The sequence below is a fragment of the Thamnophis sirtalis genome, unplaced genomic scaffold, assembly GCF_051295495.1.
Source record: "Thamnophis sirtalis isolate CommonGarterSnake01/CBP01778 unplaced genomic scaffold, rThaSir2_p1.2 scaffold_15, whole genome shotgun sequence".
Lineage (NCBI taxonomy): Eukaryota > Metazoa > Chordata > Lepidosauria > Squamata > Natricidae > Thamnophis > Thamnophis sirtalis.
The window spans coordinates 43,155,644-43,226,490 of record NW_028261395.1 but is presented as its reverse complement, the minus strand read 5'-3'; the positions used below and the strand labels follow the sequence as shown (position 1 = coordinate 43,226,490).

General features: G+C 45.1%; 3 protein-coding genes across 3 annotated transcripts in view; 1 reads left to right on the top strand and 2 right to left on the bottom strand.

The window, feature by feature from the left end:
* Window positions 1–17,518, top strand: part of ACAP3 (ArfGAP with coiled-coil, ankyrin repeat and PH domains 3) — a 120,007-nt gene extending 102,489 nt beyond the window's left edge. Inside the window, exon 26 of the mRNA XM_087702522.1 lies at window positions 14,416–17,518. Within this exon, the coding sequence (XP_087558648.1) occupies window positions 14,416–14,516 (101 nt within the window). The 3' untranslated portion in view covers window positions 14,517–17,518. The remainder of the gene's footprint in view (window positions 1–14,415) is intronic.
* A 3,009-nt stretch (window positions 17,519–20,527) lies between these two features.
* Window positions 20,528–25,396, bottom strand: LOC106541061 (phospholipase A2 homolog otoconin-22-like). The gene is made up of 4 exons (XM_014056390.2): window positions 25,357–25,396; window positions 24,565–24,709; window positions 21,541–21,647; window positions 20,528–20,673 (listed from the first exon to the last, which is right to left on the bottom strand). Exons 1-4 carry the CDS (start codon window positions 25,394–25,396, stop codon window positions 20,528–20,530), a joined length of 438 nt encoding a protein of 145 aa, XP_013911865.2.
* Window positions 25,397–41,059: 15,663 nt separating this feature from the next.
* On the bottom strand, window positions 41,060–64,900 carry SCNN1D (sodium channel epithelial 1 subunit delta). The gene is made up of 12 exons (XM_087702449.1): window positions 64,569–64,900; window positions 63,197–63,410; window positions 58,965–59,158; window positions 55,139–55,242; window positions 49,887–50,050; window positions 47,934–48,032; window positions 46,609–46,726; window positions 44,956–45,034; window positions 43,697–43,754; window positions 42,899–42,957; window positions 41,843–41,918; window positions 41,060–41,716 (listed from the first exon to the last, which is right to left on the bottom strand). Exons 1-12 carry the CDS (start codon window positions 64,898–64,900, stop codon window positions 41,300–41,302), a joined length of 1,914 nt encoding a protein of 637 aa, XP_087558575.1. The 3' UTR covers window positions 41,060–41,299.
* Window positions 64,901–70,847: the final 5,947 nt, after the last annotated feature.

Genomic DNA, 70,847 nt, shown 5'->3' with positions numbered 1-70,847 from the left:
TCAACCAGGAGGTTAGCTTAGCTGGTTTCAAGCCATAACTCAGCCGCTTCCAAGGTGAGGACGCAATCCATGTAGGGTGAAGACAGATGTTAATTCAGGGTAGGTTGGTGAGAAGGAAACTTGGCGCATGCAGTACATGCTTGCCTTTGTCCCGAGGGGGACGACAGAATCCTGCATCTTTGCAGGAAAGGTCGGCCAGTTGGCTGGCACCAGTGAAGCCAGTGACCCAGACGGAGTATTCCGCCTCCTCTTGGAAAATTCAGAATGGGTGTGTGAGGTGAGACACACGATCTGGGCCTTTGTGAGATGCCTCTTGGTCTAATCCTCGGAGCAATTCACACCAACGGAAGGCAGAGAAAGGAATAAACCCATCAGGGAGCTGAAGGGCAATTTTGGACTATTTCTGCTAGAGGCAATCAGCTCCTTTCCGATGACTCTCCTACCATCAAACCACACAAAGAATCGAGAAAAATCCCTGCGCATAGAAAATTAGCGTGTCCGGAACATCTCTTTCTTCCCCCATAGGCTGGCTTTCTCTGCCCTTGAATTTCCTTTCTGTATTGGGAGGAAAAACCCGCCATCATTAGTAAACACGGAGGATGGAATACAGACCTCTCTCTCTTTTGCAAAGTGGTCTTTTGTGCTGCACATTCGGAGCGTGGGACACCGACTCCCAGCCAAGGGGACAAATACGGCCACCTATTCTCAAAAGAATTCCTCTGTCTTTGTCCTTCAGCTTTTTGCGCCTGCCTTCACCCTTCTTGACTTCCAAAAGTGGTGAGGCTTGGAAGAATGCACTCGTCGCCGGCCGATGGGTTTCCCCATCCCCCCCTTTCCTTTTTTTTCCTTTCTTTCTTCCTCCCCCCCCTTTTTTAAAAAAAAGAAAACACAGCCACAGCCAGGGAGCACCATGAGGTCTCGTTCTTTTCACTTCTTGAAGCAACATTTAGCTAGAGAGCTAGATCAAACCTGGGGAGCGGGGCAGGTTTTTTTGTTTGTTTGTTGATATCCCTAAGGAACTGAATTCCCTTGATCAAATCTCTTGGGAAATGGGGAAATTCAGAACTAGTCCCCACCCTTTTCCCCCCCCATTTTTGCATGTGCACTCTTAACCAAAGCTGTGATTCCCCTTCTCACCAATGCATGATTGCAGAGGGCACACAGAATTCAGGTTATTGATGGTGGGCGGGCACTATTTATTTTATTATAGGGCGGGGCGGGTTTTTGTGGGAGGGAGGGTAGAACAGGAAACAAGTTATTCTCGGAAACCCACTCTGGGTTTTTAGGTGGTCTTTGTTCAGAAGGCAGATTTTTACTTTTAAGAGTTAGAAAGTAGACTTTTTCTCTTGAAGGTTGGATGTAAACTCCAAAGCAGCCACTGGGTTCAGGGATACTTGGGAAGGGAGGAAGGAAGAAGGATGGGAAAAGAGATGTTTTTTTCCAGAGTAATGGAAACCCGCGACGACGGTTTGGGATGTCCCAAGGCAGTTCTCCACCTCGTTCTGCGGCGTCGAATCATCGCAATTCTCCTTTTCAATCTTGCGCTAAGCCGTAGAGGCAGGTGGATTTGATTCTTGCAATTGGGGGATTCTGCGTTGGGAACCCGCAGTCTATGATTTAAAGAGTCTTGCATCAATGGGTGAAGTCAGCCATGGCTTTGAATAAGGATTAAGTCTCCCTACAGATTTCCAGCTGGAATCTGGTGGTGGTGTTAGAACAAGGGTATCAGGTTACGGTTAATGTCAGGGCTCCAAATAGGATCCAAAAGTAAATCAGAGTCCGAGGCAAAGTATTGCTCAAAGTTCCAATTGATTAAGAGAGCCATGTTGGCACATCTGGGAAAACCCGAATCTGAAAGCTGCTCGGTTTCCCCCACCCAGTTGAAAGTTGATGATCTTGCCCCCCACACCCACCAGTCCATCCCATGGTCCAATCTCCCACTGCCATGCTGGCAGCTTCCACCCATCCAATTCCGGTCAGGTGCAGAGGTGCAAAGACAAAGGATGACCTTGGCTTTCTAGAAAGAATGTTGTTATGGCTGCATCGCATCTCACTCCTACAATCCTCCCCCACCCCTTGTCTTGTCTTGACCTGGGCTTCCAATTCCCATCTGCACCCCCTTCTCCAGATGACCAGAGTAAAATGTAGAGTAGCTGGCATATTAGAATAGCCATACGCGCATGGTGTCCAGCCCCGATGCCTTCTCCTTGATGTACAACTTAACCCTTGATATATTTTTGTAAAAGCAGGAAGCCAGATGCCATTTGCATTCCATTTTTTTCTGCTCAGGGAGTGGTAGGAGATGGCCCCACCCCCACCCCGAAATCATCATCACAATCACCCTGTAAAGTCTGGTTGTGAACGGATGGCTTAAGAGTATGCAAGGAAGTTCACCGCTTCTAATAATAACTGTGCTTTTTCCACTGGTTTTTTTTTTTTTTTTTGAGTGGATTTTTCTTTTGAGCCTCATCAACATTTTAATCAATTGTTTGATAAAATAGAAAACAATTCTTTACAAGCACGTGTTCATCCAGTCTTCCATCCAAGCGTCTCTTCATGCTTTTTGCCGCATTTGATATGTTGCTCATGAATTCTTGGGTTTCTCCCATCTCCTGCTATTTATTTTCCCTCTCTCGGTTCTTCTTATTCCCCGATTCCAAGTCATTTGAGATCTTCTGGTCTATCGACAAGGTTAGATTCCGCTTCCTTCCAGCTGAAATAGTAGAACCAAGTGGAAATATTCAGACGCATTTACTCAATCACCCTTAGATGCAATTTTTTAAAAAGGAGTTATATTTCTCATCTCCTGGATTAGGCTGTCCCAATGCCTTTGGAGATCAAAAAAAAAAAAAAAGTCTCACGGGGGACTTAGACCCACTTTTAGAAATAAAAAAAATGCTGAAATTGACAACGTGAATTTTTGGGATGGTGAGATGTACTGCGGAGCCCACGGTTCGAGCAAACTGGAAATCATTACATCTGCGAAGTGCTTTTAAGCAGGAAACGGAAATGGATGGGGCTGCGAATGATGACGACCAAGACCACCACGCCAAACTAAATTAATCCAGATGTTGAGATGCCTTTCTTTTCCAGAGGAAGGGGAATTTTACCATTTCTCAACGACCGGTGTGTCCTCTGCTCAGGAAATTGGAAGGAAGACGAGGGATTTTTTTTAACCAGAGGTACCATTCTGGGTGAAAAGCAGCATTTCCTCTATGCTTCCAAGCAAATGTAATAATGCCTCGGGATGAACAGCTATTGCATGGTATTATGAAAGGATCACAGAGATGACCAATGAGGAGAGATGTCCTTGGTATTTTAAGCCAACCAACCAACCAAGAGGGGGACTAAGTTGCCCAACAGTTACAAGGACGTCTATTCCTACTAATAATGTTCTTGTTTTTCCTCAATCATTTCATTTTCTACTACCTGTCCAAAACCGATTCTTCCAATCTTGCGGCGATCCTCGTTTGAAACTTCTACATGACCAGACGTCCCTTCTCGCTCAACCTCATCCAGTTGCAATTCCCAAGGTTCTTGGAGGAGGCAGGTCCCGGGGGCCAGCAGCCGTGATATTTCACCGAGTCCAATTCTGGTCTTAGCTCCGTTCCTCTGGCAAACTCTCTTTGGGAGTGATTGCGCCCACGTACGGGGAAATGGCGGAAACCAGTTTGAGATCCTCCAGAAATGAAAATGTCTACGGTGTATGAAACTGGGCTGTGGTTGGTCTGGTTGTCTTTCTCTCTTGTTTTGGGGGTGGAACACACATGTTTGAGGTTGGCCAAAAAGGGGGCTGGGTGTAGAAAGGCGAACGAGGACAGAAAAATGGCACGAACAAAAGGGAGAGGCCCATTACGGATGCCCACTTCCGGGCTCTCCACTCTATCCTAAGGCAGGAATTGGTCTCTGCTCTTCTGTCATGGTGATTTATGTATTTTAAGATGTACTTTCTCTAGATGCAATGTATAAAAATTGACTTTGTGCACTTTTTTCCTATTTAACAGTATTGGGTTCTCTCTCTCTCTCTCTCTTTTTTTTAAAAAAAAAAGATTTTTAACGTTCTTTTTATTATGAGTTACGTGCCGTCTTTTTAAAATGGGTGACATTGTTAAATATTTAATTTATTACTAAAGATGCCTGGGTGGACCATTGCAAGTATTTTTTATTTATTTTCTTCCGCCCACCCCACATTCAGTATTCTTTTTTTTTGATGTATTTAATGTCAGGAATTTCCCCCCCAGCCCTCTTTTGTACAGTGGCTAGGGAGTGTTATCTTTTACCAAAAGAAATAATAATCAGTCAATTTGTTTCATTCCTTCTCATATATATAAAAGAGGAAACAGACATTGCGATCTCCGGAACTTAAAATATGTTGCTCGCTTAGCTTTCGTTAGCTTCTGTTAACATCATCAGAGTATAAAAACTACCATTAAAGAGATATCTGCCTTTATACACCATTAATGAATTAGACCATTGCGTGTGTACTAGGCCTATCTACCCCCTTCCACCTGTCTATCACGTGCTTATCATGTGGGCAATGGTCTAATTGATTAATGGTGTATAAAGGCAGATATCTCTTTAATGGTAGTCTTTACACTCTGACGATGTTAACAGGGGCTAACGAAAGCAACATATTTTAAGTTCCGGAGATCACAATGTCTCTTTTTTCTTTTATAACTACACCATATATATATATATTTTCTTGAAACTTTGGCTTTGGTATAAAGCCTTGGGGTACCAGGGATGAAATGCATCACTACAGTTTCCAAAAAAATCTGCTGGATTGGTCTTCGTCCTTTGAAACGAAGTAGGATTGGAGCCGTGCTGAAATGTGTCGGCGCACGGCTCAAGTGGCTATATAGTGGTTGTGCATTGTCCACTGGGACAGGTGGTCGTGATGTAAGTTTGGAGACAAAATTGCAGCCGTGCAGGGAAAACAATGAGAAAACAACCCTTGAGGTTTGGAAACTTGGGACTAGGCTGAGTGCTGTTTCCAGAGGAATTTTGGGTACCCAGGAATGCTTTGCCCATAAGACTGCCTTCTCACATGCCACAATCCTACCCTGTTTCCCTGAAAATAAGACCTCCCCGGATAATAAACCCAATTGGGCTTTTGAGCCCATGCGTTAAAATAAGCCCTCCCCTGAAAATATTGCAACACAGCAGCAGCCATGAGGTGACCACGCTCACTGCCTCCTGCACCTCAAAAATAAGAAGACCTCCCCGAAAATAAGACCTGCCTGGATAATATTTTCAGTGCATGCGCTAAAATAAGCCCTCCCTGAAAATATTGCAACACAGAAGCAGCAATGAGGTGACCACGCTCGCCGCCTCCTGCGCCTCAAAAATAATAAGACCTCCCCAAAAATAAGGCCAAGCGCTTATTTCGGAGGTCAAAAGAAAATAAGAGCCTGTCTTATTTTAGGATGAGATGTGAAACTCACGGTATCGGTTCCGTTTGGAAAGATGACCTGAGTCAGATAATCGGACCCAATGTTTCCCCCCCCCCAGTCCTCTCTTTAGAATAGAATATTCTAAATATTTGCCTCAATTGCTCAATTTCACTTTCCCTGCTTGCAGTACACAGCTGTATCACTAGAGAGCAGGAGCAGACAAGCTGTGAATGTGGGAGTGTTGCGAGGAAGAAAATAAAGGAGAACCCAGCCAGCGTGTTTCGGTTTCTGCACCTTGGCTCCCAACATCCCTAGTGATGCAAGCTGGGAAAAAGTTATTTCCCTCCCTGGAGGTGAGGGAGGGGGGGGAGGGAAACCAGGAATCGAGCTACCTGAGAAATAGGAAGTGCTGCAATCCACTTTCCCATCCCGAAGCAGAGGAAGGATTCCGGTTGAGTCAGAACCTAGCATGTTTTCACTTTGCGCGTCTATACGGGATGCAAACCTTAGCGCTGAGATCATTTAGGGATTTCTTCATTCGGTTTAGATCCTGCCTGTCCTCAGGGAGCCCAAGGCAGCAGGCTCCACTCACACCCAATCCCTTCTTTTCCACATAACTTCTGGACCAAGAGAGGGACTATGGCTGGCCCTAGAGGTGCTTCCATAGCCGAGAATGAACGTGAACTAGGGGTCTTCCTACTAGAGGTGGGCTCCTACCTATTCGGTCCGGTTCGGCTGAATAGGTAGTAACTCTAGCGGATATGTGACTGTGTCAGTTCTATACTCGGCGGCGCCATCTTGATTTTTCTGTTCTGCACATGGGCAGAACAATCTTCATTGAAAAAAATGTAGTTTTCATTCCTTTTTTTAATGTTGATCGTATTAAGTGCAACTGCGCAAAAATTTTCAGGCGACGAACCGGTAGTAATGGCAGCCGGAACCCAGCTCTGCTTCCTACTCATTGTCCTGTGCCTTAACCCACGTTTCTTAACCTTGGACATTTTTAAGACAGGTGGAGTTGAAGTCCCAGAATTCTCCAGCCAACCATGGCTGGCTGGCTGGCTGGCTGGGGGATTCTGGGAGTTGAAGTCCACCTGTCTTAAAATGGCTGAAAGTTGAGAAGCGCTGCCTTTAACCAGTACAGAACGGTAAACCCCCGTGGGAACGGCGTTGGGTTTAAACCTGATCAGAGACCCAGGGAGTTGTGCCCAAATTCTTTCTTTAGGAACTAAGGGGAGGGACGCCTGGATGTTTTCTGCAACGCTGGGCATCCTCGCCTCGAGGAAAACGTATTTATTTTTATACTAGAAAAAAAAAGGAAGACGTTTTTGTATTATAAAAGTTAGAGTGCCGTCTTGAATCCTGGCCCTTCCCCAAGACAGGGGTCCCTACACTTCCTATTTCAACAGCACTGAATTAAATAAAAAGGGGTGAGGGAGATGTGGAGGGGTGAGAGCCGAGGTGGCGCAGTGGTTAAATGCAGCACTGCAGGCTACTTCAGCTGACTGCAGTTCTGCAGTTCGGCTGTTCAAATCTCACCGGCTCAGGGTTGACTCAGCCTTCCATCCTTCTGAGGTGGGTGAAATGAGGACCCAGACTGTGGGAGCGATATGCTGACTTTGTAAACCGCTTAGAGAGGGCTGAAAGCCCTATGAAGCGGTATATAAGTGCTATTGCTATTGCTATTGGAGTTGAGGGGAAGTTCTTGCTTTTTTTCCTCCCCTTTGAGCTAGGAGTTTTCTATATTCAGCCAAATCGCTTGATCGCCCTTGCTGTCTTCAATACCAGGGAAGACTGTGGGTATGAACCTTGTGGCTTGGGAGAAAAATAGTCGCTTAGTGGGATAACCCAGCGGAGAGGGATGGATGGAAGGGAACTTTTCCAGTGCAACTTTCCATCCTTGCACCCCGGAAGTAGCCACCTGTTTCAGCTGGATGCACAGAAACCTCTGAAAGCCACCAAAAGCTCTGCTCTACCCCGTTTCCCCCAAAATAAGACCTCCCCGGGTAATAAGCCCAATCAGGCTTTCGAGCGCATGCACTAAAAATAAGCCCTCCCCCCCAAAAATAAGACCTCCCTGGATAATACCAATTGAGCTTTTGCGCTAAAATAAGCCCTCCCCTGAAAATAAGACCTACCCAAAATATTGTGACACAGCAGCAGCCATGAGGTGACCACGCGCGCCACCTCCTGCACCTCACAAATAATAAGACCTCCCCAAAAATAAGGCCAAGCACTTATTTCGCAGGGGGGGTGTAATCAAAAGAAAATAAGACCCTGTCTTATTTTCGGGGAAACACGGTAGTTTTCAAGTTCCAGAAACGGTGGGTTGAGAAACTGTAAATACATTCCTGTGTTTTGATCCCTCCTTCTTATCTCTTAGGCTTACTTTGAGGACAGTCTTTGTAATAACCGGTTCCTTTTTTTAAATTTTATTTTTTATTTTCCTCCTCTTTCTTGCGGGAGGGTGGAGGAGCAAAACAAAACAACCCCCCCCCCTTTTGACCTCTTATAACTTCCTATCTTCCTGCCTTTCTTGGCCCTACCTGGTCTGTCTGCTGAGTGCTGCTTTGGAAGCTGGATTCTCTGTACGTTGTTTATCTTTGTATGATTTTTTTTTAACAGCAAGGGAAGAAAAAGTTTGGCACCTACAGAGAAAAAAAGCCAGAAGGGAGGGGCGGGCGGGGACAGGGGGAGAGATTTTAAAAAAAAATATCTGATGCTCTGATGTCTTACTTCCTTCCTCTTCTTCCTTCTATTGTCTCTTGAAACACTGTTAATAAAAATCTAGAGTAAACGCTTTTATCTCCTCTTCTTCTTGCATTTTGGTCTTTATTTTGCAATCTCTCTCACTTCTTCCCTCTACCTTACTACACCTGCATATTAACGCTCAAGCTTTGGAAAAATGCCCCCCCCCCGGCGCCCAAAAAAGATTGGCATTAGCCACAATGTAAATGGTCCGTGTAAATGGGACGCGGTGGCTCAGGGGCTAAGACGCTGGGCTTGTCGATCAGAAAGGGCGGCGGTTCGAATCCCGAGTGCCACGTAACAGAGTGAGCTCCCGTGACTTGTCCCAGCTTCTGCCACAATGTAAATGGTCTGTGTAAATGGGATGCAGTGGCTCAGGGGCTAAGACGCTGGGCTTGTCGATCAGAAAGGGCGGCGGTTCGAATCCCGAGTGCCGCGTAACAGAGTGAGCTCCCGTGACTTGTCCCAGCTTCTGCCAACCTGGCAGTTCGAAAGCACGTAACAAGTGCAAGTAGAAAAATAGGGACCACCTTTGGTGGGAAGGGAACAGCGTTCCATGCGCTTTCAGTGTTGAGTCATGCCAGCCACATGACCACGGAGACGTCCGGACAGTGCTGGCTCTTCGGCTTTGAAACAGAGATGAGCACCGCCCCCTAGTGTCGTGAACGACTAGCACATATGTGCAAGAGGAACCTTTAACTTAAATGGGCATTAGTGATGAAGTAGAGAGAGGCATGGATCTTAATGGATTTTTTTTAAAGCACTCCACTGGAATTATTTAAGTTGTCCTTTTTATTGTTGTCTCCAGCAATTATTATTTGCTTTAATTCGATGAAGAGGTCCACCTAACTTGCAGCTGGAGACGTGCTTAAGTGGGAGTGAGCCTTGGCGAACCTATTTCTAAATATTGCATAGCATCATTGACTGCCACCAGAGATTTCAGGGAAGCTCCCAAGCAGAGGTGTTAAGGCTCCCGCTTCCCGGAGTGACTTCCATAAAGATGGAGGGTTTTGACTCTTCCCATCCGTTTTAAGGTCATCTAAGCACCTTGGCTGGACTTGGAAGCTAAAGAGCGTTGAAACCAGTGGTGTTTAACTGAATAGAATAGAATAGAATCACAGTTGGAAGGGACCTTGGAGGTCTTCTAGTCCAACCCCCTGCTTAGGCGGGAAACTCTACACCACTTCAGACAAATGGATATCCAACTTCTTAAAAACTCCCAGTGTTGGGGCATTCACAACTTCTGGAGACAAGCTGTTCCACTGATTAATTGTTCTCACTGTCAGGAAATTTCTCCTTAGTTCTAAGTTGCTTCTCTCCTTGATTAGTTTCCACCCATTGCTTCTTGTCCTGCCTTCAGGTGCTTTGGAGAATAGCTTGACTCCCTCTTCTTTGGGGCAGCCCCTGGGATACTGGAAGACTGTTACGTTGCCCTTAGTCCTTGGGCGGGGGGGGGGGGGAGATGAATGTGTGGCCTGGGATACAGGTTAGACTGGGCAGCCAAGAAAACTTCCCAGAGACTCCCAAAGGCAAAATTATTCAGTGCTGCTAAGGAAACTGCAGTTCGGGATTGGGCAGCCTATAAATTTAATAAAAAAGAATAGAATAGAATAGAGGCTCAAAGGTCCCATTCCGATCTGTGAAAAAGGGAATTATTTAGCCTGGAATTGGCTTCAATTGCATTCCAAAACTAGCCTGGGATTCAGATGAAATTCCTGGGAAGAGTTCTTAAGTCTTCGGGAACCGTTATCTTCCAAAATCAGGCAGGACTGCGGTGTGACCCACAGCGCATCTCACCTGGCCACATTCCTGCCACGGATAGTTTACGGCCCGCTTTCAAAAATAATAATAATAATAGGGGCACTAGGTCAAAAGGTTGGGCTGTTGGCTTAAACATGCCAACGGAGAAGTACATACCTTGGCTTTATCCGCCAAGGAATCAGCTGTGGATATGATGGGGGCTATACTTCAAAGAAGGGGGGGGAAATAGCACTTCTCTTCTCCTGCCCTTTCATCCTGCCAGCTTCCCCAGAGATAATAAGACACAGATAACAATTCAGGCGAGAAAAAACTCCCATTTGCAAGCAAGCTGCAGATCGCAATTGAATAGAAATAGAATAACAGAATTGGAAGGGACCTTGGAGGTCTTCTAGCCCAACCCCCTGCTCAGGAAGGAAACCCTACACCACTTCAGACAAATGGATATCCAGTCTCTTCTTAAAAACTTCCAGTGTTAGAGCATTCACAACTTCTGTTCCACTGGTTAATTGTTCTGTTGGGAAATTTCTCCTTAGTTCTAGGTTGCTTCTCTCCTTGATTAGTTTCCACCCGTTGCTTCTTGTCCTGCCCTCAAATGATTTGGAGAATTGGGATGAGCCTTGGGTTGAAAGCTCAAAGCTAGGATGATTTGCAAAGCGGGCTAGCAGGAAGCGGCCATCGGAAGCCGCTTATAATGGGGCCTAGAGATGCCTCTCGAGAAAATGACTTCAAAAGAACAAAAACATGTTCCTCTGCTCTTTTTAATGCCCTGGCCCTTAATAAGGTTACGATTAAGAACTTGACCTGCCTGTCTCCCTTTTTGCTCAACCCAGTCACACAAATGGAAATAAGTTACACCCTGGTGTAATGTGAAAAGGAATATGTTCCTACTTGCAAGAGCAGCCAAGACACCGCACAACACCTTCGGATTTAGGTGTGAACCGAAGCTCCTACTGTTGTTAACCTGAAAATAACAGGAGGAGTTTCTCCACAGTCTGGAGTGTGTGTGTGTGTGCATGCGGGTGTGCGTGCGTGCGTGCGTGCGTGTGAGAAGATTTAAGTTGGAAGGATTGGCGGCGGTTCTTAGAGCCAGGTTGAAGGATGAACGATGCTTTTCGATTATCTGATGCTTCCCTGCTGATTGCTGCTGGGTAGAGAGCAGAGGTGAATTCTTTTTTTTTTTTTTAACTCACCGGTTCTGTGGGCGTGGCTTGGTGGAGGGAAGGGTCATGTGATTGGGTGGGCGTGGCCAACCCTTTTTCACTTTTTAAAGCATTTTTTTCCCCTGCCTGTTCGGGCGAATAGGCAGGGGGGAAAATGCTTTAAAAAGTGGTTGGGGGAGCTTCCGACAATTGCGCGGATCAGCTTTCCCCCCCACTTTTTAAAGTATTTTTTCCCTGCCTATTTACTTGATCCTCTGAAGGATCCTCTTTGTTAGCTGTTCGTAGAACCAACAATAACAGTCCCTACTGGTTCAGCCGAACCGGGAGGATTTCACCACTGGTAGAGACCAACGAAAAGAGATAAATCTAGCCTTCTCTGCACCCTGTCTAACATTTAATATAAGCATCTAGTTATCTCTTTCTGCCAATTTCACCTTCTTGCTGCATAAGCTGCAACTTTGCTATTTCCTGCGTGGTGCCTGGCTGCACTTAAAAACTTTCAAAAGTCTCAGTCCATTAGAGTTGCTTTTCTTTCGCTCCTGCTCTCTAATGGGTCACACAGCAGGCCGGCTCAAATCTGTCCGTTTCCAAACCGTGTGCTTCTGCTCCGAACTATAAGTGGAAAACAGGCTGTGATGTGTAGAATAGAATAGCAGAGTTGGAAGGGGCTTTGGAGGTCTTCTAGTCCAACCCCCTGCTTAGGCAGGAAACCTTATACCACTTCAGACAAATGTTTATCCAACATCTTCTTAAAGACTTCCAGTGTTGAGGCATTCACAACTTCTGGAGGGAAATTCTGTTCCACTGATTAATTGTTCTCACTGATGGGAAATTCCTCCTTAGTTCTAAGTTGCTTCTCTCCTTGATTAGTTTTCCCCCATTGCTTCTTGTCCTACCCTCAGGTGCTTTGGAGAATAGCTTGACTCCCTCTTCTTTGGCGCAACCCCTGAGATATTGGAAGACTGCTATCATGTCTCCCCTAGTCCTTCTTTTCATTAAACTAGACAAAACCCAGTTCCTGCACCCGTTCTTCACATGTTTTAGTGTAAACTACTACCCTTTTACAAACTTCATTGAGAGGGATGTGGATATAAAGAAAGAGGAAGAATTCACACCACTCTGGAGACAGAGTCTAGCTAAGTTCACTCGGCAGCCAGAGATGCTGGGGGGGTTGACACGTTTTGAGCCTTTCCAGTTTTTCCAAAAATTCTTCCGAGAGGTGGGAAGTTCCAAATCATTTGATCTTGCTTCCAACTGGAAAGCAGCTTCTTAAAACTCCCGCTTGCTTTCCATGGCCAAGTTGCCTACAAAATTAGGGTTGTAATCATCTGGAACAATTGTAACAAGCTGTTGTGTATGAAACATTTTGCTAATCGGTTAAAAGAGTAACCTCCTAGTATAACAGATGGCCCAGAAAGAACCTGCATACACATAAAATGTAGCTTTTTAAAAAAAAAATCAAAGTTTGTTTTCCCTTTTGCAATGTTTGAACATTGCGGGGACATATGCATAAAAATCTGAGCTGGGAGATTTCAAAAGCAGAATGCTATAGGAGATACAGTTCAGACTCTCGGTTTGGGATTTAATGCTTGAAATATCCTTTTGGTCAAAGTTCAGGAGGAAATGGGAGCCAAGAGGAGATATTAGGATTCCTGGAGAATTTCCCTGGACAGCTCCTTCAGGAAATACCTCCGGGCTCTGTGTGCTTCTACAGTACATGATTTTGGGTTTTTCCTTCAAGAGAAGAGAACATCAGAATAGAATAGAACAGAATAGAATAGATTAAGGAATAGAATAGAATAGATTAAAGAATAGAATAAATTAAGGAATAGAAGAGAAGAGAACAGAACAGGAATAGCAGATTAGAATAGAATATAATAGAACAGAATGGAATAGAATGGAATAGATTAAGGAATAGAATAGATTAAGGAATAGAATAGAATAACAGAGTTGGAAGGGACCTTGGAGGTCTTCTAGTCCAACCCCCTACTTAGACAGGAAACCCTACACCACTTCAGACAAATGGTTATCCAATCTCCTCTTGAAAACTCCCGGTGTTGGCGAATTCACAACTTCTGGAGGCAACTTCTGTTCCACTGATTAATTGTTCTCACTGTCAGGAAATTTGCATGTCACTATCAAGCTGCACAAAACACTCTTTTTCGCCGCCCATAAGTTCTGCCTTTTCCACCCAAAACGGTTGGGCTCTGTTGACACCCTGAAACAGAAACCCGCATGTGGTGCAAATGCTTTTCTCCTGTTTTACAACCTGTGTGCGGTTTGTGTGATGGGCCCATCAAGAAAACCGATATCGCGGATTGCCTTAGTCCTAGATATCCTACCCTCAGCCAGAGAGATTTACAAGCGACTGTCTACCTCTTAGTGTCAGACCTGGAAGCCAAAATCTTTTACCTTTTCAGGCCTGCCACATTTTCTACTGTGGGAAAATGGGAGAGGGGATGATATGTAGGTGGGTGATATGTAGCCATAATAACATTCTTTCTCAGAAAGTCAAGGTCATCTCGCCCTGCAGCTGCGATGAGGTGATTGGGAGGCATCTCCTGTTTTAGATGGTACCTGATTGGACCATGTGATGGACATATGAGTGCTGGGGTAGGGATTTGAACTTTCCTTTGGGTGGGGAAAACCTGGAAGCGTTCAGATTCCGGTTTTCCCAGGTGTGTCAGTATGCCATCACTAATAAAATGGATGCGGTGGCTCAATGGCTAAGACGCTCAGCTTGTTGGTCAGAAGGTTCGGCAGTTTGGTAGTTTGAATCCCTAGCGCCATGTAACGGAGTGAGCTCCCATGACTTGTCCCAGCGTCTGCCAACCTAGCAATTCGAAAGCACGTAAAAAATGCAAGTAGACAAATAGGAACCACCTTTGGTGGGAAGGGAACAGCGTTCCGTGCGCCTTCGGCTTTGAGTCATTCCGGCTACATGACCACAGAGACGTCTTTTTGGCTTTGAAATGGAAATGAGCACTGCCCCCTAGAGTCAGGAACGACTAACACATATGTGTACGAGTGGAACCTTTATCTTTAATAAGATGGAACTTTGAGGAAACTCAAACTCGGAGTCTTCTTTTGTTGGGGGTGTTACTTGGAATCCTGACATTAACCCAAATCTGAAAGCACGTGGCACAGACCCAGTCAATGTGGTTTCTGGAGTAACTCATGGCTTAATAGGATGTATGAACATGGCCAGCATTCTTGGGCATCCTCCCCCACTTCTTCTCCCAAGAAACTGAGCTTTATTTTGCCAGGACGAAAACCAGCGTGCATGAAACCCCAACATCTTCTTAAAACTGGTGTGATCATTGCCAAGTGTTGTGTTTTTCTTTCTCCCGCAGGAGATGCCACATACCTCGACATCTTCCGGGACTTTTCGCACATGGCATCCAACAATCCCGAAAAACTCAACCGCCGTAGCCTCCATCCTTCTTACCGATAGCTTTCGCCTCCGGCGTCGACTTCTGGATGGCTGCCTCAAAGGAGTGACTGAGAGACGAGGGGTCCTGTGTGACAAAACACACAAACACACGGAGGGGCAACTTGTGAAGAGCTGGGGCGAGATCCGAGATGCGACGTCTCTACCCATCCTCCAAAATGGATACCACTTGCGACGCGCCTCCCGCAAGGAGTTGTTTCCCCCCCCCCCCGCCGTTCCCTAGATTTTCGGAACAATACGGCGCGTCTTTGCAAATACATCTGCCAGAATGATTAGCCACGTAGTGGTTAACACATTCTATTGTGTTCCTTCTTGCTGGCCAGGGAGTTCTTCGCTAGCTGCTGGCAGCTGGTTGCCAGTTGCAAACATAAGACAAACAAGGCTGCCTGACAGTATTCCCATCTATTACTACCCTGTTTCCCCCCAAAATAAGACCTCCCTGGATAATAAGCCCAATTGGGCTTTTGAACTCCCCTGAAAATAAGCCCTCCCCCAAAATATTTAAACACATGCGCAGCTGGTCCCCACAATTTGGGGAGGGGCAAGGGGGGAACATGCCCCACGTGTCACCCATGCACCTGCCATCCACATGGAATGGCCTTGCGGAAGCTGCTCCTGCAAATCCTAGTTAACGCGCCCCTTCTCTTAGTGGCGGCCTCAACAAGAGCGGCAGGCCCAGTGATGCTATGGCTGGCAAGAGTGGGCCAGAAACAGAGACAGGACTGATCCGCGGGCCACGGGCCGAGGTTAAGGGGCCTCCTGAACCTCAAAAATAATAAGACCTCCCCGAAAATAAGGCTAAGTGCTTATTTCGGGAGTCCGAAGAAAATACGACCCTGTTTTATTTTCAGGGGAGACACAGCAGTCTTAGCTCATCAGGGGTTCAAGACCATGATTTAGCTTATGAAATAAAATGCAGTTCGATGGGACACATCCCATAGGGAGCTGAATTAGTATGAAGTCTAATTCAGACAATTTGGGGTCCTTCCTTTTCTTTCCGAATGGATGGGGGTGAATGGTTGGAGAGGCTGTGGGTGGGGAAAAAAACATTGGTGGGCATTCGAAAGCTGGCTGACTTGTTGGCAGAGGGGAACCTGGTCCCAGATCAGGGGAGTCACACTGGATTTCTTCGAGGGCCGGATCGGCATTGCAGTTCTCCTCTGCAGGCCGGCGGGATGGGGTTAGACCAGTGGTTCTCAACCTGCAGGTCGGGACCTCTTGGGGGGGTGTCAAACGACCCTTTCACAGGGTCGCCTAAGACCATCGGAAAACACATGTTTTCAAAAAAATATGGAAAACATAAAATAATTTTATGGTTGGGGGTCACCACAACATGAGGAACTGCATTAGGAAGGTTGAGACCCACTGGATTTGACGGACGCCTCCTGTAGCACCCAGCCGGCCAAAACAGGGGTGCGGAGGCCCCATGAGGCCCCTGCGTGGCCCGTTTTCAGCCTCCCTGGCCTCCTGTAGCCCTCTGCTGGCCAAAAATAGGCCACAGCTGCAGGAGAACAAGGAGACCGAAAACGGGCCTTAGTTGGACAATTTTGGCCAGCAGAGGCATCACAGCAGAGGTGGCTTCCAACTGGTTCGGCTGAGTAGGTAGTAACTCAGCTTGCCACCTCCCTGAATCAGTTCTATTGGCGGTACTATCTTGTTTTTTGCTTCTGCGCATGCGCAGAAGCATTTTTTTTTTCAGTACTGTGTGGTGCGTCCCTGAGTGAACCGGCAGTAGCAGCAACCAGAACCCACCCCTGCACCGCAGGCTAGTTGTTTGATATTTCCAGGCTGGCCCCATGGGCCGGGTTTAAGAACCCCGCGGGGCAGATGCAGCCTTGAGTTTTGACACCCCCTGCCCAATTGATATGCCTACAGATTACGGCATTTTTCGGAGTATAAGATGCACCTTTTTCCCTCAAAAAAGAGGCTGAAAATTTGGGTGCGTGTTATACACCGAATACAGCATTTTTTTGCCTCCTGAAACTCCATCCTTTCACCAAAATGGCCGTGCATAGTCTTTAGGAGGCTTTCAGAGAGCTCCTGGGGGTTGGAGAGGACAGAAATGAGCAAAAACCGGGCCGTTTTTTGCTCAATTTTGCCCCCTTGCCCCCAGGAGCACTCTATAAGCTTCCTAATGCCCTTTTTTGACAAAAAACAGGCCCGTTTTCGCAAAAAAACAGGCTGTTTTTTGCTCGTTTTTGCCCTCTCCCCCCAGGAACACTCTACAAGCCTCCTAAGGGCTAATCATGCCTTTTTTTGGGAAAAGAAACGGGTCCGTTTTTGCAAAAAACAGGATGTTTTTGGGAGGTTTGCAGAGTGCAAAAACTTTTTTTTTTAATTTGCCTCTTCAAAACCTTGGTGCGTTTTATACTCTGAAAAATACGCTAAGTCATTATCAGATTTCTGTCTTTTTAAAAACTGGAAAGAGAAACATTAAGGCAATGTCTTCCAGAAACTAACTCTTTTGCTTGGCAAAATAGAACCCTCTTTGGTGAAATCTGAAGTTTTGATTATGGGGGTTTGAATTTCAATTTATGCACCAGAACACTTGATAACAGCCTTATTCTGGGAATATCGAAGGAAATTGAGACCGCTGGCTCGGCTCTCTTAGCCATAATCTGTTAAATGTACCGTCTTCACACCATGGCTTGCTAAAACATTTTGATAATATTCTTTTCTTCCTTCTCTCTCTCTCTCTCTCTTTTTTAAACAACAAGAATTGATGGAAAGTGTTATTTTTTATAAAAACTCATATCGTTTCATGGTTTTGTGGTGTTGTTTTTAAAAAGAAAGTTATTGGGAAGAGTTTGTACTGGTACAAATTCCTTCTTGCTTAATTTCTTAGTGTGTATAGAAGTCCTGGTTTAATATGCTAAAAATGTAATATATCTCCAAGCAAAATATAAGTATTTGTAAAATCTTGGAAGGGGGAGAGTGGGAGAGATGGACAGCAATGCCTTATTTACAAGAGTATAAATAAACTTGGGAGATATTTTCCTTCCAAACTATAGTTTCCTTGTAATTTTTTTTTCCTGGCTTGGGCCTCTTTTTTAAATTGGTGAGAAATTATGTCACGCTGTGTTTTATAGGATAAAATTTATTGGGAACAGTGGTTTTTCCCTTCCAGCTAGAACAAATACTTTGTGTCCCAAGGTTAAGAAGCCAAAATATATTTTCCTTTGAAATGTTTATACTTCTGCTTTCTTAGTAATGCTATTAAATTATATGTTAGGGAGGGATTAGTTTTAGACTTCTAAAAGCAAACATTTCTGATGCTTTAAAAAAAAAAAAGAAATTACACGCTGCAACAGAGATATGTTCAGGCAATTGTCGACAACCACAACTAAAACTGGGATTTATGTTGTGATGTAAGGTGATTGTTTGATTGTTGTGCTCAATTGTGTGACCTTTTTTTTTTTTTTTGCTTGTGACTCTTAAAGGAAATTTTAAAGTGAATACAGTTGTTAAGTGAATCGTGTCATGAAGCAAATCCCACTTTAATGGACTTTGTCAGCGGGGAAGGTTGCAAACGGCGATCATGTAACACACACACACAGACTGCAAATGTTTCCAATGGATGGAAACTAACCAAGGAGAGAAGCAACCTGGAATGAAGGAGAAACTTCCTAACGATGAGGACAATTAAGTCGTGGGTGCTCCATCACTGGGGGTTTTTTAAGATAAAAACTGGACAGCCACCTGTCTGAAATGGTCTGGGGTCTCCTGCTTGAGCAGTGGGCTGGACTAGAAGACCTCCAAGGTCCCTTCCAGCTCTATTCTGATAGGCTGGTTGCCAAGCGCCCCCAAATGTGGCATCACATGACTTTGGGAATCCTGCACCTGTTGTAAAAAGTGGGGACCGATTGTCTTTTTTTCAGTGCCATTGTAACTTGGAACGGTCGTTAAACAAATGGTTGTAAGTCGTGGGTTACCTTTTCAGCTGTTTTTCTTACACCTTATCTCTCCGTCATTTCACAACTGGCACAGAGGGTGTGTGTGTCTACCTATGTATGAGGCTACTGAGATGTGATGTGTTACGGGTTGCACATTTGTTTATATGTGTATAGATAGTCCTCGACCTGCAACAGTTTGTTTAGTGACCATTCAAAGCATCAAACTCTTACAATCAGTGCCACTACAACGGCACTGATTGTAGGAGTGAAATGCTATGTAGCCATAACAACATTCTTTCTAGAAAGCCAAGGTCATCTTTTGTCTCTGCACCTGACCGGAACTGGATGGGTGGAAATGCCAGCATGGCAGTGGAAGATTGGACCATGGGATGGGCTTGTGGGTGTGGGGCAAGATCTTGAACTTTCAACTGGGTGGGGGAAACCAGGAAGCTTTCAGATTTGGGTTTTCCCAGATGTGCCAACAGGTCTCTCTTCATAAATTGGAACTTTGAGGAATCCTTTGCCTCGGACTCTGATTTACTTTTGGATGCTATTTGGAACCCTGACAAGAGGTGCTTACGACTGTTTTTCACATTTACGACCTTTGCAGCATCCTCATGGTCATGTGATCAACCTTCGGACTTCTGGCAATTGACTCACATTTATGACACCGAAACATAATTTCATCCCGTTTTATCCGTATCTCACATTAGTGCACTTTATTCCAATTTCATTTTATACTGTATTTTATTCCAATCTCATTTTAAATCGTATTTTATTCCAATCTCATTTTAAATCGTATTTTATTCCAATCTCATTTAAAAATGTATTTTATTCCAATCTCATTTTAAATCGTTTTTTATTCCGATCTCATTTTAAATCGTATTTTATTCCAATCTCATTTTAAATTGCTTTTATCAAATTTTAGTCATCATTCGTTTCTGGAACTCTGCACTTTGATATGGCCCAAGGGCTAACCAATAAATAAAGATACTAAAGGCCCACATTTATGACTGTTCAGTGTCCCTGGGGTCACATGATCCCTTTTTGCAACCTTCCGACAAGCCAAGCCAATGGGATTCACAACAACTGTGTGACTTAATTTAAGAACTGCAGTGATTCGCTTAACTAACACTGTGGCAAGAAAGTGTCACAGAAAGGGCCAAACTCACTTAACAACCATCTCTCTTGACAACAGAAATGTTGGGCCCAATTGTGGTCGTAAGTCGGGGACTACCTGTATTATTAGATCTTATTTCACAAATAGGGGGTTTTGGCAGACCCAATCCTGGATGGTTAAGTTTACTTTTTTTTTAAATCCTTTCCTTTATGAGAAAACAGAGGCAGCGGATGTCGTCGCTTGGCTGTGTTTCACATTTGCTCAACCCCATGTCGGCTTCAGTCTGTTTTTTTTTTTTTTAACCAGTGCCAATTCAACACAATCTGCCCGAAAATGTGTTCATGTCTTTTTTTCTTAATGCCCGATTTGAACAGATGCATGTTTTCTATCTTGGGTGTGATTTTCCATCCCGCCCCCCAATGTAATGCACCAAGTGTTTTTAAGGTAAAAGTAAAGGTTCCCCTCGCACATATGTGCTAGTTGTTCCCGACTCTAGGGGGCGATGCTCATCTCCGTTTCAAAGCCAAAGAGCCAGCGCTGTCTGAAGACGTCTCTGGGGTTATGTGGCCGGCATGACTCAACTCCCGAAGGCGCACGGAACGCTATTCCCTTCCCACCAAAATTAGTGGTTCCTATTTTTCTACTTGCGTTTTTTACGTGCTTTCGAACTGCTAGGTTGGCAGAAGCTGGGGCAAGTCACGGGAGCTCGCTCCGTTACGCGGCGCTAGGGATTCGAACTGCCGAACTGCTGACCTTTCTGACTGACAAGCTCAGCTTCTTAGCCACTGAGCCACCGCGTCAAAAGGTGCTTTTAAGCCGAACCAAATTGTGCGCCGAAGAACAAGAGGGTAGGTTGACGACATATTTATTTTGCCGTAGGTTCATGCATATATATATACGATATATATATCGTATTGTTGGATTTTCTTATTTCTTATAAATGACAGGCAGAATTTCAACCAGTTAGAGCGGTTGCTTCTATCCCTGGAAAGGAACGAGCTTCAACAGAATGGACGTTGGGCCCTGCAGTTGGTCACTGGAAGGTTTTTGAATTGAGGGTTGTAGGTGAAAAGATGTTTCTGGAAGCAACTGGCAGCTTTCTGGTCACACTCACACACCATTTTCTCACAGCGATCCCTTGATTTGACTGCGGAGAGGGAAGACCATGGCTAAGTGCACATATGAGGACACAAACGGAAGGTAACTGAGCAGCCCGATTTTAGCAGATTGGAATGCCGTTGCTGCGATGGTTTACCTCAGGTTTACCTCAGGGCTGTCCAACCGTGGCAATTTTAAGACTAGTGGACTCCCGGCTGACTGAGTGGTGGGGAGGAATTCTGGGAGTTGAAATCCACAAGTCTTGAAGTTGCCTGGAGACTCCTGGTTTATATTTTTTTTCCCTTTGGCCTTAGAGAAAAAGGTGTATATGAAATATGGGGTGACATCTCCCATTGTAGCCCAACGAAGGAGGCCACTTACAACATCTAAAGCCCAAGTGAAAAGTAGCTGCACATATGGACTAAATTATCTTTTAACAAGCTACCACAGCCTGGGTCACAGAAGCCCTAGTAGTTGTGCTAAGCAGCGGTGGGTTTTACAATTTGTTACCACTGGTTCGCCATGCACGCACCCATCCACTTCATGGTTCACGGGCGCAGGCACACACCCCTTCCACGCATGCACCCGGCCTTATGTGCGCCCACCTTTCTAGCCTCAAAAACATGCCTAAATAGGACAGCACAGAGCCAGCATGGAGGGGGAAAGTGGGGGGCACCCGTAATTTCCGCTACTAGTTTGAGCAAACCGACCCAAACCGGTTGAATACCGCCTCAGGTGCTAAGCCATAACCGGCAGCTTGCAAGCATTAATGGCTGAATCCTCACATTGCACAAAGTTTCAATCCAAGCAATCTAACGGTCTGCTTAGCTGGACTTTCTCCTCCTCCCCAGTTTTGGTCTTCAATGCAGAACTCTACTTTTATCCAATTCTCCGGTTCGGCCTCTCTTTAACTTACCGCACTTGATTTTATCTCTCTGGGCAAAGAACCGGTAGGTGAGGGCTTTGGGGTTACAGCCGTACATCTCCGCCTTGTTGTAACAACAGTCGTGACTGTGGCAACACCTTTGGGGAGAAAAAGTAAACACACAGGGGTCAGATCTGAGCGGTCGAGTTCAGAAGCGATAAATGAATGAGCTCAGTCAGGAGAGGTGTGGCCACCAAACGCCTTCATGCAGAATTACGTGATGTTTTCCGTTTTGTTTTCTTAATACGCAGCACTGAGATTCTAGGAGGTCCCTAACCATTTTGGCCAAGGACCCACAATAAAATACAATACAATAGCAGAGTTGGAGGAGACCTTGGAGGACTTCTAGTCGAACCCCCTGCCTAGGCAGGAAACCCTATACGAGGTGGCGCAGTGGTTAGAGTGCAGCACTGGAGGCTGACTGCATCTGCAGTTCGGCTGTTCAAATCTCACCGGCTCAAGGTTGACTCAGCCTTCCATCCATCCGAGGTGGGTAAAATGAGGACCCGGATTGTTGGGGGCAATATGCTGACTCTGTAAACCGCTTAGAGAGGGCTGAAAGCCCTATGAAGCGGTATATAAGTCTAACTGCTATTGCTATTTTCAGACAAATGGATATCCATTTGGATATCCTTAAAGACTTCCAGTGTTGGGGCATTCACAACTTCTGGAGGCAACTTCTGTTCCACTGATTAATTGTTTTCACTGATGGGAAATTTTTCCTCAGTTCTAAGTTGCTTCTCTCCTTGATTAATTTCCACCCATTGCTTCTTCTCCTACCTTCAGGTGCCTTGGAGAATAGCTTGACTCCCTCTTCTTTGGGGCAACCCCTGAGATATTGGAAGACTGCTATCTTGTCTCCTCTAGTCCTTCTTTTCATTAAACTAGACATACCCAGTTCCTGCAACCGTAGTAATATTCTACTGAAATGGAATGAGAAAAGAATACAGCTCATTCCCTGTATCTTTGCTATCACAGAACAAACCTCTTGCGTTGCCCTGCTAAGTGGTGGTATGTGGGGGGGGGTGTCTCTGGTAACTTTAAGGCTTGTGAACTTCTGTTTATTTCTCTTTCTGTTTAAAGATAGTTGATAACCCGGCGTTGCCTGTCCTTTTTCCTCTGCTGACCAGAAGTCCTGTCCCCCTACCATAGAGTCTCCTCTTAGCCCGGTATTCTTTTTCCTCTACCTGTCCTAACCGAAAGCCCTATCAACTGTGGAGCCGACTGTGACAGGGAGCCGCAGCAGAGGGATGAAAGCCACATGCGGCTCCAGAGCCACACAGGTTGCTGACCCCTGGTCTAATCTGATGAAAAGAAGGACTTGGGACTGACATGATAGCAGTCTTCCAATATTTGAGGGGCTGCCCCAAAGAAGAGGGAGTCAAGCTGTTCTCCAAAAGCACCAGAAGGCAGGACAAGAAGCAACGGATGGAAACTAATCAAGGAGAGAAGCAACTTAGAACTGAGGAGAAATTTCCTGACAGTGAGAACAATTAACCAGTTGAACAACTTGCCTTCAGAAGTTGTGAATGCTCCAACACTGGAAGTCTTTAAGAAGAGATTGGGCAGCCACTTTTTCTTTTTTTCTTTTTTTAAATTTTAATTGAACAAAAACACACAAAAAAAGAATCATCCTTCATTACATCTTGTAGAAAGCGTGTCGATTGGTTAGAGATAACTTTCGTGCATTCCTTCCACAGTCATTACTTATAGTTCATATTAGATTATACACTTTAAATCAAAAATCTTTGTATATCTTACTATCAGTGTGCCACAATTCTCGTTTGACTGCAATTATTTGAACGTGCTTTTACCTCAAATCATTCATACTTAAAGACACAACCACATAAGGGCAGTCATTAGCTATTTCAAAAAATCCTCCAATAGCATTACACCTTTATGATATCTTTTAAATAAAAGTCAATTAACAAAGTTTCTAAACCTTTTCCCCAGCCACTTTTCTGAAGCGGTACAGGCTCTCCTGCTTGAGCAGGAGGTTGGACTAGAAGACCTCCAAGGTCCCTTCGAGCTCTAATCGGATTAATTAATCAACCAACTTCTTGAGAAGATAACCATTGGTCTGGAGTGATGTAGCGTTTCCTGACTAAGCAGGGGGTTGGAATAGAAGTCCTCCAAGGTCCCTTCAAGTTCTAATTAGATTAATTAATCAACCAACTTCTTGAGAAGAAAACCATTGGTCTGGAGTGATGTAGGGTTTCCTGCCTAAGCAGGGGGTTGGAATAGAAGACCTCCAAGGTGCCTTCCAACTCTACTCTCAATGCAGCTGAAGGCAATACGGAATGGCGTATGCCTGAGGGAGCCGGCTGGCAAAGTTCTTCACTGCTTCACATTGAAAGGAGACCTCCCTATACCTGCCAACCAATGATTGACTGTTTTTGCAGGGCAAGTAAATCACTTTGACATGTGAGCTACATGCAAGACAGTGCCTGTTTCACGTAAATGACACAGCAGAGAGGTAATATCTGAAATCAGTAGTTCATTCTTACTTTGGATCGGAATGTATAATCCAGCCACAGGCTTTTTCCTTCCTTAGTGCTGGCAATTTTTGGTAAGCAAGTCAAATATGCAAATTTTAAGAACAGAATGAGTAAAAAAAAAGTACTAGGGGAGACATTATAGCAGTCTTCCAATATCTCAAAGAAGAGGGAGTCAAGCTATTCTCCAACGCACCTGAGGGCAGGACAAGAAGCAATGGGTGGAAAGTAATCAAGAAGAGAAGCAACTTAGGACTGAGGAGGAATTTCCTGACAGTGACAACAATTAATCAGTGGAACAGAATTTGCCTCCAGAAGTTGTGAATGCTCCAACACTGAAAGCTGTTAAGAAGATGTTGGATAACTCTTTGTCTGAAGTGATGTAGGGTTTCCTGCCTAAGCAGGGGGTTAGGCTAGAAGACCTCCAAGGCCCCTTCCAACTCTGTTATTCTATTCTTTGTAGGCAAAGGTTAATATATATTGAGCCCATTGGATGAAAAAAATGAAGGTACCCCCTCACCTGTCGATGGCGTCTACAGGAAGGCCTTGAGTCCCAGGTCCGCAGTGGCACCCATAGTTGGTGAAGTTAGCCAGGCTGTAGGTGACGGTGCTGAGCTGGATCATCTCGTTGAACTGAGGAGGTACGCTGGCCACAAGAGCCAATCCTGAAAAGAGGAATTGTTCATTTTAGGGAAGCAGCAAGGCCAGGAGTTGGCAACCTTAAACACTCAAAGAGACACAAAGGTCCTAACTGGAAGCCCCTCACTCAATTCTGCAGCCGACTGGAAGTCCGGTTCTCCCACCCTAGAGTCTCCTCCTAGCTCTGCATCCTTTTTCCTCTCTCTGTCCTAACTGAAAGCCCTATCAATTGTGGAGCTGACTGGCCACAGGGAGCCACAGCAGAGGGATGAAAGAGCCACATGCGGCTCCGGAGCTGCAAATTGCCAACCCCTGAGCAAGGGCTTTGGGAGGAATCCCAAGGCCATAGAGTCTTTCCTCTGCCTTAGTTAAAGTCTTCCCGTTTCCTCTCCCCAGCATGCTTCAGGGTGATGGCTTGAAGCCATGCCCTCACTCCAAGTTGGCTTTACGATGGAGCTAACTCAGAATCAGGGTCGCTGCCCCTCCATTCACTGAAGCTTTCTGGGAAGCAATTCGTACCGTCGGTCTAAAGAGGACACAATTGCAACTCCCGAAGGAAGCACAAATCGAGAAAAATCTCTCCGCCTCTCCCGAAACCAGGTTTATAAATAAATAGACATGGTAAACAGACACTTGCCCTCTCAAAAGCAGAACGGCAGAGGAATCGACTTACCACAAGCCAAAATCAGCCCGGAGATGACAAGAGGCTTCATTTCTGCGATAGAGCGATGCAAAACAAACCTAGTTCAGCTGTGGGGAGGGCTGGTTTTGTGCAATGTTTCTGGAAGCACCTATCGGCCTTTATAAAGCATCCAAGCAATCAAATCCTTGGATGAAATGACCTGTCCCTCCAGCCACTCTTCATAATAATTATACCCAAAGACCAAAACAAAACAAAGCTATGGACCATAATTACCAAGCGGGTCTGAAAACATTGGGATAATTTTGTTGGATGGAACCCAAAGGATGAGGACACAGTCTGTAATGGCTCCTCTCCTAACTTGAGAAAGTGAAGACTCTTGAAACGGATTATTTCAAAAGGAACCTTTAATCAAGCAGGATGGAAACCATTAGTATCAAAGCAGCATCTGAAAACCTTTTAGGCCATGCAAATGGGATTCAGCTGATAATGACCCCTTCCCCTTTGTCCGAATGCAGATTCTGACCAATACACAAGTGTGAAGATGCTTCCTTAACTCTTCTGCCCTGGGAGTCAACAAAGCACACGTTCCCATGGCTATCTCTAGTTAGACATCAAAGTTATATATCCCACATGGCTACCATAAACATCCCTCCAGAGATGTTGGGACCTTCAGTCTCCCGGTGACAGGAAGCCAGTTGTAAAGTTGTAAAACTCAGTTGTTTCAAATGTAGCTAAAGATTTAACTCCGAGGCTCCCCTCCTCCCAATTGAATGGCAGTATCACTTTTAGGGATCTGACACAGTCTTTGTCCAAGCATTCTTATTCTTATTATTTTGGGGGCTCTGACCACTGCTTTTTATTTATTTAAAACCTCGAGGAAAACAACAACTTGAGACACGGGCTACTTTGGCTTAGTGAGAGGCAAATCAATATATTTTCTGCTCTATATCATGCTTGTTTAATGATGCAGAAAAGAGCAACCAGGACGATGAGGGGAGTGGAGGCTAAAACAGACAATGAACGGTTGCAGGAACTGGGCATGGCTAGTCTAGTGAAGAGAAGGACCAGGGGAGACAGGAGAGCAGCCTTCCAATATTTGAGCGGCTGCCACAGAGCGGAGGGGGTCAAGCTATTCTCCAAAGCACCAGAATGCAAGACAAGAGCCAGCAGTGTGCAGCGGCAGCTAAAAAAGCCAATGCAATCCTAAATTGTATGAACAGAGGGATACAATCAAGATCATACAACTCTGTAAAGCCTTAGTAAGGCCACACTTAGAGTACCGCATCCAGTTTTGGTGACCACACTAAAAAAAAGAGTGCAGAGAAGAGCAACCAGGACGATGAGGGAACTGGAGGCTAAAACATACGATGAACCGTTGCAGGAACTGGGCATGGCTAGTCTAGTGAAGAGAAGGACCAGGGGAGACAGGAGAGCAGCCTTCCAATATTTGAGTGGCTGCCACAGAGAGGAGGGGGGGTCAAGCTATTATCCAAATCACCCAAAGGCCAGACAAGGAATAATAATGGATGGAAACTGAACAAGGAGAGATTCAACCTGGAAATAAGGAGGCATTTTCTGACAGTGAGAACAATCAACCCATGGAACAGAAGTTGCCTTCGGAAGTTGTGGGAGCTTCATCACTGGAGACTTTCAAGAAGAGATTGGACTGCCATTTGTCAGAAATGGTGTAAGGTCTCCTGCTTGGGGGTGGGGCTGGTCTAAATGATCTCCAAGGTCCCTTCCAACTCTGTTGATCTGTAGATTAATTTATATTTTTACATTCCCCCCCTTTTATAAATAATCTGCCTAAAATGTGTACTTACGTTCTACTTTTAAGTATTTCCCCCCCTTCAAAATCTCAATTCTAAATCTGTTGTATTGGAAACACACATTTTTCTATATGTCTTTTAATGTTAAAAAAATAGCAGTCTTCCAATATCTCAGGGGTTGCTACCAAAGAGGAGGGACTCAAACTATTCTCCAAAGCACCTGAGTGTAGAACAAGAAGCAATGGGTGGAAACTAATTAAGGAGAGAAGCAACTTAGAACTGAGGAGAAATTTCCCATCAGTGAGAACAATTCATCAGAGGAACAGCTTGCCTCCAGAAGTTGTGAATGCCCCAACATTGGAAGTCTTTAAGAACATGTTGGATAGCCATTTGTCTGAAAAGGTATAGGGTTTCCTGTCTGGGCAGGGGGTTGGACTAGAAGACCTTCAAGGTCCCTTCCAACTCTGCTATTGTATTGTATTGTAAAAAGATTAAAAGTTTTAAGAAGGACAGGGAAGGACCATTTCCATCAAGACACTATTCCAAGAAATTACAGTTTTGGGTGATTGGTATCGAACTGGCAAATGCACGAATTAACCAGGAGAGAAATTAGTTCTTCATTTAAGAATACCAGTAGCTCAGCTTTCCTCCCCCCACCCCACCCCACAACTCTATATTTTGCTAAGTTCAAGTGAGGTGCTCTTGGTTTTAAATCATATGAATAAATTTGATAGGTGGGGTAGGATAGGTGACAAGCCAGTGCTCATCCCCAGGAAATCGATTTTTCTGTGACAGATTGAAAAGCTCATATCGGAAACAGAAAAAGTGGTTTGACCTAACATTGCTTATCATTGGTCAAGCACAGTGATGGTTGGTATAACCACAAGCCATTTTATTTTAGCTTATACACGTCCTCCGTTTATATGTTCTGACTGAGGCTTCCCACGAGCCTGAAGCAAACTCCTTGTCCCAACAAAAAACCACTTAATTATTAATTAACTGTGAATTCTGCTCATCCACATCCAGCAAAGTCTTTCGAGGGAGGATTTACAGTCACAGACCTTATCTGGCTTGGAGAGCTGCCAGGCTAATATCTGCAGAACTTGGCAAGGCGTCTCAGAGTGTCACAAACCAATGGAGTGAACTAATGGTCTCCTGCAAACTCCACTCCCCCTTTGCTCCTCTTTTATTCCCTCTGGGAGGGGCCATTCATCGTCCATCTATGTCCTTCCTCCCAAGTCGACCCCTGTTCTTTAGCTGCTCCCTTCCTCTGGCAACTCTGTGCATGCGCACACTGGGAACAGGCTCCAGCTGTTCTTCTGCCTCACTGATGTCTGACTCTGAAGGCAGCTGATGACTGGCATATGGCCTTGGCCCCCTCTCTGCCTCCAACGCAGAGCCCTCATCAGAGCCTTCCCCAGACTCCAGGACTGGCCCAGGTTCCTCCCAAACACACTCTCTCTCCCTCCCTCCCTCCCTCCCTCCCTATCTCTCTCTCTCTCTCTCTCTCTCTCTCACACACACACACACACTGGTTTTCTCCAGTGAAAGGCCAACAAGTTAATTGCAGAGTTCAAAAGAAAAGAGGCTATGACATAGCGGGGAAAACAAAAATAAAGCACAAAATATTATTATCTAAAATAAACGGATGGCTCTTGATGACATGCGTTCATTACATCGGAAGGAGCGGGGAGATTCATCACAATGTTTCTTCGGTTTCCTATTCTTGTCCACTGATTGTCCCCAGCTCAAAGGCATAAACACTGATGAAGAATGAGGTGATCTTAAGGGTATTTATCAGCTGAGGTCATGGGCCATTTCTAGTTTCTTTGCCACCTGTAAAAGTGGCAATTTGGCAATCAGAAGAGAAAGAGTTTCGTCAGACGGGAGAAACTGTGGATCATACGATGGAGGAGACCCAGAGGTGAAACAGGCACTTAGAGTTTTGTCGCAATAGACACAATAACAAGAGAAAGAGTCAGCCTGCCTTCTGACATGGGCTGATGTCCCGGAGATGAGGAAATATTTCTCAAAAGGTTAGATAACATCAAAAGTGTGGGATGGTACTATAAAGTAAGGTGTCCTTTTGACCTGTGCGTGGGTTTGGTGTTTTTTTTTAAGACTTCTGTAAATCAAAATCTGTTGGGTTTGACGACATCTTCTATTTGAAAGCGGAATCTGAAATTGTTCATCGTGTTGGACATCTGCCTGGAATCTACACTGTACATCGGACATTGCCAAAAAGGCATTAAGAGTTCTTAACCTAATTTTGCAAAGCTGCTTCTGTGTTAATATTGTACCGCTAACTAGGGCATACAAAACCTTTGCCAGACCAATCCTCGAATACAGTTCGTCTGCCTGGAATCCACACTGTATAAAGGACATTAAGACGATTGAGCGGGTCCAAAGGTATTTCATGAGAAGAGTCCTCCACTCGGTGGGATTCAAATAATTTAACAACCGGTTCTCTGCCCTAATGACTAGCTGGGTAGGTGGGGCTCGGTGGTCATGTGACTGGGTGGGCTTGGCCAACTCAACGTCACTCACGTCGATGGGCGCTTCACCTTAGCTGTTACAATGTACTAAGGGTTAACCGGAGAGGCAGTTTCTGTAAGCAGAGCAATAAAGATTAGGCTAGAATGTTTCCTTCCTGCCTTCCTTACAGGATTAGCCCTGAGAAGTGGAAAAAAACAAAATGAGATTTCTTCCCACAACTGGTTCTCCGAACTGCTTAGAAAGTTAACAACCGGTTCTCCCGAATAATAGGTGCGAACTAGCTGAATCCCACCACTGCCTCCACTCCTCTGTTCACAACGGAATCCCTTATGCCACCAGGCTCAAAATTGTGAGTTTGGACAACCTGGAATTACACCGCCTACACTCTGACCTAAGCTTAGTACACACAATTGTCTGCTACAATGTCCTAACTGTCAACGACTACTTCAGCTTCACTGCAATAATACACAGGCAAATAATAGATACAAACTCAAGGTAACCAATTTCATTGTATTTAAGTACAATGACAATAAAGATTATACTTATACTTACTTATACTTAAACTGCTCCAAACTCGGTTGCAGAAAATACGACTTCAGCAACAGAGTGGTCAATGCCTGGAATGCTATACCTGACTCCGTTGTTACATCCTGAACCCTCCCCCCAAAAAATTCAACCTTAAATTGTCTACCGTGGACCTCACACCATTCCTAAGAGGTCTGTAAAGGGGACGTGCTTAAGTGCACCAGCGTGCCTGCCTACCATCCCTGTACTATTGTCCCCATTTATTTGTACCCATTTCCCTTGTTCATATCCATGTTCATACTTATATCCTGCTATCTGGTACATGTTTGACAAACCAAAAGAAGAAGAAGAAGCTCCAAAATCAAATGGTCAGCTAAATTGGGCCAACATGTCCCCATCCAGCACTTCAACAGTAAAGGGGGGCGTGCATAAGTGCACCAGTGTGCCTCCCGTCCCCATTTATTTCTATTCATTTCCTTTAAGGTTCAAGGTTTATTACACTTGTATGCCGCCCTATTCCCGGAGGGACTCAGGGCGGCTAACAAACCGAAGGGGAAGAGAATAATACAGACAAAAAAGCAAAAAAACAAAATACGGAAACAATTTAAAAGCAGTCAACAGCCAAACAATTCGAGTGGGGATGGGAACTCATCAGCCCCAGGCCTGTTGGAACAGCCAGGTTTTGATGGCTTTGCAGAAAGCCTGAAGGGTGGTGAGGGTCCGGATCTCTACGGGGAGGTCGTTCCAAAGGGCCGGAGAGCCACAGAGAAGGCCCTCCTCTGGGTGGTCGACAATCGGCATTGGCCGGCGGATGGAATTCGGAGGAGGCCTAGTCTGTGGGATCTGATAGGTCTTTGGGAGGTAACTGGCAGCAGGCAGTCTCTCAAGTACCCAGGTCCAATACCATGAAGGGCTTTATAAGTGACGACTAGCACCTTGAAGTGTATCCGGAGACCGATAGGCAGCCAGTGCAGCTCGCGGAGGATAGGTGTAACGTGGGTGTACCGAGGTGCACCCACGATCGCTCGCGCGGCTGCATTCTGGACAAGCTGGAGTCTCCGAATGCTCTTCAAGGGCTGCCCCATGTATTCATGTCCAAGTTCCTACTTATTCCTGCTACCTTGTACATATTTGAAAAGTAAAGAGATAAATAAAATAAACTCCAGGTGGCATTTTAGTAGCCGAGCAAGTAGGTCATGGTTAAGTCATTCCATTAGCAAAACCAGGAAAAGAAAATAAGATGGATTGAGCCCAGGTGAAATGCCCGAAGAGGCTGAGCCTTCTAGAGTAACCAATGGAGTATCTCACCATGTGGCATGTTATTGACTCTAGAAAGAGTGCAGAGAAGAGCAACAAAGAGGATTAGGGGACTGGAGACTAAAACATATGAAGAACGGTTGCAGGAACTGGGGGTGTCTAGTTTAATGAAAAGGAGGACTAGGGGAGACATGATAGCAGTCTTCCGATATTTCAGGGGCTGCCCCAAAGAAGAGGGAGTGAAACTATTCTCCAAGGCACTTGAGGGCAGGACAAGAAGCACTCTGTGTCACAGGAGGTGAGGACGCATGTGTATGCTGTGCGCATCCATATGGTGGACGTCGGCCCCCTGTTGCACCATACCGGTTGCACCGTGATCCGGAACCCACCACTGAAGTGAAAGTGAGCGTTATGGGACCGGAGGGGATTCTAGGGCCCGGATGGTTATCGATGGCTCTCAAAAGAAGTGGTATTTCTGTTGGGGATCTTACCTGAAATTTAAAGGCAACACATATTTAATCATTCATGTATTAACCACAGCTGGAATTGTATTTGCACAACAATGGGAAAGTGAAGAGATCCCTACTGATGAGAAGGCGATTAGGAAAATATTAGAATGTGCGGAAATGAAAAGATTAACCCTGGCAATTAAGGAGAAAGAACAAACTGAATATTATCTGACATGGGAATTGTTTTATCAATGGTTAGATAATAAAAATGGAAGTTGGAAATAAAAGGAGGTTAAAGAAGAGTAGAAAATATGTTAAGACAGAGACGCAAACAATGTGGCAATTGTTAGCATTACAATGATGAGGATTATTATGCTTAATGTTATTACTATATTCTTATTTGAAGATACGTTCGGAGGGAAAAATGAACAGGTTCACTATGCCCCATATACTCAACATATCATAATTGTAAGAGCAGAGAATTGATATTAATGTCATGAATGATGTAGTAAATTCTGATGGTTACTGCACAGAGATATTTATACCCAGATGACACACCGTTCAAGAAAAGACGGAATGTTTATATTTTAAAAAATAAAAACTTTTTTATGAAAAAAAAAAAAAGAATTTAGAGTCCCTTCTTCTGAAGTGACAACCATCCCTGGAAGGCGAACGCCAGTAAGATGTAATAGGTGAAATAACAGGTGAAGCCGAGGGGCATTTGAGCAAAAGAACAAATACTGTATGTAACTTCACACATTTCTCATTGCCTCACCTTTTCCTCGTCTTGGTCAACCCATCGTTTTTTTTTTATCTGCGCACCCTGTTCTTTTTCAGCCCTGTTGACCTGAAACTCTCCTCACAGATCCAGTTTTGGCTCGGTAACCCCATCCCAAGTGCAGCCAAGCCTATGCCATCCATGTCCTTCTGCCAAAACGGAGAAGTGCTGTAACACGGGGAGCTTCCGCATTGCTGGGCTGACTTTGATTGAAACTGACTTGTCTCTCTGGCCAGTTTTAGTCCTGGAACAGGGAGCAGTAAATTACTGGTCCCTGGGTAATAAATGGCTAGGTATGACTTTCATAAGCGTACACAGACTCAAAGAAAACAAAGGTGTGTGTTATTTATAACAAAAAATAAATAGATTAAGACCTCACCGAAGATGCTTGCAAAGGTGCTTCATTGTGGCATGGAGGAATCTTCATATTATTTTTCCAGAGCCTCCAGATAAAGCTGGGTGGATTTTGATACTGCTGGAATCAATAAAATAAATTGGTCACAGAGAGTTTGGTTGAATTAAGCATGAGTGAGTTTACTAGGGTTTCTAACTTAATGGGGATGTGGTGGCTAAGTGGCTTGTCGATCGGAAAGGTTGGCAGTTCAGCGGTTCGAATCCCCACCGCCGCATAACAGAGTGAGCTCCCGTGACTTGTCCCAGCTTCTGCCAACCTAGCAGTTTGAAAGCACGTAAAAATGCGAGTAGAAAAACAGGAACCACCTTTGGTGGGAAGGGAACAGCATTAAGTCATGCCGGCCATGTGACCACAGAGATGTCTTCGGGCAGCGCTAGCTCTTCAGCTTTGAAACAGAGATGAGCACCGCCCCCTAGAGTCAGGAACGACTAGCTTTAACTTAATGGATGGGTGCCCCAGGCACCCACAATTCTAAATCCAGATTAATTGTTGGATGAAGAGGTGAAGCTCAAACAAATGAACCATATTATGGGTTATTGTCATGGCTCATACAATGGCTGAACTTCCACAATACGTCAGATTGAAACTACCCCAGCCAAACATGTTAGAAAAACTCAACCTACTATAGATTTCTGGCAAGCATATGGTGGTTGTAAGGGGTTGAGCTGAGGAGATCTTGGTTCAATCATGGGGGAACTGCTACCCCATGCTGTCTTTAGCTTCTGCAAGAGAGGGAGAAAATAAATTAAAAACGGTAGCCATCCAGATAATTTTCTGGCAAGAAACAAAGGCAATGCATTTCCATCTCAACATTTTTTTGATTCTGTTTGATGCCATTTGTGTCACTTAGTCAATGAAATGTGAACCTCTCCATTAATTTTAAAGCCACACTTGGAATGTTGCATTCAGTTTTGGTCGCCATGATGTAAAAAAGATGTGGAGACTATAGAAAGAGTGCAGATTAGGGGATTGGAGGGACTGGAGGCTAAAACATATGAAGAACGGTTGCAGGAACTGGGTATGTCTAGTTTAAGGAAAAGGAGGAGTAGGGGAGACATGATAGCAGTCTTCCAATATCTCAGAGGTTGCCACAAAGAAGAGGGAGTCAAGCTATTTTCCAAGGCACCTGAGGGCAGGACAAGAAGCAATGGGTAGAAACTAATCAAGGAGAAAAGCAATGAAGAATTAAGGAGAAATTTCCTGACAGTGAGAACAATTAACCAGTGGAACAACTTGCCTCCAGAAGTCATGAATGCTCCAACATTGGATGTTTTCAAAAAGAGACTGGATAACCCTTTGTCTGAAGTGGTGTAGGGTTTCCTGCCTAAGCAGGGGGTTGAACTAGAAGACCTCCAAGGTCCCTTCCAACGCTCTCATTCTATTCTATTCTATTCTATTCTATTCTAATTTCATAGGGTTTAAGGCTGAACAAGAACTTAATTTAGTTGTTTTAATTTATATATATATATGTCACCTGATTCCGAGTGACTCTGGGCTTGTCGAGTTCAAAGAATGATTTCATTTTGCCTGGGCAAGCCCGATGAGAGATTTTTTAAAATGACACACAGCTATACACCTTTGTAAGATGTTTGCAACTTCCAGAGAGTCTCAGCCCACACTTTGAAGACCCGAGGGTTATGGTATTACAGAGGGATCATACATCATTTAGCTGGGGTGTGCCAACTCTGAGCACGGGGATGAGGTAGCATTTGACTCAGGGGCTCATGGGAAGGGATTGGGGTGGCAGGGTGAGTCAGAATTTCCCTGGGGAGTTTAGAAACCTGTCACTGAGTTCAAAGAGAAAATCTGGATGATATAAGGCCAGAGGTTTGGATCTTTTGTTTATTGTTAGAATGTAGAATAACAGAATTGGAAGGGACTTTGGAGGTCTTCTAGTCCAATCCCCTCGTTAGGCAGAAAACACTACACCACTTCAGACAAAGGGTTATGCAATTTCTTCTTAAAAACTTCCAGTGTTGGAGCATTCACAACTTCTGGAGGCAGGTTGTTCCACTGATTCATTGTTCTCACTGTCAGGAAATTTCTCCTTAGTTCTAAGCTGCTTCTCCCCTTGATTTGTTCCCACCTGTTGCTTCTTGTTCTACCCTCAGATGCCTTGAAGAATAGTTTGACTCTTTCTTCTTTGGGGCAGCCTCTGAGATATTGGAAGACTGCTATCATGTCTCCCCTAGTCCTCCTTTTCCTTAAACTAGACTGTTATTCTAGTTATGTTATTCGTATGTTTTAGCCTCCAGTTCCTAATCCTCTTCGTTACTCTTCTCTGCACTCTTTCTAAAGTTTCCATATCTTTTCTACATTGTGTTCATGCTTGATGTTTTCATGTTGGGGGACCATGTTGCTTACATTCTTCCCATTCGTCCATTAAATCTGCTCTCTGCGGGGTCCCTTGGTGCTCTCTGAGCTTGGCTGTTTTCTTGCAGACGTTTCATTACCCAACTAGGTAACATCATCAGTTGGGTAAGGAAACTTTCCTCCACTGACGCATAGGATGCGGGTAAAATGTTGACCTGGGAGTTTCATCAAATACAACCACTTTCTTTTTCCTTTTCTGTTCTTTTAGCATGGGGCTGCAACCAAGGAAGAAAGAATTTCACCATATTGCAACAGCCCTTACTTCTGCTCTACGTAAGTAAGCTGATATGAGATTGGGGAGAAAGATAAGTTACCTTGTACATAGATTTTGCAGGGGCTTTTTATGGTTGCGTTAAAGGAGCCATCGCTTAAGGGCCTGGGTGTGGAGTTTATGGTTTTGTTGGTGAGTATTACGAATTTTGTAACCTGAGCCTAACATTTTCGTCTGAATCCCATACCATGATGGCCACTCGTGACCCGCTCCATTACACGCGACCAACTCTTGCATTCAATCCACCTACTTCTCGTTTGCATGCCAAACAATGTGACTTTTATTGCCTTCTCGAATGATTTTATAAATGGGCTTCATTGCAATGCCTGCGAGAACATAGAAATTTGCTTCCCCAGGCAGAGCTATAGAATTTTGTCCCTTCAGAAAGGGAAGGAAGGGAAGTAGAGAGGAGAAAGGAGAGAAGGAAATGGACGAGGGGAGAGGAGTAGGAGAGGGAAGTGGAGAAGAGGAGAGGAGAAGGAAGAAGAGTGAAGTAGAGAGGGGAAAGGAGAGAGGGAAACGGATGAGAGGAGTAGGAGAGAGGGAAGGAGAGGGAAGTGGAGAAGAGAGAGAAGAGGGGTGAGGAGAGGAGAAGGAAGAAGGAGAAGGGGGAAGGAGAGAAGGAAACGGATGAGAGGAGTAGGAAAGAGGGAAATGGAGAATAGGAGAGAGAAGAGGGGAGAGGAGAAGAGAAGGAAGAAGAGGGAAGTAGAGAGGGGAAAGGAGTAAAGGAAACAGACAAGAGGAGAGGAGTAAGAGAGAGGGAAGGAGAGGGGAGAGAAGAGGGGAGAGGAGAAGAGTTAAAGGGAGAAGGAAGGAGAGAGGGGAAAGAAAAGAGATAAATATATAGAATGTTACGGTACAATTATGTAAATAATGTCCATAACTATGACATACAACATTATGTATTTAAAAGAGACTATAAATGTATGATTAAGAGAAGAGTGGTTATCATCAGGGTGTATAAAAATATGTACACTCAAAAAGGACTAGATACAACCTGTACACTGTCACTGCAAAACTGGAAATGTGATGTATTATAAAGAAAAATATACAATAAAAATATTTATAAGCTTTCAAGAAGAGACTGGGCTGCTCTCTGTCAGAGATGGTGTAGGGTCTCCTGCTTGGGCAGGGGGAGGGGGTTGGACTAGATGACCCACAAGGTCCCTTCCAACTGTTAATGTTCATCTTCTCTGCAGATATCGAAACTGGCAGTTTATGCCAGGTAGTCACGCCAGGAAGGTTGGAGAGCACCAAGTGGCACAAACCAAAATCACCGTGACTGTTTCCAGGGGGAGGGCTGCAAATTGGTTTGCAAGGGTGTGATGAAGATCAAAGGAAGGAACAGGTGAGGGGCAAGGACAAGCATTCAGTCCTCTCTTGCGTTCTGTAGATTGACATGTAACCAGAATTCGCTTCAGTAAGTCTGATGACCCTTATCCCATCCTCGCGTACAAGAGATTACAGGTAGCCCTCGACTTACGACCACTACGGAGCCCAAAATATCTGTGTCAACTTGTAAAGCATTTCCATGACTACTATCAAGTCGACATAGGAAAAGTGGGGGAGGAAAGGGAGTAGAATTCCATGCATACTTTTGGCCAGAGTCAGGTCTCATATTCCTACAGCTGGCGTGTGAAATGCACATGTTCATAGCCTGCCGCAGCACCTTGTTGGTGGATGTGATTTATGACACAGACAGAAGGGAAAGGGATACAGGGGGTAAAGTTCAAATGCAATTAAGTGGAAATTAGTTTCGGCTCCGCAGAAGAATATGCCAAAATGTTGATCCTAACAAATCAATGGATTTCTTTTGAACTTTGTCTCGAAGCTCACAGAATAATTAGGTCATCTTTTGGAAGCTTCAGTCTGTTCCTAAGGGAGACATTTGCCCCGTTTTATGACTCTTTTCTTTGCTGCAATTGTTAAGCGAGTCACAGCAGGTTTTAAGTTTAGTAGCATGCTTGTTAAGGGGAATCTGGTTTCCCCATTGATTTTGCTAGCCAGAAGGGAGCACATAGCTATGGGACCCTGCAACTGTCATAAATAGGAGTCCTCTGCATTTTTGATCACATGACTGTGGAGATACTGCAATGGTCGTAAGTGTGGAAAACAATCACGACACTTTTTTCAACGCCACCACTAAACACTAATAAAGGAGAATATTTGTAGTTCAGTGTTGACATGGGGGGGGGGTCCTTGGTGCTTCCTGAGCTTGTTTGTTTTCTTGCAGACATTTCATTACCCAACTAGGTAACATAATCAGTGCTGGGAGGAGGATTGTGGGGTCCTTGGTGAGTTTGTATGTTTTCTTGCAGACGTTTCCTTACCCAACTAGGTAACATCACCAGTGCTCTTTCCCCAGTTCCCAGCACTGGTGATATTCCCTAGTTTGGTTAATGAAATGTCTGCAAGAAAACATGCATGCTCAGAGGGGCTAGGGAAAGTGTTATATGTGACACACAATGTAGGCAATTCATTTAAAACCCTTGTGTCCTTGAGATGCCCCCTCCCGCCACATTCGATGATGGATATGGCACAAGAAGAAGAAGACATCATGAATGGCTTTCAAGGCCAAAACCCTGACTCAAGTGATTAGGAAAATAGGTCTACATTCATGTATATTTGTATGTGAATGGATGATGATGGATGATGAATGGATGGATAGATACTAGCCAATGTCATCTGGCCACTACCCGGGGGAGGACCTTCTCTGTGGCAGCTCCGGCCCTTTGGAACAAGCTCCCCGCAGAGATTTTTGTGTTTCCCTTCCCCTCCTTGGGTTTGTGCGCCGCCCTGAGTCCCGCCGGGAATAGGGCGGCATATAAATAAAATGAACCTTGAACCTTGAACATTGGATGGATGGATGGATGGATGGATGGATGGGTGGGTGGGTGGATGGATGATGGCTGGATGGATGATGGCTGGATAGATGGATGGATGGGTGCATGAGTGGGTGGGTGGGTGGATGATGGATGGATGGATGGACGGATGATGGATGGATGGATGGATGGGTGGGTAGGTGGGTGGATGATGATACTGAAGGACAATAAAGTAATCTGAGCATTTCCTGTCTGCTATTTCAACTTTCCAAAAATCCAAAGAACGAACAAACAACATACAAGGCGAATAAGTTATTAAACCACACCAAGTAAGCAAAAAAAAAAAAAAAGCTTCAGTTTTTTTAATCTTCCCACTCACACCTGCACACATCCCAAATAATTTACAGTCAGATACTCATATTTACAATTACACCCAGGTCTCAATAGCAGCACAACTGTGAAGAGAATCAAAATCAACATGAAAAGGGGAGAGAAAGGAAACAGCGACAGCGACAGGTGTCTGATGACATCCTTCTACCTAGGCTGACTCAGAGAAGTCTGTTCATCCTCTTCCTGGCATACCTGAGGTTAACACACCTGTGTCTGCCAGAGATCGGGGGGGGGGGGGGAGCTGAAAATATTGGCTTTCCAGAACCGCCGAGTTGTTTGCAGTTGGAAGAGGAGATTGTCTTGATCTAGAACAAGTGTTCCTTGATACCTTCCTAGAAGGCGGGTTGGTTTCAATTGCCCTTAGCCCCTGCAAATGAGAGCAGGCTGTCGGCTACGCTACTTTGCTACTTCTTCTTCCACTCCGTTCTCTCTCTCCCTTTTCCCCATCATTAGTCATTCCTTGTTCTTTGGCTCCTTGGTAGCATCCCCTCCTCAACTGTTTTAATTCCCTCTCTCTTTTTTTTAAACTCTTAGGAGATTCCACCACAGCCTCTTTCTCTTATCCATATTTGGCTCTGTTCAGAATCAGAAGTTAGAGAATGTGGATTTCGCAGGACGCCTCCACCTACGTGTCAGTTGGGTATTTGACACAGGTAGTTGAGCTAACATATTTAATTGTTTTGCTTAGCAACATGTGAACGCGGCCGACGAGGTGGATCCTCCCAGTATAACTTGCTTTTCAGCCTCCAGTAGCAGAGCTGATTTTTTAAAAGAATTTAATGGCGTCTCCCCAATTCTCTGTTTCATGTCTACGGCAAAAAGCTTCCTTAGTACCCGATGCCAAAGCTACCTCTGCTGGGAACTGGCAAACATTCTACCGCTGACATTTTGCTTGCAGAAATTCTTATTTCCTTCTAGACTGACCTAAAAATGATCAAGCATCATCGACAAAAGCAATGACTGAAATGTGTTCCAGGCCGGGCGATCACATTCAACCAATCCGAAGGCTTGTTATTGCCAGCGAATCACAGAAATGTAGTTGCACGCAGGTACTTTTTTCTTTCTCGCCTGAGGGTTTGACAATATATCAGGAGTTGGCAACCTGTGTGGCTCTGGAGCCGCATGTGGCTCTTTCATCCCTCTGCTGCGGCTCCCTGTCGCTGGTTGGCGCCACAATTTTAAGAGGAGCTTCTTGTTTGGGGTAGGGGGGAAGCACGGCGCCCAGGAGGAGGCTCTATGGTGGGGGAACTGGACTTCTGGTCAGCTCCAGAATGGAAGAGAGGGCTTCCGGTTAGGACCTTTGTGGCTCTTGGAGTGTTTAAGGTTGCCGACCCCTGGACTATATTCAGTTTCAGAAGAAGGTTAGACTTAATTTTGGACACTGGCCGCCTTGCACTGTGATAACTATTGCTTCGCCTGTTGGACTTAGGGAACACGGAGCTCCACATTCTCAAAGAGGAACAGAACATCACAATCCCCCAAACATGGGCCAACTCAAGAAGCACAAAACGTCCTTTTGCTCAAAGAACCCGGAGTTCCTGTTAATGCAGACAATATAGAATGTTTCCTCCAGGTATTTTTAGGGTGGGGGAACATTTGAGTGGTTTAACATTTAACCTGAGTACATCTGTGAAATGTCGTGGATCCAATTTATTCTAGTTGACGGTGCCGGGCTGAATCTGGTTTTCTCGGGAGAACTTTGAGTCAAAACTAAGATATACATACATACATACATACATACATACATACATACATACATACATACATTTACGGAACAGCTCAAAATAATAATAATAATAATAAAAAACCTTGATTATCTATAGGACAAATATTGCAACAGAAATAACAGAAGAAAAAAGAAACATGTTCAAGTCAACTCAGGAATTCATCAGCACACGGTGTGTCAACTGCCTTGTCTGTGGGAAAAAAGGGTGGGGGGGTGGTTGACTTCCGTGACTTTCATGAGCTCATTGAAGAAGTCCTGTCTTTCACTTCCAGACATAGTCACTGATCTGCCATGAGGGGCATCTAGAGAACCTGGAAGAGGACAATCCCCCATTCCACCACCAGGTGTTGAACGGCCAATCCCTTAGGTCCTATCCTTTGGGGCTTTGACATTTCCAACTGGGGAGAATTCACCCAGTGATGACATTCAGTTTTTTTTTACTACCAGTTCTGTGGGTGTGGCTCGGTGGGCGTGGCTCGGTGGGCATCGCAGGGGAAGGATACTGCCAAAATCTCCATTCCCACCCTGCTCTGGGGCCAGCCAGAGACGGTATTTGCCGGTTCAACGAACTACTCAAAATTTCCGCTACTGGTTCTCCAGAACCTGTCAGAACCTGCAGGATTTCACCTCTGAATTCACCGCTCCCTTCGCAAGCTGCACTTCCTCCGCAGAGGAACTCTGAAAATGGCTTCGTGGCTGTTAACTCTTGGGAGGATCTTGGTGTGTCCCTTGATCTTCTTGGTGCTTGAATCGGTGAAGAACCACAGGAGGATATAGCTCCGGCATCTGATACTTGTTGTGTTTGGAATACGGAGGGAGTCCCTCGTCGGGAATGAAGGATGGGTTCTCATAGCTGGTCTGAGACTTCTCTGCATCTTGGTCCATGGCCAGACCTTCTTCGATGTAGCGGTATTTCTCCAAGGTCAAACTCACACTTGGCACCTTAGGGGGCCTTGACATCTTGTGCCTCCTCTTGGCCGTCAGCCGCCGATAGAAGAAGATGAGAGATAAGATGGTGACGTCCACGAGGAACTCAAACATCTCAACCACCGAGAGGACAGACGATCCAAACCAAAGACTCCACTGGCTTCCCATGTTGGACATCACCAGAGTCACCTGAACCCCAAATAAAAAAAAATATGAATCATACAGTTAGCGGCTTCGAATGTTGTTGTCTTCCTGGCATAAAGCAGGTACATGAAAGAGGATTTCTCCTCCTCCCTCCCCTCCTGGCCAACTTACGTTATATTCTGGAGACTCATCCCAAGAGTAGTAATCTAATTGCTCATAGAAAATATTCACCTTGGCAATATCCTTGCTGAAATGGAGGGAAAGAAAATGTGAGCAAACCAAATTTCTCTAGCATAAGGTTTGTCCTTGAATCTGAGAGCCCTGATTAAAAACGTAAAAAAATTCGTAAGTCCCCGAAGGAAACTAATGTTATTCCTATCAGCAAAACTCTGTCAAGGACCCAGGAGTAGTCATCTCAAACAATCTAAGCCCCAGAGCTCACTGCAACAGCATTGCCAAAAAGGCATTATTATTGTCAACCTAATTTTGCGAACCTTCTTCTCCGGTAACATTGTACCGCTAACTAGGGCATACAAAACCTTTGCCAGACCAATCCTCGAATACAGCTCGTCTACCTAAAATCCACACTGTATAACTGACATTAACACGATTGAGCGGGTCCAGAGGTATTTCACAAGAAGAGTCCCCCACTCCTCTGCTCGCAACAGAATCCCTTATGCCACCGAAATTGTGAGTTTGGACAACCTGGAACTATGCTGCCTAAGGTCTGACCTAAGCGTAGTACACAAAATTGTCTGCTACAACGTCCTGCCTGTCAATGACTACTTCAGCTTCAACCGCAATAATACACAGGCAAACAATAGGTACAAACTCAAGGTAAACCGTTCCAAACTTGATTGCAGAAAAATACGACTTCAGCAACAGAGTGGTCAACGCCTGGAATGCTCTACCTGACTCTGTTGTTACATCCTCAAACCCCCCACAGCTTCAACCTTAAACTGTCTACTGTGGACCTCAAGCCATTCCTAAGAGGTCCGTAAAGGGCGTGTGCATAAGCGCACCAGCGTGCCTATCGTCCCTGTCTTACTGTCCCCATTTATTTGTACTTACTGCCTTTGTTCATGTCCATGTTTATACTTATACACATTAGTTTATACATGTTTGAAAAACTAAATTAAAAAAAAAAACAGCAAACAAGCCACATAACACCTGCAAATCACGGGTAGGATTTCTCCAGCCAAGGAACAAGAAAATCCCGTAACTCACCGGTTCATTGTGGTAATGTTGTGCCTGCGGTCTGCCTGCAGGGCTCTGTGAATCCATTTCTGAAAGAGAAATGCAGGGACTGAAATTAAAATCTGAAAGGGAAGACACGGGAAGGCACAAACCTGCACATTTAGTTGGGGAGAACTGGCAGGAATAGGGAGTTCAGCTAAGAATTCGGACTGGTCTCAGAACGATGACATGGGAACGGTTGCCGATGATTTTTTTTTAAAAAATCATTATTCTAACTGAGGCTTCCCAAGAGCTTGAAGCAAACTCCTCGTCCCAACAAAAAAACCCCTTTTATTAATTGACTGTGAATTCTGCTCATTTACATCCAGCAAAGTCCTTCAAGGGAGGATTTACGGTCACAGACCTTATCTGGCTTGGAGAGCTGCCAGGCTGATATTGGCAGAGCCTGGCAAGGAGTTTCGGAGAGTCACGAGTTCCTTGTGTGTCCAATCATACTTGGCCAATAAAGTTCTATTCTATTCTATTCTATTCTATTCCTGATTCTTTATTCTGTTCTGTTCTTATTCTTATTTCTGTGCTGTGCTGCGTTATCCTCTCCTCTCCTATCGGGAGCTGTTTAGCCCTGTCTGTGCCCTGTCTGTTCTCAGCCTTCCAAGATCAGGAGGGGCATGGACAGCTTCCGAATCCTTTCAAGAACGGTGGGATAGAAGCAACTCTATGGGAGTACTTTTAATTGTTATGCTGTCCACTGTAAGTCATTATTACGTTCCCCTCTCCCCCGCCCCAGTTTCCAGTCTGTGCAAAAAAAGAAAAAAAGCATTGCTTTACCTCGGATTTAGTTGATGGCCAGTTAGCATATCCCGCGGAGAGCTTATACCAAGTTTCCCTGCCAATGACATAGGAGTTGGCTGTTAATTCCATACCAATCCCGCAAGCTTGCATTCATATTGGCCTCAAACATTTTGCAATATTGTCAAGCCCTCCCCAAAGATTTGGGATTGCTGTAATCCTGTAAGGTGATGAAAAATGAACTGGTTGCGTACAAATCTTTCTCAAACATCTGTATGTGGGGGGGATTTTTTTTCCTCCTGCAAGATTATCTTCTTTTTACGTCACGTCTGGAGCAACCAATACATTTATTTCTGAATTTCTTGTTTAATTACTCATATATGTATTGTCCTCCCACTGCATCACCTTCTTTAATGAGGATTTCCACCCCTCCCAGGTATCTTGCAAGATGGCAGTCATTCACAGGATGTGGGGAAAGTTAGTGGTGTTGGTCTGGGCTCTGATTTTTGCTGGAAGCTAACAGAACATGTCACCCCACTATAAAAAGGGACTTGGACTAGCTCAGGGGGTCTCCAACCTTTTGGACCTCAGGGACCACTAAATACATAATTTTATATCCCGCGGACCACTAATATGATCTGCCTAATGACCGGCTGGATGGGTATGGCTAGGTGGCCATGTGACTGGGTGGGCATGGCCAACTCAATGTCACTCATGTCAAGGGGTGCCTTGCCAGTCTCTACTCGCCATTCCTCGCCTGCCTGCCGGGGCTCCTTAGTGCCCTAACAGGAAGCAGTTGCTGGAGCTAAGCAGCCACCGGGAGAAAGAGTTGGCAAAACAGCTCGGTTCAAATTGGATCTGGCCAAGAAGGAGGCTCAGCAGAAGCACCTCACTGAGGACTACCAGCATAGGCTTTCCAAGCAGAGGGAAGGCCTGCGGGAGTGCAAGGCCAGGTACTGGTGCCTGGAGGCTCAGCGGGCTGAGATGGTCAGCCAGTTCCAGGCCATGATGCAGCTCCACTGGAACGAGGCCCTCCGGCTCTTCGCCACTAGCGGTGACCACTGAACTAGATGACGTGAAGGTCCCTTCCATCTCTGTTCACCTGAAATGTCCCTGAGGTGGAGAAAGGTGGCCCAGGGGAAGATTCCAGCCTGCAAACAGCTTATAGGTCTGCATGTACGCTTGGAGGATTTGAAGCATGGGGAGAGAGGAGATTTCACAAGACAGGGACCAGCAGAAAACGAGGGGAGGTAAACCTGCTATCGCTCCCTCCACATGAACCTTCCCCTGCTACTCACTTGCACAGCTTGGGGCACTGCCTAAAGCAGATTAACTGGTGGTCGGTGAGCTCTTTGTACAGCAGATAGAAGCAGTGACCTGGGGAAGAGAGGAATGAGGTTAATAGGAGGCAACCGCCACAGGTAAAACTGTCACTCGAAAACTCAAGAGCTGGGAGATCCCCAAAGGGGCCGAGCTGGAGCTCCGAGAAACCCGCGTTTCCCCTTTTCCAGATGAATACAGCTGGACTGTCGCTTCCTATTTACAGAGCGGCAGCGTCTGGCTTTCCCTTCCCGTTTCCAACTGAATAACTTTGGGCCAGGCTGCTGTCCAAATGCTAAACGCACACGTGGGCGTCTTCACCAAGGCTTTGAAAGGACAGATTACGGAACTGTCCTGTAGCAGCTCTAAGAACCAAGCAAAGGTTACCACAACCTCCCCTATTTTTCTCAGAATTAAACCCATGTCGATTTCTCAGTAAATGCATCGGCCTTTTGATAAATGCCCAGATGAGGAACCAAAACTAGGAGGACTAACACAACTTTTGTTGTAAGGTTGCAGCAATAGGATCTTGCGGGTCTTGAAGGAGGTCGCATTTCTGCTGCCTTTATGTTTCAGAGAACTAGGGAGAGCGAGGCTTCTCAAGGGCCCGAAACAAACTCCTTGTCCCAACAAAAAAGCCCTTTTTATTAATTGATTGTGAATTCTGCTCCTTCACATCCAGCAAAGTCTTTCAAGGGAGGATTTACGGTCACAGACCTTATCTGGCTTGGAGAGCTGCCAGGCCGATATCTGCAAAACTTGGCAAGGAGTCTCGGAGAGTCATGAACCAATGAAGCAAACTAATGGTCTCTTGCAAACTCCACTCCCCTTTCGCTCCTCTTTTATTTCCTGTGGGAGGGGCCATTCACCGTCCACCTATGGCCTTCCTCCCAAGTCGACCCCTGTTCTTTAGCTGCTCTCTTCCTCTGGCAACTCTGTGCATGGACACACTGGGAACAGGCTCCAGCTGTTCTTCTGCCTCACTGATGTCTGACTCTGAAGGCAGCTGATAACTGACCTACAGCCCTAGCCCCCTCTCTGCCTCCGACACAGAGCCCTCATCAGAGCCTTCCCCAGACTCCAGGACTGGCCCATGTTCCACCCCAACCTCCTCACTGTCTGAATCTGCTGCCAGCTCCACTGGCCGCTGGTGGGCCACAACAGGTTCCTTCTGAGATGTTTCCTCCACCCCATTCCTTCTGTGTGCTGAGATATCTCTTGTCAAACCGTTGCTGCTGCTGCTTTTCCTCCCATCTCCCCCAAGGTTATTCTCACAGCCCATTACGGAACGGCAAAATAAACAGGAATTTGTAGGGGGAGATGTCCTCCCTTGTCAAACTGTACCGTACCCTTGCAAAACAAAGGAGAGTATCAAAGCTCTTAAAATGTATAGTGTAAAAACTCATTTCAGCGTCAAATGGCACTGCCAAATGGAGACGGCGCAAAGAAAAGGTGGCTCAAAAGGGTGGCAGAGGCAATAATGTACTGTAGCCTAGAGTGGGAGGTTTGGCCATCTCCCTGCCCCCAAATCTCGCTAAAATACAGTGAAGCAAAGACATCGAACAAGCTTAGGGAGAAAGATGCGAAGGGAGCCAACCGGATCCATTCCCTTGTCCGTCTTGATTCCTTACCCCAGGCGGGATGTTTATTGTAGTTGCAATACTCGGCTCCTGAAGGTAAGGGGTAAAAATAATATCCACAGCCACAGTTCTTAACCATATGATGCTGGAAGCAGGAATGCAGACAGGCCTGCAAGAAGACGAGGTGAAATGGCAACGTTGGTGGGAGAGCAAAACAAAGGGGTGAGGGTGGGGTGAGTTCCTTTCATTGCGCTGAACTTGCAAGCTCAGATTCACTAGATTGCATGGGGGACATGAGTTAAGAGGAGCAGCGAGGGTTAAATCCAAGCGGGGAACACGCATATGGTACTGCTCTGGGAGTGAGCAGGGAAAAGATCTGTTGACAAGAGGATAAGGTGCTGTTCTGAGCGAGGCTTCCCAAGAGCAGGAAGCAAACTCCTTGTCCCGACAAAAAAAAACCTCTTATTAATTGACTGTGAATTCTGCTCCTTCACATCCAGCAAAGTCTTTCCAGGGAGGATTTACAGTCACAGACCTTATCTGGCTTGAAGAGCGCCAGGCCGAGATCTGCAGAACTTGGCAAGGAGTCTCGGAGAGTCACAAATCAATGAAGCAAACTAATGGTCTCCTGCAAACTCCACTCCCCTGTCGCTCCTCCCTTATTTCCTCTGGGAGGGGCCATTCATCCTCCACCTGTGCCTTACTCCCAAGTTGACCTCTGTTCCTTAGCCGTTCCCTTTATCTGGCAGCTCTGCGCATGCGCATACTGGGAACAGGCTCCAGCTGTTCCTCTGCCTCACTGATGTCTGACTCTGAAGGCAGCTGATAACTGGCATACGGCCCTGGCCCCCGCTCTGCCTCCGACACAGAGCCCTCATCAGAGCCTTTCCCAGACTCTAGGACTGGCCCAGGTTCCTTCCAAACCTCCTCACTCTCAAAATCTGCTGGCAGGCCACGACAGATGCTGAATTTCAGACCGGGATTACAATTAGCTTCAAAGCCTAGGCATTGGGAGGGTTGGGCCTGGATAGTGTTTAAATGGGGCACACGTGTTAAATATATGCTGTGTATTTATACAGGGTAGTGATGGCTGCCAACTGGGAAGACTTGAAAAAAGAGGGACTAGACAAATGAATGGGCGAGATCATAACAACTGTACGGCATTGGACACTGTAAACTGATCAATATCATATCCTAAGGAGTTTGGTGACTAAAAGGATGGGGCCACCTCTGGACTTTCCAAGAGAAAGTCTAGGAACTTCGAACTTCTTTTCTCGGTCGTAACCATGGCCAGGTTCAGCGGAGATGGGCCGGGATTCAAAGATGAGACACAAAGAGATAAATGAGGGACCGCACCCTCTTCGCTTTCTCCATACCTGCAATGTATAAGTGCTGTTGTAGACTAATTTGATGTTGACATCTTCCCCGTTATGGGTACATACGCTGTAATTCCCACCCAAGCGTGATACCTCATCCTATGCCATTGGGAGAGAAGAAAACAGTGTTTTATTGCAAAATCCATTGTCTCCAAAACCAGCTGGTAGTTGCAATACTCCCTCTACACATGTCTATTTGGGAATGTGCTTTTTGTTTGCTTGCCTTGACTGGTTGTTTGGGAGAGTACATAGAGTCAATAGCAGAGTTGGAAGGGACCTTGGAGTTCTTCTAGTCCAACCCCCTGCCTAGGCAGGAAACCCTACACCACTTCAGACAAATGGCTATCCAACATCTTCTTAAAGACTTCCAGTGTTGGGGCATTCGCAACTTCTGGAGGCAACTTCTGTTCCACTGATTAATTGTTCTCACTGTCAGGAAATTTCTCCTCAGTTCTAAGTTGCTTCTCTCCATGATTAGTTTCCACCCGTTGCTTCTTCTCCTGCCTTCAGGTGCTTTGGAGAATAGCTTGACTCCTTCTTCTTTGGGGCAACCCCTGAGATATTGGAACGCTGCTATCATGTCTCCCCTAGTCCTTCTTTTCATTCAACTAGACATACCCAGTTCCTGCAACCGTTCTTCATATGCTTTAGTCTCCAGGCCCCTAATCATCTCTGTTGCTCTTAGGGGACCGAAGGCTAAAACATATGAAGAACAGTTGCAGAAACTGGGTATGTCTAGTTTAATGAAAAGAAGGACCAGGGGAGACAGGAGAGCAGCCTTCCAATATACGTAGAGAGCGGTCTACTGCTCTTAGGAGTAATGGGGTTCATTAGAGTCAACACTTGAAGGTTAAAACATACGATGAACGGTTGCAGGAACTGGGCTTGGCTAGTCTAGTGAAGAGAAGGACCAGGGGAGACAGGAGAGCAGTCTTCCAATATTTGAGGGTCTGCTACAGAGAGGAGGGGGGGCAATCTGTTTTCCAAAGCCCCTGAAGGGCAGAGAAGGAATAATGGATGGAAACTGAACCAGGAGAGTTTCAACCTGGAAATAGGGGAGAAATATTCTGACAGTGAGAACCAAAGGAACAGAAGTGGCCTTCAGAAGTTGTGGGAGCTTCATCACTGAAGACTTCTGAGAAAAGACTGGGCTGCCATTTGTCAGGAATGGTGTAGGGTCTCCTGCTTGTGCGGAGGGTTGGACTAGATGACCTACAAGGTCCCTTCCAACTGTTAACCTGTACAGGTAGTCCTCAACTTACAGCCATTCATTTGGTGACCATTCGGAATCACAACAGCACTGAAAAAAAGTGTTTTTTACACTTAACAACAGTTCAGACGATCAAAATCCGGACATTTAGCAACTGGCATGTAATTATGATGGTTGCAGTGTCCCAGGGTTATATGATTGCATTTTGAAGCAAAGTCAATGGGGAAGCCAGATTCCCTTAACAACTGTGTTACTAACTTAACAACTGGAGTGATTCACTTAAACAACTGTGGCCAGGAAGGTCATAAAATGGGGCAAAACTCCCTTAAGAGCTGTTTTGCTTAGCAACGGAAGCGAGGGGCTCCATTGTAGCCCTAGGTAGAGGACTACCTGTCAATCACCTGCCAGGCATCCTATAGACCAGGGGTCGTCAAGCTTAAACTCTCACAGAGCCACAAAGGTCCTAACCGGAAGCCCCCCGTTCAATTCTGGAGCCGACCGGAAGTCTGGTTCCCCCACCATAGAGTCTCCTCCTAGAGCGGTGTCCTTTTTCCTCTACCTGTCCTAACTGAAAGCCCTGTCTATTCTGGAACCCACCAGCGATAGGGAGCCACAGCAAAGGGACAAAAGAGCCACATGCAGCTCCGGAGCCGCAAGTTCCCGACCCCTGCTATAAACCTGAGGATCTCCCTGCCAGCATTTCCAGTTCTTGAAAGTCATCTTTGAGAAACCGGCAATCCCACCTGTTTGATTCCAATGGTACTTTTAGTTCCCGGCCTGATGTCAAAACCTTCGTGCTCTAAAAAGGGAGTTTGGTTGTGACGGTGAATCATGACTCTCACGCCCGCCGTGGTGGACAACAGAGGGATGTGGTCTTTTTGCTCCACTTTGAGAATGAGGGATAGGCCTGTATCGGGAAGCAGGAGGTTGGGGAAAGAGAAACGGGGAAGACTGTTTAAAATCAGGATTCGGCAGAGGAGGAGGGCATGGTTTGTTTCTATCGTGCTGGTGAGGAGGCTGATAGAAACCGAATCTTCCCTGCACGTGGCTTGCCTCTGATGTTGTGATTAGCAAGTGTGGGAGCAACACTGGCTGTGTGTGGGTTGTGTTTCGCTGGTGAATTATTCACGGTGACTCTGCAGCCTCCCCTGTCAATAGAGGAGGGTGTATCTGCCTTGAGGAGGATGCAGTGATGCATGTGCTTCTGTGTTCTCCTGTACACATCATGGAAGTTCACAGATTTCAAATAGGTTAGGGGTGTGAGGAAATGTCTGTTCACATTTAGTGTGATTTTATAATCATTTGTACCATCCACACATTGACCTCGACTGAAAAGTTATTATTCTGCAATATATATTTTTTTCTGACCACTTCTATATCAAAAGGGCAGATATTTTAACTTGTGTGGGGAGGAGAAGAAAAGAGAAAAGAGAGGAGGAAGGAATCCTCCGCGAGCTGCACTGGCTGCACTGGCTGCCTATTGGTCTCCGGATACACTTCAAGGCGCTAGTCGTCACTTATAAAGCCCTTCATGGTATTGGACCTGGGTACTTGAGAGACCGCCTGCTGCCGATTACCTCCACCAGACCGATTAGATCCCACAGACTAGGCCTCCTCCGAATCCCATCCACCGGCCAGTGTCGACTGGCGACTACCCAGAGGAGAGCCTTCTCTGTGGCTGCTCCGACCCTCTGGAACGAACTCCCCGTGGAGATTCGCACCCTCACCACCCTCCAGGCCTTCCGCAAAGCCCTTAAAACCTGGCTGTTCCGACAGGCCTGGGGCTAAAGAACCGTTGCCCCTATCTCGAATTGGTATGATTGTTGCGTGTTTTTAAATTATGTATTGTTTTGTGTTGTTGTTAATTTGTCTGTATCCCCCTTCCCTGGTTTGAGTTGTGAGCCGCCCTGAGTCCCCCTTGGGGGGGAAAAGGGCGGCATACAAATGAAATAAACATTCAACATTCAACATTCAAGGTAGAGAAGGGAGGTTGGGAGGACGGAAGAAGTAGTAGGGTTGTTGTAAAAAAAGGTGGATGTACGGAGCGGCAGGAAAGCGACCCCGGTTATATTTTTAATTTATATAAATGGATTGTGATAAATGTTAAAGGGTAACATATAAATATCAATAGCACTTATGAGAATGTATATTTGTGAATGTATATATGAGAAAGAGAAATAAAACTTTTTATTAAAAAAAAAAACTTGATGTTTTTGGTCTCCCTAAATTCTGAGGTTTTTTTATTTTTGGCTCTTTAGTGGTGAACATTAAATTGTGCAAAAGAACCCTGTTCCTCCTTTTGCTTTTAATGTTTCCACTGTAGTTCCCCTGAAGCTGCCTCTCTTATTAATATCGCTGGTGTTTCTTTCCCCGAAAATAAGACAGGGTCTTATTTTCTTTTGATCCCCGAAATAAGCGCTTGGCCTTATTTTCGGGGAGGTCTTATTATTTTTGAGGTGCAGGAGATGGCGAGCGTGGCCACCTCATGGCTGCTGCTGGGTTGCAATATTTTCAGGGAGGGCTTGTTTTCAGGGAAGGGCTTATATTTTAGCGCATGCGCTCAAAAGCCTTATTATCCGGGGAGGTCTTATTTTGGGGAAAACTGGATAACAAGTGCATCTTATATTGTTTTAAGCTCACTTCATATGGTTTGCTCTACTTTATTGTTTTACTGCCTTTAAAAAAAAACAACACAATATTCTCACCAGTTCTACCGGGCATCTTTTGTCAATCGGCAAAAAATAATACAGCGATGGTTTTCTCTCTCTAGGGCTTGTAAAAACAAAAGCTCTGAAAGGCTCAGGGGAGATTTCATGCGCGATCTGCACCGAGATGGGAAAATCTCTGTGACTCACCCTATCCTCTTTCTTCGGCTCTCCCTAGAGTAACATGTTAGTTCTTAAAACAGTGTGAGCGGCGTCTCATAAACCTGCTGTCTGCCTGTTTAAACACATCCTGTCTATCTTATAGCTGCTATGCTCAGAGAAACCTGTACCTGGAATTGTGATTTCCCCAAATGGCTGCCCAGGTCTGTAAGCGCTGCTTTCATTCTATCTGCCTTGCCCTCCAGATTTTTTTTTTCCTCATTGCTTCTCACTTTCTCTGTTCTTTATCCTTAAGGTGACATGAGGTCATAGGATTCTGCTTCTCCAGTTACCCTTTCCTTGTTTAAAACCAGTCTTCAGTTTTACAGACACACACCCAGACACACATTTCCTCAAAAATAAGACTGGGTCATAATATTGTTTTGCTCCAAATGGACGCATTAGGGCTTATATTCCTATTAGGTCTTTTTTTCAGGGAAATATGGTACTAAATGCGTCCATTTGGTGGGCAACTGGGGCTTAATTTTGGCTTATATTATGAGCATTCTGAAAAATCATGCTAGGGCATATTTTCCAGTTGGGTCTTATTTTTCGGGAAAGAGGTCTCTCTCTCTCTCTCTCTCTCTCTCTCTCTGTGTGTGTGTGTGTGTGTGTGTGTGTGGTATGTGTTTCCCAGAAAAACACACACAGACACACACAGACACACAGACACAAACACACCTCTTTCCTGGAAAATAAGACCCAACTGAAAAATATTGATTTTTCAAGATGCTCATAATATGTCTGTGTGTGTGTTTCTGAGAAACACACACACACACACACACACACACACACACACACACACACACACACACACACAGAGTTTCCTCCAAAATAAGACCCAACTGGAAATTACTTTCGGCCAGGGAATTGTGCATTATACCTGGATTAAAAAGAAAAGACCTAAAGATAGTACTCTATTTCCTGGAGTTTGGAGTTTATTCAATTTGTAGGCCGCCCTATTCCCCGAAGGGACTCAGGGCGGCTGAACAAAGCCAAGGGAGGGGAAATTACAAAAAGTAAGACAAAGACGATCAGACAATACTAACAATTTAAAAGCACAACAGATACAGCAAATTCGAGTGGGGGGGGGAACTCAACCCCAGGCTTGCTGGGACAGCCAGGTCTTCACGGCCGTCCAGAAGGCCTGAATGGGTCTGTGGGAGGTAATCGGCAGAAGGTGGTCTCTCAAGTACCCAGGGCCCAGCCAGGTTTCAGTAATACATGCCAGGTCTGCCCCCTCGTCTAAAATTAAGTCCCGGACGAGGGGAGCCTTGTGAACCACAGACCTGGCATTTAGCAACAGCAGCCTGAGACCAGGGCCCTGACTACTCGCGCCATCTGGCCTTGGAGTGGGACTAATAGGGCCGGAAGGAAAGATCTCTGTAACATAGCGAACCCTCCTTCCCCGGTAATGGCTCGCCCTAAAGTCCCCGGCATAACTGCCCCTCCCAGTTAGGACTGTAATGCTCCGGCCCACTCCCGCGTCCATAAGGCCCCCACCCTCCCCTTCAGCAATCGACATCCCTGGCAAGCCCTTCGAACCATACATTCTAAGGCTGGGGGTTGAACCAGGCCCCCCTAACACTTCTGCAGAGCACTCAGTGTAGGAGGTACCCGGTTATAGTCACAGCCCTCTCAGGGGTATACAATCATACGACAGACACTCCCCCACAAGAATTTAAAAACACAAATACAACTATATAATAAAAAGTGGGCACATATATACAACACAGTCATACCCACAATCATACCCCAAGCACTCACCATACATTAAAATGTACGGAGCACTGCGCAAGTGCGTTAGCAAGCAACAAATAAAAAGAGGAGAGAGAACTGCTCCGTTCCTCTCTCTCCTCTATGTCCCGGCGAGACGTCCTCGGCCACCAGATCAAAAGTCAGTGGTGTATAAGGCGGCCGTACGTTGGCAAGGATGAGATGTAAAAGTCTAGTGTTCATAAGCGGCAACCGTTCAGTCTCACCCTTCCAAAGAAGGTCAGCGGGCCGTGTGCCTAAAAGTCTCCTTCCTGAAGCTGAAAGGCCCCAATCTGGGGGGCCAAAGTCTGGAACTGGCCTGAGCCACTCCAGTAGAGGAGGAGGAGAGCGCTGATGTTTTCGAAACCCAGTCCTTGCCGCTGCGGCCGTCATCCTCTATCGCTCCCACTCCCAACCCTAGCCCAGCCCTAACTCCACCTCAAGCCCCGACCCTAGCCCTACTTCCTGCCACTATCAATCTCCTCCGCACCCTCGTAACTATTTACCAACCAACCGCTGCCCTCGTAACTATTTCTAAATATCTAACTATAACTACTTATACCTAGAACTAACTATATCTAACTATGCCTATCTTACCTAAGTCTATAACTAACCAGAGCAACGGCAGGCAGCAGACGGGAGGGGAAGAGCAGATGCTACAGGCAGGACATCAGGCCCAGGCCAAGGCAGAGGGGAGTCAAAGCGGCTAGGGAGATGGCAAAGGGTTCCTAATGGCTGGGGCGGGAGGCAAGGAGCAATGTCCGGAATGAGCAATGGAAAATAAGACCTCCCCCAATAATAAGTCCAATCAGGCTTTTGAGCGCATGGGCTAAAATAAGCCCTCCCCTGAAAATAAGCCCTTCCCTAAAATATTTAAACACATGCGCAGCTGGTCCTCGCCATTTCCTGGGGGGGGGGGAAGGTAAGAAGATGCCCCACATGCACCTGCCATCCACGTGGAATGGCCTCACAGAAGCTGCTCCCAAACACCCTAGTTACTGCGCCCCTTCTCTTAGTGGTAGCCGCAAAAAAACGGCAGGCCAGCGACGCTAGGGCGGGCAAGAGTGTGCCAGAGACAGAACTTCCAGAGCTCTCTGGATCAGCTGATCTGCGGGCCGAGGTTAAGGGGCCTCCTGCACCTCAAAAATAATAAGACCCTCCCTGAAGATAAGGCCAAGCGCTTATTTGGGGAGTCAAAAGAAAATAAGATGCTTTCTTACTTTCGGGGAAACGCGGTGCCTTGTTTTCTTCCCCCAATGACCAATCAAATCCTGTAAAAAAGGAAGCACAGCAACCCCCAGCCACTGGCATTTTAATCTAATTTTGCATGATTTGGATTAATCTGCTTATTTTGGGGGGGGGGGATCTGTACATACCATAAACAATTCCTGGCTTGAAAGCTTTCCAGAACTTATCCGTTCCATTCTTGTTCAGGGTGAAGCAGTTCCCGTAGACAGGGTGGTGAAAATGTTCGTGATCGCTGTTGTGAAAAGACATCACAGAAGGAAAGGAGCATGAAAATAGGAGCCCAGAATAAATTTGAATTGATATATAGACATTTTTTCTGGCCATGGTGATTGATAACAGTAGACCAGTTTTTTTTCCAAATTGGGAAGGGTTTTATGTTTCATTTGCTCTAGTTGTAGTAAATGGGATAAACTAGAGTTCCTCAACTTTTGCAGCATGGAGGGATGGGAGGAGGTGGTTCCACATGAGAGGCAGACAAGTTCACACATACCCACCTCCATTGGCACAAGTACCCACCACTCATGAATATGGAGCTATGCGGGAATGCTCGGCGCTTCTGCGGCCCAGTTCTGAACAGGCCACAGCCTGGTACTGGGTCACGGCCTGGGGGTTTAGATACTCCTGCTATAAACAGTCCTTTTTCATAGAAGATGGTCTCACCCCATATATGCCCTGCAGCAATTCATAAGCTGGGCTAGGAAAGCCACTGGCTTCATTGTACCGCTAACTAGGGCATACAAAACCTTTGCAAGACCAATCCTCGAATACAGCTTGTCTGCCTGGAATCCACACTGTATATCGGACATTAACACGATTGAGGGAGTCCAGAGGTATTTTACGAGAAGAGTCCTCCGCTCCTCTGCTCACAATAGAATCCCTTACACCACCAGGCTTGAAATTTTGGGCTTGGACAACCTGGAACTATGCCACCTACGGTCTGACCAAAGCATAGTACACAAAATTGTCTGCTACAACGTCCTACCTGTCCATGACTACTTCAGCTTCACTGCAATAATACTCGGGCATGGATACAATGGATACAAACTCAAGGTAAACTGCTCCAAACTTGATTGCAGAAAATACGACTTCAACAACAGAGTGGTCAACATCTGGAATGCTCTACCTGACTCAGTTGTTACATCCTCAAACCCCCACAGCTTCAACCTTAAACTGTGAACTGTGGACCTCAACCCATTCCTAAGAGGTCCGTAAAGGGGCATGCATAAGCGCACCAGCATTCCTACTGTCCCCATTCATTTGTACTCATTTTCCCTTGTCCATGTTTATACTTATACTTATTATCTTGTACATGTTTGACAAACTAAATTAAAAAAAATTAAAAAAACCCTGGAAGACAGAGCTAGCTAGAGGTTTGGTCAAAATCTTGCTTAGCACACAGATATAGCATATATTTCAAGATTTGTGGATGGAATGGAAAAGTCTTGGGTGCAATGCCAGGAGAGACTTAAAAAAAAAACCAATTAGCAAACTTTTTTTTTATTTGCCACACTTCATGTGCAAATTTATCTAAATCGAGACCCCTCAATCTTGGCAACTTTAAGACACGTGGACTTCAACGCCCAGAATCCCCCGGCCAGCCCTCTGAGGAATGGGCTAGATCAGAATTGGCTGCAGTTTTCTGGGTTGAAATAGGCCACAGGCGGGCTCTGAGAGACATGATGGTATTGGGTCCCCATTGTGGTGGGTTCCTGCCAGTTCTAACCTCTTCTATAGAAGAGGTTCCACAAATCTACAGTGTCGTTTAGGGTTCCAGCTCCGCACATCATCAAGATGAAGAGCGAGAGGAGGAATTCTGGGAGTTGAAGTCCACAAGTCTTAAAGCTGTCAAGTTTGAACACGCCTGGTTTTTTTTTTTCCTAAAGGGTCAGGGGCGCAAGGGTCTTGTAACTTGATAGCTTTAAGACTTGCACACTTCAATGCCAGAGTTCCTGAGCCAACATGACCGGAGGAGGAATTCTGGGAGTTGAAGTCCACAAGTCTTAAAGCTGTCAAGTTTGAACACTCCTGGGTTTGTTTTTTTTCTAAAGGCTTAGGGGTGCCAGGGTCTTGTAACTTGACAGCTTTAAGATTTGCGTGTTTCAAATGCCAGAGTTTCTGAGCCAACATTTTGGTTGCTAAGCAAGAGCGTTGTTAAGTGAGTTTCACCACATTTTACAAGTTACCAGTCACATGGCCAGCAAGCCACCCTGTCACATAGCTGGCAAGCCACTCCCACAAAGCAGGCCACACAGACAGAAGAGGTTCTAAAATGTTTTGAAACCCACCACTGGCTACATTGCAAGGAGAAACATAGTGGAGTCAGGAGAAAGATTAAAAACCTGGACTGCATCTATGCCTAATTCTGAATTACAATGGACATAGCTGTTCACCTGATTATTATCCAAGCATGTAGCTCAGCATTTCCCCTTTCTGACAGGTTAAATATTAAAAATTTCCCTTTTCTGACGGGTTAAACATCTATAGATATGGGTATCTATAGATATCTCAAATAAATAGAGAAACCTATCACTTATTTGTGCAATCCGACTCGCTTTGGGCTGGGTGGCTTCGCAATATGGCAAAAAAAAAAGGGGGGGGGTTAGCAAAGGTGGAAAATTGTACCTTTTGCCTTTCTTTCTTCTCCAGGTGAGTTGCAAAGGCTCTCTGCAATGTCCCCAGGACAATGTTTGGGGCAAGTGTCAGGAGAAGTTATTTAACCAGGTGTGGGCAGGTGCGCAATGGTTTTTATCAGATTGTTCTCAACCCAACAAGCCTTTGCGTTGGAATGGAAAAGCTAAGGTGAGCATTGGGTGGTGCTCGGAACAGCTTCGGCCTTGAGAGAGATAGGAAACGGAGGGAGTTTTGGAGCAAGGGAAGGATGTCTCCCCTTCAGTGCCCTGGATTTCTCTCCCCCCCCCCCCCAGGAGAAAGCGATCAACGCACAAGTCATCAGAAATGACTTGGTGCCTGTGAAATTGGGGGGGGGGGTGTTAAATAAGTGGGGTGCGCTTGACAGATGGGATTAGAAGGGAAGACATAAAGAGACCCTGTGTTGTGGCCCGACAGCGGCCAGGGGAGCTGGCAGCAGATTCGGACAGTGAGGAGGTTGTGGAGGAAGATGGGCCAGTCCTGGAGTCTGGAGGAAGCTCTGATAAGGGCTCTGTGTCGGAGGCAGAGAGGAGACCAAATTTGTGTTTTGTGTTTTAAATGTTGGAAAAGGTAATAAATACTGTAGGAAGTTATCACTCAGCCCTCTCCCAGAAAAAATGAAATATCCTAGGAAATATTGAAAAGGCAGAATATTACAATTCCCTGGATGTGAAAAGGGAGATGCATGTTTTAAAGACAGAATAGCTCCCTGCAGCTTCCTGCCCCTACCCCCCCTTGTCAATGGGCCATTAAGATGCCCAAGCCAGTCCCTTTACATAATAAAGAGTTCTCCCCTTCAGCTCCAGGGAGATGGGATTAAGGCATGATTAGCCTTTACCCATTCACCACATGGCATCTGAGAACTCAACCAAACCTGGATTCAAAACGCAGCCTAGAGAGTTGCCCCTGCATGGGCCCATGGGAGCCTGACAACCAATCAGAAGACAAGCTCAAGATCAAAGGCCAGAGAGGGCCTAAAACCAGGGACTTTCAGCATCTCAGCCCTTTTTTCTTCTCTTCTTCTCCACCCAACATTGAAGCATGTGATCACCTTCTCTATTCAGGACTCAAGCCATTGGAAAGATGGTTTAATGTTCACCATTAAAACCATCTTTCCAAGCAGCCTCCATGTCTCCAGTGTCTTTTTCCCCACTTGGAGCTGAACCCAGAAGGACGTTTCTTTCAACAATTATATTTCACACAAAAAAAGCCCAGAAAGTTGAACAGGGGAAGCAATTCCATATTGGGGAGATGGAAATCTTCTCTCCCTCCCCCCCGTCCATCGGAGACGCAGATGTTAATTACCTCGTCCGGCATGGCTCCCCATCATATTGGCAAGAATAGATCAAGTTTTTGATGTGATCTTCATTTTGGGACATTTTGATAATGGACGGGATCTGTGACATAATATTCATGTAATGGAAACGGTACCACTCTTGGACAGCGTTCACTCCAGAAATGTACACCTTGTTGTAACAATTTCCACCTGTTCTGTTGCACTTTGGAGCAGAAAAAAAAAGGGGGAAAAAGGAGGAGGATAAATAGGCTGAGATTCTAAGAAACTGTAATACGGGATAATTCTTGACTTATGACCGCAACGGAACGCCGCCTTTCTGTTGCTATGTGGGTTTTGCCCCATTTTTACGACCTTTCTGGACACAGTTGTTCAGTGAAAGACTGCCATCGTTAAGTTAGTAACACGGTTGCTAAGTGAATCCGGCTTCCCCCCCATCCCCTCCTGGATTTTGTCTGTCAGAAGGGATGTCGTGACCCTGGGACACTGCAACCGTTGTAAATATGAGTCAGTTGCCAAGGGGCTGAATTTTGATCACATGGCCATGGGGATGCTGCAAGGTCAGCAGTCGTGAGTCGCTTTGTTCAGCGCTGTTGTAACTTTGAAACGGTCACTAAACAAACTGTCATAAGTCGAGGACTGCCTGTATAAGGTTTTGATAGATGCTACTGCTTTCTTGGACACTGCTTCCTACAATAGAGAGCCACAAATGGGACATAAGGGGCATTTGCCCTGTGATTAGTGGATTATTTGTTCCTCTCTGGCCTACCTTTTCTCCTATAGTAAATATTAGTATTATTTTATTATTATTATACTATAATTTTCCTCCTTTTAAATGACTTCTCTTGGTGCAAGCACAAGGCAGCGACGTTAACACTGCTGCCACTAATATGATATTAAAATTAAACGTACATGGTAAAGGTTCCCCTCGCACATCTGTGCTAGTCGTTTCCGACTCTAGGGGGCGGTGCTCAGTTCTGCTTCAAAGCCGAAGAGCCAGCGCTGTCTGAAGACGTCTCCGTGGTCATGTGGCCGGCATGACTCAACTCCCGAAGCCGCACGGAACACTGTTTCCCTTCCCACCAAAGGTGGCTCCTATTTTTTTACTTGCATTTTTTAACGTGCTTTCGAATTGCTAGGTTGGCAGAAGCTGGGACAAGTCATGGGAGCTCCCTCCGTTACGCGGCGCTAGGGATTCAAACCACCAAACGGCCGACCTTTCTGATCGACAAGCTCGGCGTCTTAAGCCACTGAGTCACCGCGTCTCTGTTATGGACCACATAGCCACCCATAAATCTTGAATCCGGACATCAAGATACTAATAGGATCTTCTCACTGAGCTGGTATCTTATGAGTTGTTCCATGGAAGCTCTGAGCAATACGCTTCTTGCCTTCCTTAAGCTATCCTTAATTGCCGGGTTTGTTGTTGGGGTTTAACAATAACACATGCCTTAAACCCTTGATTATTATTTATTTTACAGGTACAAAAGAAGGGAGGCGGTTGTGGGAGAGGCAAGAACTGTGCTGGGGGAAGAAGTGCCTGGCGCTGGACTGAGTCAAGGTTTTTTTTTTAAAAAAAAGCTCCCATCATCGTGATAATCCCACACTAGTAAAAGCTTGCCTCACTTCCTGCAGATTGGATGGCCTGGGATTTCTATCACTCCCAACCCAGGGAGTAAAATCCTCCCAGTTTGGCCCAGTTCAGCCGAACCGGTAGGGAAGATTGTCGTTGTTTCTGCGAATTGGTAGTGTTTTTAAAAAAGAAAAGGCTTCCGAGGATCGCACGGATCAGCTGTTTTTCATTTTTTAAAGCATTTTTCCCCCCTGCCGGTTCGGGCAAATAGGCAGGAAAAAAATGCTTTATAAAGCACGCGGGGGGGGGGGGGGGTTTGTATACTCTATGGATGATCAATATTAGCGGTAACGTGAACACATAATGCTCAATGATAATGATGTATTTAGTCATGTTTGATGGATAACCAGTGATGTTATTTTTAATTGCAAAAACTGATGCACAAACGTTTGTAACCAAATGACATGCTTGACGAAATTGAGGAAAGTTTTTTATATGTGTTGTTTTGTTTTTGTTGGATTTAAAAATAAAAAATATATTTAAAAAAAGCGGGGGGGGGAAGCTTCTGACGATTGCGCAGCTCACAGCTGATTGTCGGAAACTTCCCCCCTCCACACTTTTAAAAGCATTTTTTTCCTGCCGGTTAGGGTGAATAGGCAGGAAAAATATGCTTTATAAAGTGGGGGGTGGTGGGGGGGAGGAAGCTTCTGACGATTGCGCGGCTCACAGCTGATCATTGGAAGCTTTTTTTTCCTTTCACTTTTTAAAGCATATTTTCCCTGCCGGTTTGGGCAAATAGGCAGGAAATAAAATGCTTTAGAGAAAGTAGGAGAGGAAGAAGAAGTGTGGAGGAGAGGTAAGGGAAGAAGAAAGAGGTAAGGGAAGGTGGGCAGAAGGGAGAGAAAAAGAAGAAGAGGAGGGAGGAAGAGAAAGAAAGAGAAGGAGAGAAGGAAGGAAGGAGAAGAAAAAGGGTAGGAGTAGGGAAGAGGTAAGGGTAGGAAGAAGGGGACGGAGACGAGGAAGGAAGGAAGTAGAGAAGGAAGGGAGGGAGAAAAGAAAAGCAAGAGAAAACCTGCTAAGAGGTGGTGTCTTAGCAGGTGCGAAGGATGGTAAACAAAGCATTTTAAACTATACCTTATAACCTTCCAAATGGAATAATAATAATATAAGAATTGCAAAGAAAAAGAATAATTATGTGAATGTATATCTATAATCTGTATGTAAGAGAATAAATGACAGTAAAAATATAAAGCATAATATAGATAAATAATATTTGATCATAAGTAGCTAAGTTTAAATAAATAAAGAAATGTACATAAAAATGGATAACGAATAAGGAGATTATGAATGAAAGATAGAAATGTATAGTAAGAAAAACACTAACTGCAAAGAAACCAATTCGGAACTGCAGTATGATATACGATGGAACTTATTGTTCCTATGTTGTTTTTAAGTTATGTATTTGTTTTTGTTGATGTGCTTATGTGTTTAAAATAAAAAAAATTATCACAAAAAAATAAAAATAAAAAGTGGATGGGTGGGACCCTTCCGACAATCACACAGGATCAGCTGTGAGTGGCGTGATCGTGGGAACCTTCCCCCGCTTTTAAAGCAATTTTTTTCCTGCAGGAAAAAAAAGCTTTAAAAAGAGAAAAAAGAGTTGGCCACGCCCACTCAGTCACATGACCCCAATCCCACCAGCAAGCCACGCCCACAGAACCAGTGCCAAAAAAAAAAATTTACATTTCACCACTGCTCCCAACTGACTGATTGACAATAGAAGCTCTTACCCAAGTGGGAGTTATCTCCTTGTGATAAAAGGTTATCTAATCAGGGAATTAAGAAAGTTAAGAAAGATAGCAAGGTTACTAGGCTTAAGTTCTTTCTCTTTTCCAGATCAATGCACCGGGAACCCTGACTTAACGACCGTTCATTTATTGGCCATTCAAAGTTACAACGGCGTTCAAAAAAAATGCAACCTATGACCATTTTCCCCCGCAGTGACGACCTTTGCAGCATCTCCATGATGACATGATCAAAATTAAGACACAGCTGCCTCATTTTTATGACGGTCGCAGTGCCCCGGGGTCACGAGATTCCTCTTTTGCGACCTTCTGAACAAGCAAAGTCAACGGGGAAGCCGGATTCACTTAACAACCGGGTTGCTAACTTATCGACTGCGGTGATTCAGTTGACAACTGTGGCAAGAACGGTCGTAAAAGGGGGCAAAACCCAGTTCACAAACGTCTCCCTCAACGAAAGAAACATTGGGCTCAATTGTGGTCGTAAGACAAGGACTGCCTGTACGTTCTCATCAGGGGGTGGGTTTCTACCGGCATTATGGCAGGCAAAAAAATGTGTGCGCATTTACACCTAAAAAGGGCAGAACGTTAGAAAAGGGGGGGAAATTACATTTCTGCAATGGAGATTGTTCTGCGCATGCGCAGAACCAAAAATCAAGATGGCACCGCCGAGAATAGAACCGGTTCGGGTACGTGGGTGGCCGAGTTAGTAGCTACTCGGCCAAACCTGTCCGATCCAGGAGGAACCCACCTCTGTTTCTCATTGATCTTTTATTCAGAGGATGATTTTTTTTTTAAAAAAAATGTCTAGTGGTCCATAAAGGAAGGGGTTACAATTGAGGGTGGGGAGAGGAGCTGTTCCACTTACCAGCCGGAACCCCACTTTGCCGTCCATCTTCAATAGGGCGATGTTACGATCCAGATGAAACGTGGAGCCATTGACCTGGCCAGGATTCTCTTCCGAAAAGTCGATGCCGACGTCTTCCTTAGTGTTCTTAGGAATGCGGAAGCCATATAAATTGAATAAGGTTTCCCTCGCCAGATTATCCAGTTTAGCGATATCTTGATTGACTGGGCTGATCCTGGGAAGATGGGCAGACATGACAAAAGGATTATTAAAGCCAGGGGAAAAATTTTCCGAGATCTTGTTTGGGAGGAAATAGGCTCCTATTCCCTAAACACTAGAGTATGCTGGGTTGTGCTAATTATCCCATTAATTACGTTTGATTAATCTCCAGGAACTTTTGTACTCAACAGTCAACAGTTCAGCTGTCAATAGCCATGGCGTTGGCCTAATTACTCTCTGATCCCTCATTGGCTACGACACCCATATAAATCATTTGATTCGTTTATTCATCCAATTTGTAAGCTGTTTCAGTTCTCCCAGGGACGTTAAGAGGTGAACAATACAGTGTTTTCCCAAAAATAAGACCCTCTCTTATATTAGGGTTAGGGATAGTTCTCCCAGGGATGATAAGAGGTGAACAATACAGTGTTTTCCCAAAAATAAGACCCTCTCTTATATTAGGGTTAGGGTTAGAGTTAGAGTTAGTGTTAGTTCTCCCGGGGATGATAAGAAGTGAACAATACATGTTTCCCCAAAAACAAGACCCTCTCTTATATTAAGGTTAGGGTTAGTTCTCCCAGGGATGATAAGAGGTGAACAATACACTGTTTTCCCAAAAATAAGACCCTGTCTTATATTAGAGTTAGGGATAGTTCTCCCAGAGACGATAAGAAGTGAACAATACCGTGTTTTCCCCAAAATAAAACCCTGTTTTATATTAGAGTTAGGGTTAGTTCTCCCAGGGATGATAAGAGGCGAACAATACCATGTTTCCCTCAAAATAAGACCCTGTGTCAGCCTGCCGTGCCCCCGAACTGGTTCTATCGGTGGCAGCGCCATCTTGATTTTTGCTTCTGCGCAGAACAATCTTCATTGCAAAAATGTAAATCCCCCCCCCCTTTTCTAACATTCTGCGCATGCGCAGACTTTTTTAGCTGCAAATTTTTTCATGCACTGAATCGGCAGTAATGCCGGTAGCAAGCCACCCCTGGCACCGCCCCCCTAGAGTCGGGAACGACTAGCACACACATGTGCGAGGGGGAACCTTTACTTTTACCTTGAAAGAATAATATCCTTGGAACAATTATAACCATTAAGATGGTGAGGAGCTTTTGCGGAGTAAGGGAAACAACTTCGGTTCGATTTCCCAAAATTCAGAAGCGGGGAAACTTACCTATAAGGATTCAAACTGCAAAGAGTGATGGCGGGGAACATCTTCGGTTCTGAGTGAACGGACATTGACATGACAACTGGGTAGGCCCAGTACTGGTTGAAGATGAGTGCAAACTGCCAGTAGAGCATAGCAAAGCTGGATAGGAAGAGCAGCGCCCAGAATGCTGTTTTCATCCTATTACCGCCCGAGCAGACCAAGCGAATGGTGCCATGGATTGTGGTGTTCAAGCAGAAGAACTCAAAGAGGTCCCTGAAGGAGCTGTAGAATTCAATCAGGGCAGCATCCTCCTCCTTGGCTGCCTCTTCCGTTTCTTTCGGCAAAACCTCCCCCATTCTGTCAATCTGGAACAGAAGTTTGGGATTAGGAATTAGGGCAACCCAGAGGATAAAATACCAGAGTCAGGCCCTTTTCAGGGCTTTATAATCCTTCACTCCTCCTCTTTCTCCCCCCCCCCCCCCCGCGCACTTTCCTCTCCAAGTTTGAGAATTCCCGAGAAGCATGATTAATCCATTCTACTTTGATGCCTGTCACAATTCCTCATTCTTACAAACCTTAAATAGGTCTCCAGGTCCAATAATTGTCCAAGAAAAGGAGGGAGGAATTTAAATCACAGGATACAAACTTTCAGAAGTATTGCTCTATTTCCCAGATTTCAACACGGGCTGGGTTACATGTGTCAGCCCCAGTTACGAATGGCAGAGTTCCACGAGTGGGTGGGCTGGGTAGAATTTTATTTTATTTTTATTTTGAAAGACTTGTCTAATCTACAAAGGGAATATAGCAGGCAGTCTGGAGAGAACAGCTGTTTCTTCACTCTGGGATCCAATGCTAAAATCGGGTGAGGCAAGATTTGTTTGTTTTTAATTATCATTTTAATACAGCTTTTTTTTTTTAAAGCAGTGACAGCTGAGCTACAAAGATGAGACATCTATTTCGGAGGAGTCCTGACAACAACTAAAAAAAAAATAACCGGAGCGAAGTCTTTATAAGATACTGCTCTCTGCTGGTTGCGACCAAAGAAAGCCGAACGTGTACCAGATGCTAGAATAAGCAGAATGAGGAACAATATTCAGGTACATATTTTCAAGGTCTTCCACAAAAAATGTTTCACGTCAGGACAAATTTGGGAGTTTCAAACTTGTAGGACGAAAGATTTTCAGGGGATTGTTCTAAAAATCTGCCCCCTCTGTGAGCATGCATGCTGTTGCCCCAGCCCAGTTCCATTGTATTTCTTCCACAGGGGGGAGAGGGAGGGGGGGAAGGGAAGTGAGAGAGAGAAAGAGAGAGGGGGAAAGAAAGAGATGGAGGGAAAGAGAGGGAGAAAGAGAAGGAGGGAGAGGGAGAAAGAGAGGGAGGAAAAGAGAGGGAGAAAGAGAGTGGGGGAAAGAAAGAGATGGAGGGAAAGAGAGGGAGGAAAAGAGAGGGAGAAAGAGAGAGGGGGAAAGAAAGAGATGGAGGGAAAGAGAGGGAGAAAGAGAAGGAGGGAGAGGGAGAAAGAAAGAGAGGGAGGAAAAGAGAGGGAGAAAGAGAGTGGGGGAAAGAAAGAGATGGAGGGAAAGAGAGGGAGGAAAAGAGAGGGAGAAAGAGAGAGGGGGAAAGAAAGAGAGGGATGGAAAGAGAGAGGGAAAGAAAGAAAGAGATGAAGGGAAAGAGAGAGAGAAAGAGAGAGGGAGAGAAAGAGAGAGGGAAAGAAAGGGAGAAAGAAAGAGAGGGAGGGAAAGAGAGAAGGAGAAAGAGAAAGAGAGAAAGAAAGAGAGAGGGATGGAAAGAGAGAGAGAAGGAAGGAAAGCGAAAGAGAGAGGAAGGGAAAGAGAGAGAGAGAATAAAAGAGGGAGAAGAAAGAGAGAGGGAGGGAAAAAGATAAATGATATTACAAAAGTTTTTCCTTTTTATTGTTGCTAAACGTGATATTTCAAAAGCAGGGGGAAAATGAAGGGGCACAAAGGTGCATTTATCACGTTTTTCTTAGAACAATTAGCTGGACTCTGCCTTGTTTATCATTATTTTAGGTAGTAAAACCTCATTATTCAGGTTAAATTGCCGTGTTGACACTTTGCTAAATAAGTGGGTTTTGGGTTGCCGTTTGGGCACTCGCTCTCTAAAAGGTTTGCCATCACTGCTATAAGGACAAGAACAGGAGAAGCATCTGCCTTTTACAGATGTGTCTGTAAGGAAATGCATTTTTGGATGTGGTTTTGCAGAAACGTCTATATCTGGACGGCAGTTCCTAAATTCATCCCGTTTCCATTTGCAGTTATCATTCTTTCTATGCTGACAGCCAGCAAAGCAAAACTGAACAAAAAGAAGAAGCTTTTTTTTTCTTGGTTTTGTGAGTGAGCAGAATTACAATTAATTCCTTGCAGAGAAATCACTGCAATCAAATAATCAGTTGCTATATTTGTTTTGGGGGTGTGTGTGTGAGCAATATACACAAGAAGAGTGTGTTTTTGTAAGAGTCCTGGGACATAATTTTGAACGGCAGAGAAGTTACTTGAATTCACACCAAGTCGGCATCCTAATTCCAAACTCGGATTTCACTACGGTTCTCCTTTCGGGTAGTGGTGAAATTCAATTTTTTTTTACTACTGATTCTCTGGGCATGGCCAGGGAAGGATAGTGCAAAATCCCCATTCCCTCCCCACTCCAAAGGAAGGATAATGCAAAATCCCCATTCCCATCCCACTCCAGGGGAAGGATACCGCAAAACCCCCATTCCCTTCCCACTCCAAAGGAAGGATAGTGCAAAATCCCCATTCCCTCCCCACTCTAGGGCCAGACAGAGGTGGTATTTGCTGGTTCTTCGTTCTCCAAACTATTCAAAATTTCCGCTACCGGTTCTCCAGAACCTGTCAGAACCTGCTGAATTTCACCCCTGCTTTTGGGCTTCCCCTCTCAGAAATGCTCACCTTTTCGGTGTTATAAAAAACTCAGACTTCTGCTCCTGCCTCTAACACACACACAAAAAAAACGTGGAAATACTCAGTTCTACCCTGTTCCCCTGAAAATAAGATTTCCCCGGATAATAAACCCAATTGGGCTTTTGAGCGCATTGTGCTAAAATAAGCCCTCCCTGAAAATATTGCAGCACAGCAGCCCACCTTGAGGTGACCACGCTCACCACCTCCTGCACCTCAAAAATAATAAGACCTCCCCGAAAATAAGGCCAAGCGCTTATTTTGGGGGTCAAAAGAAAATAAGATTCTGTCTTTTTTTCGGTGAAACACGGTGCCTCTTCCCATCTGACTTCTGATAATCAGAAGCTATTTACATTTCTTTTTTTACTCAGTAGAAAAGTTAAGCCGAATTCCAGGCAAAAAAAGAGTTACGTAACTGTTATATGATGCAAGCAATTGAGTTATACCAATGTCATCACCAGGTAAAAAAGCCACACACTTATTATCTGCACTGATGATATCATGTGGCCCAGGACAAGTAGCTACTGAATCATCTTTGCATTTCCAACACCGCGTTGCAGAAAACACAGTGATTCAAAGGCAGGTTCTTCACTCATTATCCAACACTATGACTTCTGATGTAATGAAATCCTGTCGGAGGATGCATGTCTGAGCCGCCCACCAAAATTCACTAGCTAACAGGAAAAACCCTTCGTGGGGAGATCATAAAAGTCCCACCTACTCAGTGAGGTGAAATCAAAGCATCGCTAACTCGTGACGTGATGCACACGTCACGTGATCTTGATTCTATCCCTCTGTTGATGCAGCCTAGAACTGTGTTGGCTTTTTCGGCAGCTGCTGCACACGGCTGGCTCCTATTTAAATGGTTGTCCACTAGGACTCCAAGATCCATCTCATAGTTACTCATTTCAAGCCTCTTGATTCATTTCACTCATTCAGCTTCCGCTGGATCTATCCTTAATTGTAGTCAACAGTGATATCTATCTATCTATCTATCTATCTATCACTGTTGACTACAAATTATATATATATATATATATATATATATATATATATATATATATATATATATATATATATATATATATATATATATATATATATATATATATGTGTGTGTGTGTGTGTGTGTGTGCATATATATATATATATATATATATATATATATATATATATATATATATATATATATATATATATATATATATATATATATATATATATGTTATATTTGTGCTGAATAAATAAAGGGAGAGTAGTATAGATCTATTTCAAGCTATTTAGCTCTCATCAGCTAGCCATACCCTTGCTGGGAATCGAACCTGTGCTCTATTGCCTCTTAGGCAGATGTGTTAACCATTGAGCTACAGAGCTGGACTCCTTATCAGCCAGGCCAGGGTGAAAGGTATATATTTAAAGTCACAACCCCTGGTATGCCCAAATATGGGAAGAAGGTCACACTTCCATTCTCTGTCCTTCGGCTCGTCACAATATATATATATATCCTGTATCCTGAAGCCATACACTCATACACTACAATTAAGACACGTTTCGCTCCAGGTATATAGCAATTATAAACTTGTTTCGGGCACCAACAGCAGGGCCACACAATAAATGCCCAGGAAAGAGAACAAAATACCTCTATTCTTTTTGCCCGGTGTATCTTGTGCCCGCTGGAGATTGGCAGAGCTGTGGGAAGGCGTCTCCGGGTTTGGCCTGATAAAAGTATCAGAAAGGGATTCTGAAAGCGTTCCTTTATAACCACAGAAGATAAGGCCTAGGAGCTGTCCAGCCTTAGTATGCAAATGGGGACCGTTGAGTCATCTCCCCAAGGGGCTGGAGCTTCACAGCCTCCGGTCCATCCGCTGGGCTTCCTTGCCTTTTCAAAGGGAATCAGAAAGTGATTGGACCAGAAAAGCCAGTTAGGAGGGTGGGATGAGAAATTTCACTTCGCTGGAACGCTGATGGAAGGGATCTTAGGAGGGTTTCTAACAGGTAGTTTTGGGCCGTCTTGGGCTCCTTTTCAGAACTGCTCGGTCCTGGGTTCCAAGTTCACAGATGGTCTTTGAAAGTCCAGGTTCCCATCTCTTTTTGTCACTCTGAAATAATTCAGATGTTTCTTCGGGTTTTTTAATAGAAGCTTTAAGACTTCACTCCCTTTATCCCTTGAGATCCTCAAGTGGCTTCATGGAAGAGCTTCTCTAGGATGAGAGAGAATATAGTCAGAAATAAAGGGCATGCGCACTGTTAACAAAACCTGAATGTGTTACGTATCTCCAATTTAAGCAACTTTTAATCCTTTGTCTTATTCCCTCCCCCCCCCCCCCCATGGGCATAATAAAAGCACACGGCAAAAAACCTATGTCCGTATTCTACCAAATGTATTTCTTGTCTTAGAAGCTAATCAACACACCAGGAATGTTTTTATTTCTTAGTTTTTCATCTTGCCTTTATTATTTTTATAGCAGACTAATGAGCTTTCTCCCGAGATTTGATGTAATAACCTTACAAGAAACCTGGTTAAAAAAATATTATTTTTATAAATAAACCTCCCTTCCTCCTATTTTCTTCCATAACAACAATCATCCTGTGACGGTGACTGGCCCAAAGTCACCTGGCCAGTTTTCATGCCTAAGGTGGGACTAGAACTCACTGTCTCCTGGTTTCTTAATCTTAAAACAATGAGTAAAACCCTGCAATGAGTCTTCCAAAAGTACATGGGAGATTCCTATGCACAATTATGCACAGATTGAGATCAGGAGAGCCAGAAGCGTATTTGTTAACAGATAAAACTTAACGATCTAATCACAACACTTAAAATGCCTCTGGATGTGAACATTGCTGGCAGGGAACAGAACTGAACCCAATGATGTAATCTTAAATATTTTACAGCACCTATCTTAGAAGTAACTCTCTGCTCATTAACAATCATTGTTCCCCTGGGGCCGGGCCAGGGGTCGGCAACCAACACTTGAGCCACAAAGGTCCTAACTGGAAGCCCCCTGTTTAATTCAGAAGCTGATCTGAAGTCCGGTTCTCCTACCATAAGAGTCTCCTCCTAGCACGGCGTCCTTTTTCCTCTACCCGTCCTAACCAAAAGCCCTATCAACTGAGGAGCCGACCGGCGACAGGGAGCCACAGCAGAGGGACGAAAGATCCACATGCGGCTCCGGAGCCGCAAGTTGTTGACCCCTGCCTTGAGCTATCTGTCCAACCTCTTCTGCCTTTTTGTTATAAACTGCTTTTGCAGATAAGGAAGCATCTTATCGTTACTCACTTTCTATTTTATTGAGTTCTCAGATGAAGGTTAGGAAAGCCAGACAGAGTGGCTGTGTGCTTAGCAAGATAGATTTACTAAACAGTC

What these genes read in the sequence shown, in the direction of transcription:
- LOC106541061 (XM_014056390.2), bottom strand. Translation starts at nt 25,396, where the DNA reads ATGAAGCCTCTTGTCATCTCCGGGCTGATTTTGGCTTGTG. An exon ending in CGGGCTGATTTTGGCTTGTG is followed by an intron (nt 24,710 to 25,356) that starts GTAAGTCGATTC and finishes TCCTCTTTTCAG; the next exon opens with GATTGGCTCTTGTGGCCAGC. An exon ending in GAGAGATAAAATCAAGTGCG is followed by an intron (nt 20,674 to 21,540) that starts GTAAGTTAAAGA and finishes CCCTCTCCGCAG; the next exon opens with TCAAATCAAGGGATCGCTGT.
- SCNN1D (XM_087702449.1), bottom strand. Translation starts at nt 64,900, where the DNA reads ATGGGGGAGGTTTTGCCGAAAGAAACGGAAGAGGCAGCCAAGGAGGAG. An exon ending in GGGGAGCCATGCCGGACGAG is followed by an intron (nt 55,243 to 58,964) that starts GTAATTAACATC and finishes TTTTCACAACAG; the next exon opens with CGATCACGAACATTTTCACC. An exon ending in AACATTACCACAATGAACCG is followed by an intron (nt 41,919 to 42,898) that starts GTGAGTTACGGG and finishes CCTCCATTTCAG; the next exon opens with CAAGGATATTGCCAAGGTGA.